Below are 72,089 nucleotides of genomic sequence, written 5' to 3'. Positions count from 1 at the left end.
ATTACCAATAAAAGTCTCTCTAAGTCCTCCTTAACTTTCTCACTGTCCCTGCATCCACCACACTCTGAGGAAGTGAATTCCACAGAATTACAACCCTTTGGGAGAAGTAGTTTTTCTTTTTTTAATTTGCCGCCTCATATTCTAAGATGATGACCTCTCGTTTTAGACTGCCCCACAACAGGTACCATCAACTCCACGTCTACAATATCTACACCTTTTCGCATCTTAAACACCACACTTAGATAATCCGCATAAATTCTGAATGAGGAACAGTTGACCAGTCTTCCTCAGTTTGAAACTCAGGATGTCGCGCAAAAACATCCGATTCAACTATTACTGCGGTGGACGGGAATCGAACCGGAGTCAACGGTTTCAAAAGCAGCAATGCTCACCACTATACCACCATCGCTGCATTTCCCCCGTCGAATGCCTGGTTGAATATAAAGAGGCAAATAATTGCCATCAGTTCATGGATACAAAACGAATTAAGACGTATTGAGGCAAAAAGTTGTGCGACGAGGTGGCCGAGTGGTTAAGGCGATGGACTGCTAATCCATTGTGCTCTGCACACGTGGGTTCGAATCCCATCCTCGTCGATTTTTCGTCCATTGTTGCTCGGAAGTGGGATTCATTTTTACACGATGGATCTGCAATCACTGATGTGACAAACTATTCCAAGTTGGCAGGCCACTTGCATCGAGTTGGGTTAGAGGAGGGACGAACGGAGGCAGGCGTGTTTGGGGCTTAAACCCACATTGCCACCAATTCTTCTTCGGCTACCCACTGTGCCATCGAGGTTACCGGGTTCACTTCTCCCATTATTAACTTCTGCCACCTCTCGTGGATGAACGTCCTCCTGATTGTACATTGGTGGGGTGCTTCGGCTACTTATCTGTGACAAGATCAGATATTAAAGTTCCATGAACTAAAGGGGTTGTACCACGTGGTTAAGGTCAGGCACAATAATCCATTGTACTCTGCACACGTGGATTCAAATCCCATTCTTGTCTGTAACGTGTCTGTTGTATCTCTGTTTCGTCCACTTCATGAGGATATAGAAAAAAGGCTGTGAGTTTTAGCTTTTGTTTAAGGGCTTGGCGGGCGGTGAATAGTCGAACACTGTCCATGGTGAAACCAAATAATAAAAAGCTGAGAAAGTTACTTTTCACTCCCTGCCCTAATTGCGCATAAATTCTGAGTTGGAAACTGTTCCTTCCCCTCAGTTTGAAACTCACGAAGTCGCACAAAAGATAAGTTCATAAAATATAGGAGCAGAATTAAGCCATTAGACCCATCGAGTCTGCCCCGCCATTCTATCGCGGTTGATGTGTTCCTCATCTGTTACCTACAATGTTACAGATGAAGAGGGCGATTGATCTCAGCTAGAATACGTCCTCACTATAACACATGGCCTAGGAGCGGGAAAAGGCAATTTAGCCTTCTGAGCCTAACACATTCCATGAGATCTTGGCTGATCCCATACTGGTCTCAACTCCAGACGTTCTCCATAATCCTTCCACTCATTACCAACAACAATCTCTCTAACTCCTCCTTAAATCTATTCAGTGTCCCTGCATCCATCGCAATCTGGGGCAGTGAATTCCACAGAATCACAAGCCTTTAGAGGCTAGATTCACAGTATAAAAGTGATCCCCTACAGTGCAGACTGTGTTTGCACTGAGTGCTGAATTTGGTGCATTTGAGTGCTATAGTGAGAGTTTGGTGACTGAGGGAGTGCTGAATTTGGTGCATTTGAGTGCTCTAGTGAGAGTTTGGTGACTGACGGAGTAAAGTGAGGAGGGAGTAAAGTGCTGCTTGCATTTTGTTTCCTCCATTTCCGCAAGGAGTGAGAAGAGAGCCAGGAGTTTACAGAGAGTGCAGCTGACTGGGAGCAGTGTCGGAGGGCGGAGATCCAGTTGGTCCACAGGGCAGCTATATTCTGCAAGGTAAGAGGGGATGGAGGCTAGGCCAGTTGCATGCTCCTCCTGTAGGATGTGGGTGGTGAGGGATACCACCGATGTCCGCGCTGACTATACCAGCGGGAAGTGCACCCAACTCCAGCTCCTCAAAGACCGTGTTAGGGAACTGGAGCTGAAGCTGGATGAACTTCGGATCATCCGGGAGGCAGAGGGGGCGATAGAGAAGAGTTACAGGGAGGTAACCACACCCAAGGTACAGGACAAGAATAGCTGGGTTAGAGTCAGGGGCGGGGGGGGGGGGGGGGTGGGAGGGGGAGGCAGACATTCCAGGGATCCCTCGTGGCCGTTCCCCTTCAAAATAATTATACCGTTTTGGACGCTGTTGGGGGGTGACCTACCGGGGGAAGGCCCTAGCGGCCAGGTCTCTGGCACTGAGTCTGGCTCTGGGGCTCAGAAGGGAAGGGGGGTGAATAGAAAAGCAATAGTTGTAGGAGATTCAATGGTTAGGGGAATAGATAGAAGATTCTGAGGTCGTGAGCGAGACTCCCGGAAGGTATGTTGCCTCCCGGGTGCCAGGGCCAAGGATGTCTCGGATCGTGTCCGCAGGATCCTTAAGGGGGAGGGGGAGCAGCCAGAAGTCATGGTGCACATTGGTACCAACGACGTAGGTAGGAAAAGGGGTGTGGAGGTAATAAATGAGTTTAGGGAGATAGGCTGGAAGTTAAAAGCCAGGACAGACAGAGTTGTCATCTCTGGTTTGTTGCCGGTGCCACGTGATAGCGAGGCTAGGAATAGGGAGAGAGTGCAGCTGAACACGAGGCTTCAGTAATGTTGTAGGAGGGAGGGCTTCAGGTATTTGGATAATTGGAGTGCATTCTGGGGAAGGTGGGACCTGTACAAGCAGGACGGGTTGCATCTGAACCAGAGGGGCACTAATATCCTGGGAGGGAGGTTTTCCAGTATCCTTCGGGAGGGTTTAAACTAATTTGGCAGGGGAATGGGAACTGGATTTGTCGTCCAGCAACTAAGGTAGCCGATATTCAGGACGGCAAAGCGTGTAATGAGGCAGTGGGGAAGGGAACACTGACAAAGGAGAATACTTGCAGGCACGGAGATGGCTTGAAGTGTGTATACTTCAACGCAAGAAGCATCAGGAATAAGGTGGGTGAACATATGGCATGGATCGGAACTTGGGTCTACGATGCGGTGGCCATCACGGAGACTTGGATAGAACAGGGACAGAAATGGTTGTTGGAGGTCCCTGGTTATAGATGTTTAAATAAGATTAGGGAGGGTGGTAAAAGAGGTGGGGGGTGGCATTGTCAATTAGAGATAGTATAACAGCTGCAGAAAGGCAGTTCGAGGAGTATTAGCCTACTGAGGTAGTATGGGTTGAAGTCAGAAATAGGAAAGGAGCAGTCACCTTGTTAGGAGTTTTCTATAGCCCCTCTCCCCCCCCCCCCCCCCCCAATAGTCGCAGAGATGTGGAGGAACAGATTGGGAAACAGATTTTGGAAAGGTGCAGAAGTCATAGGGTAGAAGTCATGGGTGACTTTAACTTCCCAAACATTGAGTGGAAACTCTTTAGATCAAAATAGTTTGGATGGGGTGGTGTTTGTGCAGTGTGTCCAGGAAGCTTTTCTAACACAGTATGTAGATCGTCCGATCAGAGGAGGGGCAATATTGGATTTAGTATTTGGTAATGAACCAGGGGAAGTGATAGATTTGTTAGTGGGGGAGAATTTTGGAGATAGTGACCACAATTCTGTGACTTTCACTTTAGTAATGGAGAGGGATAGGGGCGTGCAACAGGGCAAGGTTTACAATTGGGGGAAGGGTAAATACGATGTTGTCAGACAAGAATTGAAGTGCATAAGTTGGGAACATGGGCTGTCAGGGAAGGACACAAGTGAAATGTGGAACTTGTACAAGGAACAGGTACTACGTGTCCTTGATATGTATGTCCCTGTCAGTCAGGGAGAAGATGGTAGAGTGAGGGAACCATGGTTGACAAGAGAGGTTGAATGTCTTGTTCAGAGGAAAAAGGAGACCTATGTAAGGCCTCCTTAACAAGGTACAGACAGGGCGTTGGAGGGATACAAGATAGCCAGGAGGGATCTGAAGAAAGGGATTAGGAGAGCTAAGAGAGGGCATAAACAATCTTTGGTGGGTAGGATCAAGGAAAACCCCAAGGCCTTTTACACATATGTGAGAAATATGAGAATGACTAGAGCGAGGGTAGGTCCGATCAAGGACAGGAGTGGGAGGTTGTGTATTGAGTCTGAAGAGATAGGAGAGGTCTTGAACGAGTACTTTCCTTCTGTATTTACAAATGAGAGGGGCCATATTGTTGGAGAGGACAGTGTGAAACAGACTGGTAAGCTCGAGGAAATACTTGTTAGGAAGGAAGATGCGTAGGGCATTTTGAAAAACTTGAGGATAGACAAGTGCCCCGGGCCTAACGGGATATATCAAAGGATTCAATGGGAAGCAAGAGATGAAATTGCAGAGCCGTTGGCAATGATCTTTTCGTCCTCAGGGGTGTCAACAGGGGTGGTACCAGGGGATTGGAGAGTGGCGAATGTCGTGCCCCTGTTCAAAAAAGGGAATAGGGATACCCTGGGAATTACAGGCCAGTTAGTCTTACTTTGATGGTAGGCAAATTCATGGAAAGGGTACTGAAGGATAGGATTTCTGAGCATCTGGAAAGACACTGCTTGATTAGGGGTAGTCAGCACGGATTTGTGAGGGGTAGGTCTTGCCTTAAAAGTCTCATTGAATTCTTTGAGGAGGTGACCAATCATGTGGATGAAGGTAAAGCAGTGGATATAGTGTACATGGATTTGAGGAAGGCATTTGATGAGGTTCCCCATGGTAGGCATATGCAGAAAGTAAGGAGGCATGGGATCGTGGGACATTTGGCCAGTTGGATAACGAACTGGCTAACTGATAGAAGTCAGAGAGTGGTGGTCGATGGCACATATTCAGCCTGGACCCCAGTTACCAGTGGCGTACCGCAGGGATCAGTTCAGGGTCCTCTGCTGCTGGCGATTTTCATTAATGGCTTGGGTGAGGGAGTTGAAGGGTGGGTCAGTAAACTTGCCGATGATACGAAGGTTCGTGGGGTTGTGGATAGTGAGGAGGGCTGTTGTCAGTTGCAAAGAGACATAGATAGGATGCAGAGCTGGGCTGAGAAGTGGCAGATGGAGTTTAACCCTGAAAAGTGTGAGGTTGTCCATTTTGGAAGGCCAAATATGAATGTGGAATACAGGGTTAACGGTAGAGTTCTTGGCAATGTGGAGGAGCAGAGAGATCTTGGGGTCTATGATCATACATCTTTGAAAGTTGCCACTCAAGTGGATAGAGGTGTGAAGAATGCCTATGGTGTGCTAGCGTTCATTAGCAGAGGGATTGAATTTAAGAGCCGTGAGGTGATGATGCAGCTGTACAAAACTTTGGTAAGGCCACATTTGGAGTACTGTGTACAGTTCTGGTAGCCTCATTTTAGGAAGGATGTGGAAGCTTTGGAAAAGGTGCAAAGGAGATTTACCAGGATGTTGCCTGGAATGGAGAGTAGGTCTTACGAGGAAAGGTTGAGGGTGCTAGGCCTTTTCTCATTAGAATGGAGAAGGATGAGGGACAACTTGATAGAGGTTTATAAGATGATCAGGGGAATAGATAGAGTAGACAGTCAGAGATTGTTTTCCCGGGTGGAACAAACCATTACAAGTGGACATAAATTTCAGGTGAATGGTGGAGGATATAGGGGGGGATGTCAGAGGTAAGTTCTTTACCCAGAGAGTAGTGGGGGCATGGAATGCACCGCCTGTGGAAGTAGTTGAGTCGGAAACATTAGGGACCTTCAAGCAGCTGTTGGATAGGTACATGGATTACGGTAAAATGATATAGTGTAGATTTATTTGTTCTTAAGGTCAGCATGGTAGCATTGTGGAGAGCGCAATTGCTTCACACCTCCAGGGTTCCAGGTTCGATTCCGGCTTGGGTCACTGTCTGTGTGGAATCTCCACATCCTCCCGGTGTCTGCGTGGGTTTCCTCCGGGTGCTCCGGTTACCTCCCACAGTCCAAATATGTGCAGGTTAGGTGGATTGACCATGATAAATAGCGCTTAGTGTCCAAAATTGCCCTTAATGTTGGGTGGAGGTGTTGACTTTGGGTAGGGTGCTCTTTCCAAGAGCCGGTGCAGACTCAATGGGCCGAATGGCCTCCTTCTGCACTGTAAATTCTATGATTAATTTAGGGCAAAGGTTCGGCACAACATCGTTGTGCTGTATTTTTCTATGATTTGGGGAAAGTATATTTTTCCTCAAATCTTTTTTAAATTTGAGATCTCTGATTGTAAGATTCTGACCTCGCAATTTAGAATGCCCCACAAGAGGAAGCACCAACTCCACGTTTACTTTATCCATACCGTTTGACATCTTATACACCTCAATTACAGAATTGCGCATCAATTCTGAATGAGAAACTGTTGGCCAGTCTTCCTCAGTTTGAAACTCACAATGTCGCGCAAAAACATCCGTTACAACTATTACTGCGAGGGGACAAGTAGTTTTTCCTCAAATGTTTTTTAAATTTGCTATCTCTTACTCTAAGCTTAAGAACTCTGGTTTGAGAATGCCGCAAAAGAGGAAGGATTATCTTCACATATACTTGATCCTGACCGTTTTGCAGTTTATACACCTCAAGTAGATATCAGCGTAAAACGTCACAGTTACAAACTGTTTCTCTTCTTCACTTTGAAACCCACAATGTCGCGCAAAAGCTTACGATTACATTTTTACTGCGATGGCCGGCATTCAATCTCGGTTGAACTGCTTAGAAGGCAGCTATGCTCACCACTGTACCACCGCCGCTCACTGCCTGAGTCCTTTTGGTACCTGGCATTTGTTTGATAAACTGTTTGTAAAAAAAGTCGTACTCAGCTTCTGTTATTTTACTCCAATTTAATATGCTTCTGAATGAAAGTGTCCTTGTCGCACGGCTCCCGCTCAGCCAGAAGAATTGCCGAGTCCGCAATAAATATATTTATGCAATTGAATTCCGATGTTCTGTGTGTCCTTACATAGGATTTTTACTCTGACCTGAGACCGAACCTTGTCCTGATCCTGTGTATTTCACCATTATTCAGTAATCTACAGTCCCTCCAGTGGATTCTGACGTTATCGGTTCTTATTCCACAAGAGTCTGCTCTTGGGCGGCACCGCGGCACAGGGCCTCGCACTGCTGTCACACAGCGACAGGGACCCGGTTTCAATTCCGGGGTAACACGGTCTTCGAATCGGCACCGACCCTCGTAATGAGCACTGTACCTTGGTCCAAAACCCTAACCTCCCCCTGGAACCTCACCTGAGGCAATTTAGCCGGGCCAATCAATCTCAGGAATTGAGTAAGCGGAGGGAACTGTGACAGGAAACCAGGGTACCCAGAGAACACCCACGCAGACATCGGGAGAACGTGCAAACTCCGCACACAGTCACCCAATGCTGGAATTGAACCCGGATCCCTGGCTCTGTGATGCAGCAGTGCTAACCACTGTGCTTTGATCCCACCCAAAAGCCGACTCCGCTGGACAGCACGCTGGCGCAGTGGTTAGCACTGTGGTATCACGCGCCGAGGTCCCAGGTTCGATCGCGGCTCTATGTGACTGTCCCTGTGAAGTTTGCACATTCTCCCCGTGACTGCGTGTGTTTCGCCCCCACAACCCAAAATAATTTTGTAAGCTAGGTGGATTGTCGACGCTAAATTGCCCTTAATTGGAAAAAATGAATTGGGTACTCGAAATTTATTTTAAAAAGGCGACTCTGGCGGATTTCGAACCAATAACGTCAGAACGTCTCAGCAGAACACGAAATACAAGTCCTACACTGTATCACTTGCTCCATAGAGCCACCAATCATATATTTTTTATGATTGTTTATTATGTAAATAATTTAGTTGCTAATTCATCTGGCCCCAGGAGTATCCATAACACAGTTTGTAAATTGAACTTTGATTGTGTCGTTTTTTTGACCCGATTAACCCACCCTTTTACTAATGTTTCTATTTACTATTGTTTACTAACGGTTCCTCGGAAAACAAATTGAAACTGGATAGATGAAGTTAGATGATGAGAATATTTTGTGAATTTTATTTGAGGACTGTCCCCTCATTTTCTGCCCTGACCTGCGATATCTAATTAAATAATTCACCACTGTGATGGCCAGGAGCTGAACCTGTGTCAATTGTTCGGACAGACGTAACTCTACTACCGCCTCTTACCGGGCTTGGTCACCCCCTCTGTATTTATAGAACGAATACACAAGCAATGAACCGGGATAATGGATTAAATCAGAGATTAGATTATTTTGCAACAATGTGGCTGGAATGGGAGTCTTACATTTTCCGATAGATCGGGATAAGCAGGTTCGCTCAGTCAGAAAGCAGATGTCTGGGGCTTTAATAGTGATTAATTGGTGTTTTACAATAATGCACTTCTAAAGAAGTGTGAAATACTGTTCCCTTTTATAAAACTTAAACATTTAAATTGATTGAATGTCTTTTTAACTTCAAAAACAGGATGAGTTGGCCATAGCTGTGTTCTTTAACGCCTGTGAAGCTATCTGTATTTCAAACAAGCTGCGGCTGTTAACCCTTTGTGGGACCTTTCCCTTTCTTTTAAAATCTCAGGCTTTTCCAGGCTTACTTTCATGGTTCAAATGACATATTTTTCCATTTTTGCATTACACCCCCTCTTGGCATTTGAAACATGGCCCCTTTCTTTTAATTCTTATCCCCCTACTCATTTTATACCATCGTATCCCATATCTGTGCTTGCAATATTCAATTTTCCTGGTTTCAAATCGTGTCCCAACCCCATCGTGTGCTTTTATCCATCGCTTATACCACAGTTGACAGACAGGTCATTCCTTAATTGTAATCACCGTGGACTATAGTGGCATCTGTTCAGAAAGGTAACACAATAGCTATTTTTCGTGTATTACACTATCTCCAAAGCATTTTATCTCCTTGGGATAGCAGCACCGTACAAGCTGCCTCGTGTCCCTTAGGATCAGTAAGCCACTCAATACATCAGTAACCAAAAAGGTTGTTTACCTGTCACTGGCAGTCGAGTGTCCCATTCCTGTTGAATCCAAATTGCTTTATGTTCCTCATTGGTATCGAAAACGACTATGTCATGTATTAATCACTTACTTCCGTGCCTCGTCAATTTAAAAGGTGTCTTTGAACTCACTTCCAACCCTGATTTTCTCTCATGGGTAACTAACATGTCCCTGAACCAAGTACGTCCGGAAACATTTGATAGACATGCTATTGTAACTGACTGCCATGTCTCTTCAAGATCCCTGTCCTCCGTTATCATATCTTGAAACACATGAAGCGTATATTTGCCCTTATAACAGTCGCCACATAACCAACCAAAAATGCTTGACAACCCTGTTTCTATTACAAGGAGCAATATATTTAATACATCCAACTGGTGGGGGTCCAACTCAATTGAGCCCACTTTCTTCATATCGAATCATCACTTTATCGTCTTCCATATAAACATTATTCCTCCCTGTTGTCAAGTACAAAGTTACAAAAGTAAGCCTTATCTTAACACTTTGCTTTGCAACTAATCACACAAACAGTTTGTGTGTTACAGCTTTACATATGTTTTAGCAATCACAATTTGAAAGACAAAATATCATATCAACACATCATTTCCTGGTCTTTACAGAGTGATTTTTAAGCCAGCACTTGTGACCAATAATGAGAGTATATAAATCACACATGGTATTAACAACATCAATATTCCCCGTGATATGATATGTGCTGGTACTTTGGTAAATTACCCACGAGATTACCCTTACTACACTTTAAGTGAACCCTTGTTTAGCCCCTTTGTATTAAAACAGTCCCATTTTACAGAAAACTCTCACCCTTTGTGGTTGTTGAGTAAACAAAATTTGTTCAAACTGTTGAGCAGCTTTAGCTCCGTGATCATCAGACATACTGAGATTCCCTGCTGGTTTTCGCTATTGTATGACAAGTTGTGCTCCTGTCTCAAGTTCTAATTTACTCTGTCAGATTCTGTGCTGTTGCGTTTAGTTCTAAGCATGTCAATTGTATCTGTAGATGTCACTTGTTCTTTAGAATAATTCATGCTTTTGACAGCATCCAATGCTATCCTAGTTCCAATTGTTCTATTGCCCAGCTATCTGCCGCCTGTTGTAGTTTAGTGCTGTTAGTCTCCTTCTACCAAAGTCCAGCATTTGTTCCTTGTCAGTTGGCATCTGTTATCTCAAGCCATGTCAAATTATTTTTCATACATACATAACAATTCTTAATAAGATGCACGACATTTCTTTTTAATAACTATCATAATGCCTCAAGGGAACTTCGTTTAATACATTGGTTGTAAATTTCCCACCGCAACATCAAGCTCAAACAAACAAAAATGTCTTAATACTATTGTCTCGTAAACTGTGGGGGTTCCTCGTCAGTCGCTGCTGTCTGTCGCGACCCTTAAAATCCATCATGTAGTACACGTCCCGTGGAGAACTCAGATCATCCATCAGCTGGTGTCCAGACCACATGTCCTGTCAGAGATGTGTGACCGAAGGTTTCACTGCTCAGTAATCACTTGATACTTCGATTTATTCCTAACTCGAAAAGATTTCTTCCTGGCTTCGGCATTTACGTTCCTCAAATATGTAACCAATTGTATCATTTTCTCTCTTTCCGTTGAGCAATTTTATTTCAACATTTGCAACATAGGTTTTGACATAATTTAAAATTTCCCAATTTCCACAGCACTGCTGCGGCAATTACCCCTCCCGCAATTGATAGAAACAAGTACCAATTGTTTTGAACAAAGGTTAACATAGTCCAAAACCATTTAAATGGACTTGCTATAATTTTAATTGCTGTTTTAAATGTTTCTTTAATTTTTAAGCCCACGTCTATGAAATCGTTTCCCAAATTATTCCTACTTGTGGTTTTGTTTTGCAACGGATTACTTATCTTAACTTGCCCTTTCTCGGGGTCCCCGTTAGTATCATTAGTTTTCCCGAATACTGTCTAAAAATCTTTAACAGATCTGATAATTTTAGTACGTATTCCAGGCTGCTTGTAAGTCCTCCCAACATTCTACTGAACATTTTGTTACTGACACTGTTGCTTGATTCTAACATACTGCCGTTGAGCCCTATCTCCTGGATGTCTTGGAAATTAATGATTTCTTCTGTTATATTTAAACATTTGCTTCTTCTTATTTTTATTCTGTGTTTTATCTGATTGAAGCTGGTATCTATTTTTCCATGTCCCATTACTTCACCTGATTTCCCTAATGCAATTAGAATACTAATATTCCGAAACTAATCACGGTAATCCCCATTAACATTGTTGCCCCCATTTTAAGCAATCTAGCTTACTCCTCGTCCTAGCTTCTTCCATTTCTTCTTTGAACCTGATTGTAGTCCTATTTCTCCTTCCAAACAAATGTGTCTGTATCATTCTATCCATCTGAAAAATCAAACGAACAGGCCAAGGTTGGAGAGGGCCCTATTGTTCATTTGTATCTTCTATTCTTGTTCGGATACTCCAGAAGTGCCCTCTCCAGGACTTTCGGATGTCCTTTGCTACCATAAGTTTATTTTTGGTTTTTTTGCTGGCTGGGTTTTTGCTCATATATGTACATCATACAATTAAGGCCGGTTAAGCCTTCTCCTTCTATCAATGCATCCCTGAGTGAGATTCGAAGAATCTCAAACTCATCCTCTTTTGCTCGCTCAGTGGTCCAATCTGGTTGAAACTTACCCTGATACATTTCGGATATTGCTACTGCCTTCACTTCAATTTCTTTATTTCTGATTATGACAGGAGTTTTATGAAAGGTAAGTTCTGAACATGACATTTTAACTTCATCATCTGTCCTATCAATGCTGCTAACAGGTTCACTGTCATCCCACTCTACTTCATCACATAATACTAGTGAGTGCAGTAATTCCCTGACACTCATAACCAAACATTCCTTTCCTCTAAAGCCGGTCCATTGTCTGGGGTTTTCAATTTATCCACAGAACTCCCTTCACTGTATCGGGAAAGTTTTGGTTCATATTTTTTCCAAACCCATAGCCCGGGTCAATCATTAATTTCGTACAACATTCCTTTTTTCCTTGTCCAACCGGTTTGGGGGGTATGGTCTGCCTACTGGCATGGCACCATTGCGGTGATACAGTCTCTGAACACTGTTAGGCTAATTTTATGTCCCCAGGTCATCCCAACATCTTTTGAACTATATAATCCCTCACTAATTGGGACAATCAGTTTGTCACTTCTCCACAATCCTGCACATCCTTTCAGAATTACATCATCGTTAGCTCGGTTTTCTCTGCAGTAATGCCATTTTGTCATTATCGTACCATCCCACATACAATCCTTGCTGATTACGTTTCTTCGTTACTGCCGAAAGGTTGCCTATGGATTATCATAATCCCTTGGTTATTATTTAGCTGGGTCAGATGTTTTAGTTCTGATACAATTCTTTTTGCTCCAGACGCCATGCTCCTCTAATTCAACTATATGTTCACCCAAATTCTGAACGATCTTTTCTTTACCTTTTACCTGGTTTTAGTTGGTAGCTTCACCCAAACTGCCTCTGTGCTATCGATTGGTATTTAATATCGCAATTTTTCCTGCATCGAATTTTATTAAATATTTCCCTGCCATCAGATTCTCATTTCCTGATACTGGAAGTAATTCTCCTAATCTAACTTCTGGTCTAATATCTTTATTCCCTAAAGCTCCTTCTACCATGTATTTAACATTCTGAACATCATTTTTCCTGCTCCTGACTATCTTTTGAGTCTTCGGGCACTAGGAATCTGCTGGAGCTGTGCCGTGTCAATTTCAACGGGTTAGTTTCAAAGTACTTTCCTGCACAGAGCGCTGTCTGCTCCCGAGTAAAACTTCTTTTGTGTTTATGCTGTGACCAATTTAGTTCTGAACATACTGATTTACTACCTCATAATATTGGTCACATTTCTACCTGCGTTTATAACTTCTAATTGATGTGAAACTCGGTTTTGCAAAATACAACATTTAAAAAACTTGAAACACCAAAGGGAAATTCACAAATCCTTATTAAACACACACACACTCTCATTTATCCACCGAGACCTTGGATGTCTATTCAATCGGGTTTTAGGTACTCTAACAAAAATTGAGACCCCTCCGTTCTGATAAGCCTCTCTTATCCAGGAGGTTTTTTTTGCCTATTTTAATCTCTTCCACTCTCGCCCCGTACTCTCGCCCCGTTGCTTCATCTCTCTTGACCGTGTTTCAGAGCAAGAGGATTACCGTAATTGTCATTTTCTGGACTTCTAAATTTCTGTTCCTTGTTGTCCCTTTCAGGTGCACTCCGACATTCAGGATATGCACCCTATCTGGGACCTAGCCAGGGGTACTGAGGCACTATCTTCTTGTTTTAGTTAAAGGTCGATTGATCTTGGTCTCTAAAGTTTTCTCGGCGTCCCTATTTCTCTCGGCTTTCCCTCACAATCTGCTTGACTCCAAGGAAGATTTATTTTTGTCCTCCTTCTACCATTAATGGATGCAAGAATCCCAGTACCTTTCCTAAGATGTCTTGCAGACTTTTACTCAGGGTCAGTATCTTCTAGTCTTCTGACGCTCCCACCCAACTGAGTTTTATGTGTTCCCCCCCCCCTCCCCCCGATGCACAGAATATCCTTCCAAAAGTCAATCACACATGACTTTCCGCATTAAACTCGGCAGGTAAAGTTCGCCTCACACATAGACGAGAAACTTCTAATATTCTAGCCTTTGTGCCGGTTAGAAACTTTTAATATCCTAACAATTATTTGGGAATTAGAAACGTCTAATATTCCATTCCCTTTTAGGTTAGAAACTTCTAATATTCAAACCTCCACCTGCTGAACTAGAAACTTCTAATATTCTAGCCTTGCTTTACCCAGAAACTTCGAATATTCTCGGCCTCCAAGTTGCGCGCCATGAAGTTAAAACCTCACCACTATTCTTAGAATTCCCCCTGTACCAGAAAAGGGTCAAGATATTCTAAATGATGAACAGGGATTCTCACTCCCTGACTCCTATGCAGACTTAGGTGGGCGCTATTCGGGTCAAACCAGTGTTTCATGTTATCCCACGGCATAACCCATGTCTTCAGAGAAGATTCTGTTTACTTTCCACTCAGGTGCTTCACTCACGGGTCCGGCTTTTCTAAGTAGAGTGAAGTAAACTTTCTAATAAACACTCTTTCAGGTTATCAATTTAAGTTAGTTTTAATTTCAAATTAAAAGATGTAATCACTGTTTTTACAGAAAAATAATAAGATATTTTCTTTGCATCTTCTTGGTCAGTTGTTAGACCTTCAAGTCTGCCTTGACAATTCTCTCCTGTAACTTTTGGTTTTTTCCTGATGGATTCGCTGTTCTGCTCGGCTTCCGTGTTCTGTCCTTCCCATGACCGAGGGTAGCTATGAGAGCTGGCTGCTGAATTATTAGGTATTATATAGCCCTTTGCGCAGCCTTAGTTTCTACATGGCATTTATTGAAATGTAACTGTTGCTTGCCGACTGTAGCTAATGCAAGCTCCAAGTCGTTGAACTAGCTTATTCTGCTTGACATGTAATACTTTAGTTTGGCAGGTAATACATTTATTTGTTGCTTCGTCAGCAACTTTTCTGACATCTGTCTTTAGTGATGTTTTTTCTCAGTCTAAATACTGGATATGAACTCGCGTCCAACGAAGCAGTTCGCCTCGGCACTTGCACTGGTCAGCTGGTGTCAACGGCAGGTCGCCCCCTATATTTCTAACCTTATCTGGCTTGGACCTATACCCTATGACCTGATTATTTGCTAAAAGATTTTTAACGTCAAAAATGTGTAAATTATGGGATAAACGTGCCACCTCATGTGTTTCTTAGCTGGAAAGCAGTTGTCTCATATTTAAGTGGCGTCAGCAAGGTTTCCCGCTTAACCTTCTCCCCCAATTTAAACCTAAGATCCTGGTTGTTCCTTTTTTAATTGCTCAGTAAAATAATGCACTTCTCAGGAATTGTGAAATACTGTTCCCGTTTATATAACTTAAGATTTTAAATTGATTGCATGTCTTTTTAACTTTAAAAACAGGTTCAGTTGTCCATATCTGTGTCTTTTAACGGCTGCGAAGCTATCTGTATTTTAAACAAGCTGCGGCTGTTAACCTTTTGTGGGACCTTTCCCTTTCATTTAAAATCTCTGTCTTTTCCAGGTTCACATTCATGGTTCGAATGACATATTTTTTCATTATAACCTGTTCCACGAAGGTATTGAGAGACGAAGATCTGAGCGACGTGAAGTATCCAATTGGAGAGATGCATCCTGGCGACTGGAATCCCTCTCCACAGCTGCTTGCGGTGCTGCTTACACAGCCGAGGAACCCCTCCAGTGTCCAAACAGGTGAAAGTTCATCCAGTCGAGGTGGCAGAAGAGAGTTCTGGGAGAAATCAACTTAGTGACCTCGACTGTACTGTGGTTAGCTGAAGAACAGGTGTGAAAGAGCGGATCAGACTGAAAGCAAAACTTTGATGCTAATAAAGAAAAAGGCCGATGTGCTGCTGACAAATAGCAACTTGTTTCCGTTTCGTGTGAGAATACGAATAGCAGAGAATGGTTTCAATCCATCGACCTCTAGGTTATAGGTACAGAACACTCCCGCTTCGCCACACGGCTCGTGACTCATTCATTCCGTGGTCGGACTTGAGGCAAAGTTTGAAGAAATCTCTAACAGCGTGATCAATGTTCCCAGAGAGGCGAAACTGCCGCCCCGAACTTCATTTTATAAAGGTGATTCCAGTCACTCCCCACTTTCCCATCAGAACAACGTCACAGAAGAAATCACATCACCTTCCATAGAACAACCATTCCGCACGAAAGTAAATTATCTGAACTGTGCTGACCAGAATCAGTGTGCTCAAACGTCTGTTCTTGTTGAAAGAAAAAAATGAGGAAGTGAATAATTATGTGGTTACCGCAGGGCAGTAATGTTGTAGCTCCTGGTTTAAGGAGCAGAGTGCGCAGCGGAAGCGTGCAGGGCTATTAGCCCGAGGTCGAGGAATCTGCTATTTGCATTCTCCCTCACAACAAAAGTAAACATAACACGCGTTCCTGTTTGCTTTGCAGCAAATAGCTATCAGAAACTTTCTTGCAGTCTCATCCCGACATTAGTCCCAAGAATGAAAGAGACAGCATGACACATTACAACATTGTAAAGCTCACACATAGGGAACCACAGAGAAAATGCTTTAAAGTCTCAGCAGATCTGACAGCATCTGGAGGGAGAGAAATGAGCTGACGTTTCGTGTCCAGGTGACCCTTAGTCAAAACTGCACGGGAAGCATTATCCAGTAGTACCCCGCAGAGGGGCAATATAGATATATAGCGATATCCAGTAATAACTCACAGGGGGCCAATAAGGAAATGAAGCTTTATCGAGCAATGAATCACAATAGAAGCCGAGTTCCCAACGTCCCCTTTTGGACGGATGTGAACAATCCAACCAGCCAGACTATTTACAAGAGAAGACGAATTTTACCCTTCTATTTGGATCAATATGAATTCCTCAACCAGACTCACCGAAGCAGATTGTCGAGTCATGAGCTGGGCTTCTGCCGGTGGGGTCTTGCTGTGCATATTTAAGCAGAAATCTCATGTCCTGAGACCAACGCTTTTCCATTGAAAGGGAGGTATTGGATCTTCCTGAGGTTGAGAATCTTGCTGGAGAAATTTAACCACGTGGAGTAAAAGGCAACATTAGGAGTGGTATTCGAACCCACGCCTCCAGAAGAGACTACGACCTGAACGCAGCGCCTTAGAGCGCTCGGCCATCCTGATGCGTTGACGCAGAACCTAAGATCCGTGCACAAATTGACTTAATGTCTGTCTTCATCTTTATTACATTTCAAACAAGACATGCTTTCCCTACTTTTGAACCCCAGCCAGAATCCTGCATCTGAGTGCCATCCTTGGCCAAACCGCTGGAGGTTAAGGAGCATCTCAATGCTGCATTGATCAGTTTGCTCTAATCAGCAAGGTCCAATATCCCGCTCTACCTGTTCCTCAGACGAAGGTATTGAAAGTCTAAGATCTGAGCGACGTGAAGTATTTAATTGGAGAGTTGCATTCTGGCGACTGCAATCTCTCTCCACAGCTGCTTCCGGTGCTGCTCTCACAGGCAAGTCGCCGAAGAACCCCTCCACTGTCCAATCAGTTGAACGTTCATCCAGTAGAGGCGGCAGAAGAGTGTTCTGGGTGAAGTCAACTTAGTCACCTCGACTGTACTGTGGCTAGCTGAAGAACAGGTGTCAAAGAGTGGATAAGACTGAAAGCAAAACTTTGGTACCAATAAAGAAAAAGGCAGATGTGCTGCTGACAAATAGCAACGTTTTTCCGTTTGGTGTGTTTGAGAATATGAATAGTAGAGGATGGTTTCGATCCATCGACCTCTGGGTTATGGGCCCAGCACGCTTCCGCTGCGCCACTCTGCTCGGTGCTCTTTATTTTTGTGGTCGGACTTGAGGCAAAGTTTGAGGAAGTCTGTAACTGCGTGATCAATGTTCTCAGAGAGATGAAACTGCCGCCCCGAACTTCATTTTATAAAGGTGATTCCAGTCACTCCCCGCTTTCCCATCAGATCAACGTCACAGAAGAAATCACATCACCTTCCATAGAACAAGCATTCCGCACGAAAGTAAATTATCTGAACTGTGCTGACCAGAATCAGTGTGCTCAAACGTGTGTTCTTGTTGAAAGAAAAAAATGAGGAAGTGAATAATTGTGTGATTACCGCAGGGCAGTAATGTTGTAGCTCCTGGTATAAGGAGCAGAGTGCGCAGCGGAAGCGTGCAGGGCTATGAGCCCGAGGGCGAGGAATCGAGGGTATTCTCTGCTATTTGCATTCTCCCTCACAAAAAAAGTAAACATAACACGCGTTCCTGTTTGCTTTGCAGCAAATCGCTATCAGAAACTTTCTTGCAGTCTCATCCCGACATTAGTCCCAAGAATGAAAGAGACAGCATGACACATTACAACATTGTAATGCTCACACATAGGGAACCACAGAGAAAATGCTTTAAAGTCTCAGCAGATCTGACAGCATCTGGAGGGAGAGAAATGAGCTGACGTTTCGTGTCTAGGTGACCCTTAGTCAAAACTGCACGGGAAGCATTATCCAGTAGTACCCCACAGAGGGGCAATATAGATATATAGCGATATCCAGTAATAACTCACGGGGGGCCAATAAGGAAATGAAGCTTTATCGAGCAAGGAATCACAATAGAAGCCGAGTTCCCAACGTCCCCTCTTGGACGGATGTGAACAATCCAACCAGCCAGACTATTTACAAGAGAAGACGAATTTTACCCTTCTGTTTGGATCAATATGAATTCCTCAACCAGACTCACCGAAGCAGATTGTCGAGTCATGAGCTGGGCTTCTGCCGGTGGGGTCTTGCTGTGCATATTTAAGCTGGAATCTCATGTCCTGAGACGAACGCTTTTCCAATGAAAGGGAGGGATTGGATCTTGCTGAGGTTGAAAATCTTGCTGGAGAAATTTAACCACGTGGAGGAAAAGACAACAAAAGAAAGAAGATTCGAACCCACGCCTCCAGAAGAGACTGCAACCTAAACGCAGCGCATTAGACCGCTCGGCCATCCTGATGCGTTGACACCGAAACTAAGATCCGTGCACAAATCGACTTAAAGTCTGTCTTAATCGTTATTTCATTTCAAACAAGATATGCTTTGCCTACTTTTCAATCCCAGCCAGAGTCCTGCATCTGAGAGCCATCCTTGTCCAAACCGCTGGAGGTAAAGGAGCTTCTCATTGCTGCATTGATCAGTTTCCTCTCATCAGCAAGGTCCAATATCCCGCTCTACCTGTTGCTCAGACGAAGGTATTGAAAGTCTAAGATCTGAGCGACGTGAAGTGTCTAATTGGAGAGTTGCATTCTGGCGACTGCAATCTCTCTCCACAGCTGCTTCCGGTGCTTCTCTCACAGACAAGTCGCCGAAGAACCCCTCCAGTGTCCAATCAGGTGAACGTTCATCCAGTAGAGGCGGCAGAAGAGTGTTCAGGGAGAAGTCAACTTAGTCACCTCGACTGCACTGTGGCTAGCTGAAGAACAGGTGTGAAAGAGCGGATCAGACTGAAAGCAAAACGTTGGTACCAATAAAGAAAAAGGCAGACGTGCTGCTGACAAATAGCAACTTTTTTCCGTTTGGTGTGATTGAGAATATGAATAGCAGAGGATGGTTTCGATCCATCGACCTCTGGGTTATGGGCCCAGCACGCTTCCGCTGCGCCACTCTGCTCGGTGCTCTTTATTTTTGTGGTCGGACTTGAGGCAAAGTTTGAGGAAGTCTGTAGCTGCGTGATCAATGTTCCTAGAGAAATGAAACTGCCGCCCCGAACTTCATTTTATAAAGGTGATTCCAGTCACTCCCCACTTTCCCATCAGAACAACGTCACAGAAGAAATCACATCACCTTCCACAGAACAACCATTCCGCTCGAAAGTAAATTATCTGAACTGTGCTGACCAGTATCAGTGTGCTCAAACGTCTGTTCTTGTTCAAAGAAAAAAATGAGGAAGTGAATAATTGTGTGGTTACCGCAGGGCAGTAATGTTGTAGCTCCTGGTTTAAGGAGCAGAGTGCGCAGCGGAAGCGTGCAGGGCTATTAGCCCGAGGTCGAGGAATCGAGGGTATTCTCTGCTATTTGCATTCTCCCTCACAACAAAAGTAAACATAACACGCGTTCCTGTTTGCTTTGCAGCAAATAGCTATCAGAAACTTTCTTGCAGTCTCATCCCGACATTAGTCCCAAGAATGAAAGAGACAGCATGACACATTACAACATTGTAATGCTCACACATAGGGAACAACAGAGAAAATGCTTTAAAGTCTTAGCAGATCTGACAGCATCTGGAGGGAGAGAAATGAGCTGACGTTTCGTGTCCAGGTGACCCTTAGTCAAAACTGCACGGGAAGCATTATCCAGTAGTACCCCACAGAGGGGCAATATAGATATATAGCGATATCCAGTAATAACTCACGGGGGGCCAATAAGGAAATGAAGCTTTATCGAGCAAGGAATCGCAATAGAAGCCGAGTTCCCAACATCCCCTCTTGGACGGATGTGAACAATCCAACCAGCCAGACTATTTACAAGAGAAGACGAATTTTACCCTTCTGTTTGGATCAATATGAATTCCTCAACCAGACTCACTGAAGCAGATTGTCGAGTCATGAGCTGGGCTTCTGCCGGTGGGGTCTTGCTGTGCATATTTAAGCTGGAATCTCATGTCCTGAGACCAACGCTTTTCCATTGAAAGGGAGGTATTGGATCTTCCTGAGGTTGAAAATTTTGCTGGAGAAATTTAACCTCGTGGAGGAAAAGACAATATCAGGAGTGGGATTCGAACCCACGCCTCCAGAAGAGACTGCCACCTGAACGCAGCGCCTTAGACCGCTCGGCCATCCTGATGCGTTGACGTAGAAACTAAGATCCGTGCACAAATCGACTTAAAGTCTGTCTTCATCTTTATTACATTTCAAACCAGACATGCTTTCCCTACTTTTGAACCCCAGCCAGAGTCCTGTATCTGAGTGCCATCCTTGTCCAAACCGCTGGTGGTTAAGGAGCTTCTCATTGCTGCATTGATCAGTTTGCTCTAATCAGCAAGGTCCGATATACCGCTCTACCTGTTCCTCAGACGAAGGTATTGAAAGTCTAAGATCTGAGCGACGTGAAGTATTTAATTGGAGAGTTGCATTCTGGCGACTGCAATCTCTCTCCACAGCTGCTTCCGGTGCTGCTCTCATAGACAAGTAGCCGAAGAACCCCTCCAGTGTCCAATCAGGTGAACGTTCATCCAGTAGAGGCGGCAGAAGAGTGTTCTGGGAGAAGTCAACTTAGTCACCTCGACTGTACTGTGGCTAGCTGAAGAACAGGTGTCAAAGAGTGGATAAGACTGAAAGCAAAACTTTGGTACCAATAAAGAAAAAGGCAGATGTGCTGCTGATAAATAGCAACTTTTTTCCGTTTGGTGTGATTGAGAATATGAATAGCAGAGAATGGTTTCGATCCATCGACTTCGGGGTTACGGGCCCAGCAGGCTTCCGCTGCGCCACTCTGCTCGGTGCTCTTTGTTTTTGTGGTCGGACTTGAGGCAAAGTTTGAGGAAGTCTGTAACTGCGTGATCAATGTTCCCAGAGAGATGAAACTGCCGCCCCGAACTTCATTTTATAAAGGTGATTCCAGTCACTCCCCACTTTCCCATCAGAACAACGTCACAGAAGAAATCACATCACCTTCACAGAACAGCCATTCCGCACGAAAGTAAAGTATCTGAACTGTGCTGACCAGTATCAGTGTGCTCAAACGTGTATTCTTGTTGAAAGAAAAAAATGAGGAAGTGAATAATCTTGTGGTTACCGCATGGCAGTAATGTTGTAGCTCCTGGTTTATGGAGCAGAGTGCCGCAGCGGAAGCCTGCTGGGCCATTAGCCCGAGGTCGAGGAATCGAGGGTATTCTCTGCTATTTACATTCTCCCTCACGCCAAAAGTAAACAGAACACACGTTCCTGTTTGCTTTGCAGCAAATAGCTATCAGATGATATTTTGCAGTCTCATCCCGACATTAGTCCCAAGAATGAAAGAGACAGCATGACACATTACAACATTGTAAAGCTCACACATAGGGAAACACAGAGAAAATGCTTTAAAGTCTCAACAGATCTGACAGCATCTGGAGGGAGAGAAATGAGCTAAGGTTTCGAGTCCAGGTGACCCTTAGTCAAAGCTGCTCGGGAAACGTTATCCAGTAGTACCCCACAGAGGGGCAATATAGATATATAACGATATCCACTAATAACTCACAGGGGGCAATAAGGAAATAAAGCTTTATCGAGCAATGAATCACAATAGAAACCGAGTTCCCTACTTCCCCTCTCGGACGGATGTGAACAATCCAACCTGCCAGACTATTTGCAAGAGAAGACGAATTTTACCCTTCTCTTGGGATCACTATTAATTCCTCAACCAGACTCACCGAAGCAGATTATCGAGTCATGAACTGGGCTTCTGCCGGTGGGGTCTTGCTGTGCATATTTAAGCTGGAATCTCATGTCCTGAGACCAACGCATTTCCATTGAAAAGGAGGTATTGGATCTTCCTGTTATAAAGAAGAAGGCAGGTGTGCTGCTGACAAATAGCGACTTGTTTCCGTTTGGTGTGAGTGAGAATATAAATAGGCTTGCAACTTGCTGGCGAGGCCGTCGCCGGTGATGATGACGTGGCGTGGACTCGCTGAACCAGGTTCAGGAGCTCGAGCACCGAGCAGGGACGCTCTGTCAGGCCCGACGATTTCAAACCACAGTGTTGCCGTGTCGCCTTGTTGGATACCCCTAGTTGACAGGAACCACTGGCAGCTATGGCATTGCCATTGTAGTCAAGGAACTGGCAGGCCGGTGGAAGAATGCTTGGTCTGGCGCGCATGGTGTCGAGGCCGGATTTTGAGATAAGGTTCGCTGATGCGCCGGTGTGAAGTTTGAATTGGATGCAAGCCTTGTCTCATTTCATTTAATTTCGTTTTCATTTCATTAATTGTGCGGACAGCACACCACTCGTCGATCCACACTGAGGATCGAGAGGCGTTCCGCGTTGTGGTGGAAGGCAGCGCATGTGTAGTTATGATGCCCACCCGGTATGGGGACCTGACGCACTCAGCATCAGGGTCTGTTGGGCTGTCGGGATCGGAATCTGGCATGCCTTGATGTATTGAGCGGACACTTCTGCGCCGCAGCAGGGATCGCTGGCTGCTGAGCAGTGGAGCAGATCTGCAAAGGGCTGCATAGTGGCCAAGCTTGCCACACTGTAGACACCGGCATCCTTTTGCCGGACATTTCCGCTTTAAGTGAGTGGAGCCACAATTCGGAGATGTCATGACGCCGCCGACAGGGCATTCCGTGCACCATCATGCATGCGCAGTGCGGTCGGTCGACGTACGCACCTGTGCAGTCGTGTTTTCGGCCTCGTCGTCCACTCGGTCATGGCGCACATGCGCAGGGACCCGGGAAATGTGCACAAAGTGACCACTCTCCTCGATGATCAGGCCCTGCATTTGAACAATGGCCTGCACCCGTTCCGCCTCGTGGGAGGCCAGTTTTGCCGTTTCTGCCGCCCTGATGTGGGAGTAACGATTCTTAGCATGCTCATGGATAACGCATGTCTCGATAGCAACTGAGAGGGTCAACTGTTTGACTTTCAGGAGCTGCTGCCGAAGGGAATCGGAGTGGACCCCGAAAACGATCTGATCCCGTATCATGGAATCAGCCGTCGAGTCATAGTTACATGACTGCGCTAGGATGCGGAGATGGGTCACGAAGGACTGAAAAGGTTCATTCTTACCCTGAAGCCTCTGCTGGAAAAAGTACCATTCAAAGCTCTCATTCACCTCAGTGTCGCAGTGGCTGTCAAACTTCAGCAGGACTGTTTTGAATTTTGTTTTGTCTTCGCCGGCAGCGAACGTAAGGGAGTTGTAGATGTGGATGGCGTGGTCCCCCACGGTGGAGAGAAATAATGTGATCTTTCTGGCATCTGATGCTGCTTCGAGGTCGGAGGCCTCGATGTACAGGAGGAACTTTTGCTTGAAGATTTTCCAATTGGCGCCAAGGTTGCTGGAGATGCAGAGCTGCGAAGGAGGCTGGTGTTTTCCATTTCACCGGATGGCTGCTTCCTGGTCAATGCTGATTCACTCGAGGTAGGTCCGTCAAGATCAGTATCACTCTGTTACCATGATGTGTTAGGCAGGTAGGCTCAATGTGGACTGCACTCGATGCAGGGAAGCTAAAAACAGACGTCGAACACTGGAGAAAATCCAACACTGTTTTATTCAACGATAGAACTGATACACATATTCAGCTGTGGGTCGACACTATACTGAACTGACTGGAGACCTTGTAGTAGCCTGATCAGACTTACTAGCTACCGCATGGTGTTTGCACTTGCTAGCTCGTGGACTCTGACTGTCTCAGTGGCTGGGTCCAGAGAGAGCGGGAAACCTAGTGCCCTCTGGCTTTATAGTGGTAGTGTCCTGTTTGGTGATTGGCTGCACTGTGTTGTGCTTACTGGTCATCCTGTGTGTCCATCACTGACTGTCTGCATCTCATTATATACATGAGTGGATATTATGACAGACTCCAAATCCAATGGTCTTTTTCCGCGGAGATTCTATCCCTTCTCACAGACAGACTGGGAGACCCGTCATCGCATGAAAGCAATAACTTCCTGGAGTGATTCCAGGTTGGGTTTCTATCGCATAAATTGTCAATGAATGTCTTGTTAAACGTAGTTCAGTTAGCGGAGTGGCTGTGGCTTGGTACTTGCAATCAAATGGGGTTCCCCCGCACAGATTCGAAACCTACTCGCACTGTAGGCAGCACGGTAGCACAGTGGTTAGCACCGTTGCTTCACAGCTCCAGGGAGCTGCCTGTGCGGAGTCTGCGCGTTCACCCGGTGTCTGCGTGGGTTTCCTCCGGGTGCCTCCGGTTACTTTCGGACGTTCGGTGCAGACTCAAGAGGCCGATGTCCTGCAGGGATTCTCTGGATAACAAATTAGAATCGTCAGAACTCCGACATTGACTGGGATGTTTAAGGCGTCTGACTGATCTTCATCATGATGCGATCAAATGTTTGTATCTTTCAGACTTTCCGCGGTGTTTTATTTACAATGTGTAGAAACATGTTTAACATGGTGTTGAAGTGTTTCCCATCAGTCCATTCAGAACAATCCTTCAGCTGATATGATGAATTTGCTGACAGAAACAACATTCCCAACACTTCACATCTGGCTGCACATCTGGACCAATGCACAAAGACGACTTTCTTCCGTTAGTTATTGTGGATATTAAACATCCATGAGGTGGTTTGGTGAAGTCAGGTCATATGGTGAGTTGGCCGAGAGGTGATGGCGATGCGCTGCTAATCCATTGTGCTTTGCATCTGCGGGTTTGAATCCAACCTCGTCGATGATCCATTTCCTGCGTCTCCGCGTTGGGCCACTTACTGAGGGTGACCTGATGATTCATTCAGTGTATCCGGAACTAGGAGGAGTTTAGATTCGGAGTTCAACAGGCCTGAGGAGTGAATCTTCTTGCACCAATCTCTATACCGATATTCCTAATCCTCTGACTGATAATCGATTTAAATCACGACACCAGCTCTGGGCAGGAGTTTGGCACCATGAAAACATGCGGCTTCATAATCTCTAAAACAGACGCCAGCTTCATCTGGGGCACTGCTGGCAGGTTTTGTCTTTCCAGAGCCGGCCGCCCAGCCGTGAAATCAAGTTCATCAGGTGACCTCATTACCCACATCCTACAGGAGGAGCATGTAACTGGCCTAGCCTCCATCCCCTCTTACCTGACAGAATATAGCTGCCCTGTGGACGAACTAGATCTCCGCCCTCCGACAGTTTTTCAGAGGCTAGATTCACAGTATAAAAGTGATCCCCTACAGTGCAGACTTTGTTTGCACTGAGTGCTGAATTTGGTGTATTTGAGTGCGATAGTGAGAGTTTGGTGACCGATGGAGTGCTGAATTTGGTGCATTTGAGTGCGATAGTGAGAGTTTGGTGACCGAGGGAGTTAGGTGAGGAGGGAGTAAGGTTGTCCTTTCATTTTGTTTCCTACATTTCCGCAAAGAGTGCGAAGAGAGCCAGGAGTTTACAGAAAGTGTAGCTGACTGGGAGCAGGGTCGGAGGGCGGAGATCTAGTTAGTCCACAGGGCAGCTATATTCTGTCAGGTAAGAGGGGATGGAGGCTAGGCCAGTTACATGCTCCTCCTGTAGGATGTGGGTGGTGAGGGATACCACCGGTGTCCCCACTGACTATACCTGCACCCAACTTCAGCTCCTCAAAGACCGTGTTAGGGAACTGGAGCTGAAGCTGGATAAACTTCGGATCATCCGGGAGGCAGAGGGGGTGATTGAGAAGAGTTACAAGGAGATAACCACACCCAAGGTACAGGACAAGAATAGCTGGGTTACAGTCAGGGGGAGAAAAACAAACAGGCAGACAGTGCAGGGATCCCTCGTGGCCGTTCCCCTTCAAAACAAGTATACCGTTTTGGATGCTGTTGGGGGGGGAGGGGGGATGACCTACCGGGGGAAGGCCCTAGCGGCCAGGTCTCTGGCACTGAGCCTGGCTCTGGGGCTCAGAAGGGAAGGGGGGAAGAACAGAAAAGCAATAGTTGTAGGAGATTCAATGGTTAGGGGAATAGATAGGAGATTCTGTGGTCGCGAGCGAGACTCCCGGAAGGTATGTTGCCTCCCGGGTGCCAGGGCCAGGGATGTCTCGGATCGTGTATTCAGGATCCTTAAGGGGGAGGGGGAGCAGCCAGAAGTCGTGGTGCACATTGGTACCAACGACATAGGTAGGAAAAGGGGTGTGCAGGTAATAAAAAAGTTTAGGGAGTTAGGCTGGAAGTTAAAAGCCAGGACAGACAGAGTTGTCATCTCTGGTTTGTTGCCGGTGCCACGTGATAGCGAGGCTAGGAATAGGGAGAGAGTGCAGTTGAACACGTGGCAGCAGGAATGGTGTAGGAGGGAGGGCTTCAGGTATTTGGATAATTGGAGCGCATTCTGGGGAAGGTGGGACCTGTACAAGCAGGACGGGTTGCATCTGAACCAGAGGGGCACTAATATCCTGGGAGGGAGATTTTCTAGTACTCTTCGGGAGGGTTTAAACTAATTTAGCAGGGTAATGACAACCGGATTTGTAGTCCAGCAACTAAGGTAGCCGATATTCAGGACGCCAAGGCGTGTAATGAGGCAGCGGGGAAGGGAACACTGACAAAGGAGAGTACTTGCAGGCACGGAGATGGCTTGAAGTGTGTATACTTCAACGCAAGAAGCATCAGGAATAAGGTGGGTGAACTTCAGGCATGGATCGGTACTTGGGACTACGATGTGAAGGCCATCACGGAAACCTGGATAGAAGAGGGGCAGAAATGGTTGTTGGAGGTCCCTGGTTATAGATGTTTCAATAAGATTAGGGAGGGTGGTAAAAGAGGTGGGGGGTGGCATTATTAATTAGAGATAGTATAACAGCTGCAGAAAGGCAGTTCGAGGAGTATCACCCTATTGAGGTAGTATGGGTTGAAGTCAGAAATAGGAAAGGAGCAGTCACCTTGTTAGGAGTTTTCTATAGGCCCCCCAATAGTAGCAGAGATGTGGAGGAACAGATTGGGAAACAGATTTTGGAAAGGTGCAGAAGTCATAGGGTAGTAGTCATGGGCGACTTTAACGTCCCAAATTTTGAGTGGAAACTCTTTAGATCAAATAGTTTGGATGGGGTGGTGTTTGTGCAGTGTGTCCGGGAAGCTTTTCTAACACAGTATGTAGATCGTCCGACCAGAGGAGGGGCAATATTGGATTTAGTACTGGGTAATGAACCAGGGCAAGTGATAGATTTGTTAGTGGGGGAGCATTTTGGAGATAGTGACCACAATTCTGTGACTTTCACTTTAGTAATGGAGAGGGATAGGTACGTGCAACAGGGCAAGGTTTACAATTGGGGGAAGGGTAAATACGATGTTGTCAGACAAGAATTGAAGTGCATAAGTTGGAAACATAGGCTGGCAGGGAAGGACACAAGTGAAATGTGGAACTTCTTCAAAGAACAGGTGCTACGTGTCCTTGATATGTATGTCCCTGTCAGGCAGGGAAGAGATGGTCGAGTGAGGGAACCATGGTTGACAAGAGAGGTTGAATGTCTTGTTAAGAGGAAAAAGGTGACTTATGTAAGGCTGAGGAAACAAGGTTCAGACGGGGCATTGGAGGGATACAAGATAGCCAGGAGGGAACTGAAGAAAGGGATTAGGAGAGCTAAGAGAGGGCATGAACAATCTTTGGCAGGTCGGATCAAGGAAAACCCCAAGGCCTTTTACACATATGTGAGAAATATGAGAATGACTAGAGCGAGGGTAGGTCCAATCAAGGACAGTAGCGGGAGATTGTGTATTGAGTCTGAAGAGATAGGAGAGGTCTTGAACGAGTACTTTTCTTCTGTATTTACAAATCAGAGGGGCGATATTGTTGGAGGGAACAGTGTGAAACAGATTGGTAAGCTCGAGGAAATACTTGTTAGGAAGGAAGATGTGTTGGGCATTTTGAAAAACTTGAGGATAGACAAGTCCCCCGGGCCTGACGGGATATATCCAAGGATTCTATGGGAAGCAAGAGATGAAATTGTAGAGCCGTTGGCAATGATCTTTTCGTCCTCACTGTCAACAGGGGTGGTGCCAGGGGATTGGAGAGTGGCGAATGTCGTGCCCCTGTTCAAAAAATGGACTAGGGATAACTCTGGGAATTACAGGCCAGTTAGTCTTACTTCGGTGGTAGGCAAAGTAATGGAAAGGGTACTGAAGGATAGGATTTCTGAGCATCTGGAAAGACACTGCTTGATCAGGGATAGTCAGCACGGATTTGTGAGGGGTAGGTCTTGCCTTACAAGTCTTATTGAATTCTTTGAGGAGGTGACCAAGCATGTGGATGAAGGTAAAGCAGTGGATGTAGTGTATATGGATTGTAGTGAGGCATTTGATAAGGTTCCCCATGGTAGGCTTATGCAGAAAGTAAGGAGGCATGGGATAGTGGGAAATTTGGCCAGTTGGATAACGAACTGGCTAACCGATAGAAGTCAGAGAGTGGTGGTGGATGGCAAATATTCAGCCTGGATCCCAGTTACCAGTGGCGTACCGCAGGGATCAGTTCTGGGTCCTCTGCTGTTTGTGATTTTCATTAATGACTTGGATAAGTGAGTTGAAGGGTGGGTCAGTAAATTTGCAGACGATACGAAGATTGGTGGAGTAGTGGATAGTAAGGAGGGCTGTTGTCAGCTGCAAAGAGACATAGATAGGATGCAGAGCTGGGCTGAGAAGTGGCAGATGGAGTTTAACCCTGAAAAGTGTGAGGTTGTCCAATTTGGAAGTACAAATATGAATGCGGAATACAGGGTTAACGGTAGAGTTCTTGGCAATGTGGAGGAGCAGAGAGATCTTGGGGTCTATGTTCATACATCTTTGAAAGTTGCCACTCAAGTGGATAGAGCTGTGAAGAAGGCCTATGGTGTGCTCGCGTTCATTAACAGAGGGATTGAATTTAAGAGCCGTGAGGTGATGATTCAGCTGTACAAATCTTTGGTAAGGCCACATTTGGAGTACTGTGTACAGTTTTGGTCGCCCCATTTTAGGAAGGATGTGGAAGCTTTGGAAAAGGTGCAAAGTAGATTTGCCAGGATGTTGCCTGGAATGGAGAGTAGGTCTTACGAGGAAAGGTTGAGGGTGCTAGGCCTTTTCTCATTAGAACGGAGAAGGATGAGGGGCGACTTGATAGAGGTTTATAAGATGATCAGGGGAATAGATAGAGTAGACAGTCAGAGACTTTTTCCCCGGGTGGAACAAACCATTACAAGGGGACATAAATTTAAGGTGAAAGGTGGAGGATATAGGAGGGATATCAGAGGTAGGTTATTTACCCAGACAGTAGTGGGGGCATGGAATGCACTGCCTGTGGAAGTCGCTGAGTCAGAAACATTAGGGACCTTCAAGCAGCTATTGGATAGGTACATGGATTACGGTAAAATGATATAGTGTAGATTTATTTGTTCTCAAGGGCAGCACGGTAGCATTGTGGATAGCACAATTGCTTCACAGCTCCAGGGTCCCAGGTTCGATTCCGGCTTGGGTCACTGTATGCGCGGAGTCTGCACGTCCTCCCCGTGTCTGCGTGGGTTTCCTCCGGGTGCTCCGGTTTCCTCCCACAGTCCAAAGATGTGCGGGTTAGGTGAATTGGCCAATGATGAATAGCCCTTAATGTCCAAATTGCCCTTGGTGTTGGGTAGAGGTGTTGAGTTTGGGTAGGGTGCTCTTTCCAAGAGCCGGTGCAGACTCAAAGGGCCGAATGGCCTCCTTCTGCACCGTAAATTCAATGATAATCTATGATTAATCTAGGACAAAGGTTCGGCACAACATCGTGGGCCGAAGGGCCTGTTCTGTGCTGTATTTTCTATGTTCTATGAACACTGTAAGACGGAGGAGCAGAAGTAGGCCATTCGGCCAATCGTGTCTGCTCCACCATTCAAAGAGATTATGACTGATCTCATATAATCCTCAAACCTACTTTCCCGCCACATTCCCATAATCCTTGTTTCCTTTACTGATTAAATCTTGAACATATTAACTGACCCATCCTCGACAATCCTATTCGCTGAGAAACGATATTTCCACAGATACACTATCTCCTTAGAGAAGAAATTACTCATCATTTCTGGTTTAACTGGACGGTCCCTTACCCTTAGATTAATCCCTCAGGCCCCAGACTCTCCCACATGGAGAAACAATCTCTCAGCATCCACCCTGTCAACCCCCCTGAAAAGCTATTAAATCAGTGAATTTGAATGGTGGGAATTATTCCCTGTCCCAAAGATTAGTTCAGGCCTCTGGATTCCCAATCCAGTGACATAATCTTTCATCCCTCTGAACAACAGTTGATTCGGCTCATTATTAAACATCTTGGGCCAGTGGGCCGATGAATGGCAGATGGAGTTTAATTTGGATAAATGTGAGGTGAGGCATTTTGGTAGCTCAAATCAGTGATTGACCTACTCAGTTAATGGTAGGGAGTTGGGGAGAATTACTGAACAAACAGATCGAGGAGAACAGGTTCACACATCCTTGAAGGTGATGTCGCAGGTGGACAGGGTGGTGAAGAAGGCATTCAGCATGCCAGGTTTTAAGGTCAAAATATTGAATCCAAGAGTTGTGATGTCTTGTTCAAGTTGTACAAGACATGCTGGTAAGACCACACGGGAAATACTGTGTTCAATTCTGGTCACCCTATTTTCGGAAGGATATTGTTAAACTAGAAAGGGTGCATAAGTGATTTACAAGGATGCTACCAGGACTTGATGGTGTGAGTGAAAAGTCGAGGCTGGATAGGCTGGGACTTTTTTTTCCTGGAGCGTAGGAGGCTTATGGGTGATGTCATAGGGTTCTATGGAATAATGAGGAGCATAAATAAGGTAATGAGGAGCATCTGGAACGGTCTGCCAGAGGCAGTGGTAGAGGCAGTTATCATTTTGTCTTTTAAAAATCAGTTAGACAGTTACATGGGCAGGGTGGGTGTAGATGGATATGGGCCAAATGCGGGCAAGTGGGACTAGCTTAGTGATAGAAACTGGGCGGCATTGACAAGCTGGGACGAAGGGCTGTTTCCATGCTGCCAACATCCACGACTCTTTGACTCTGTCTGTCTTCCTGATGATATTAGAATTTCCTCCACAGAATTGTATTGAACCGATTGATGCATACTATTTTATTCTATATTTTATCCAAGTCAAACAGACACTGTCGATTCATCAGGGGATAAAGAAAATACTAGGATGAGAGCGAATTGAATGAACAATGTTCCCAAAACTTATATTCCAAAAAGAGCCCTGCAACGTTTGGATGGAAAGGTGAAACTTTGAGCGGAGGAAGGAAAACTCGGCTAATAGCAAGTTCCGCCGGATTTCTATATCAAACGATCGCGGTGGGACTCGAGCCTCCAATCTTCTGATATCTTCATTATGTTTACCGAAATCAGACGCCTTAGCCATTAGGCCACGCGACCATCGCATGGGACATACGAGCCGATGTTTATCGCATGTGAATAAATACTGTGATTCTCTCTGTTTCCCGAGAAACCAGTACAATGCCGAAGGAGGCCATTCGGCCCATCGACTCTGCACCGACCCTCCAATCCTGCACCCCACTCATGCTTTAATTTGGATCTAGACTGGGACGTTCGGTGCTGTTCCATGTAAAGCAAAAATGAACTTCGAGGATATTTCCAATGTAACTGTTTTTCTTCCGCAAACAATTGAATCATTGAAATTGTGCGTTTCGGGAACTGGGATTTTCGAGTCTCTCAAGGCTTCTCTCCAAATCCATTGGTCATTTTAAGGTAGATTCAACCGCTCCTCACATAACCACCGGGGCACCGTTCATCGCAGGAATGCAAGAACTTCCTGGAGTGATTCCAGGCCGGTTTTATAATGTTTTGTATGTTTTATAATGTTTAATGAATGACCTACTGAACCGAGCTGCGATGGTCGAGTGGTTAAGGTGTTGGGCTTTCCCCAGCAGTTTTGAGCCCTGCTCCCAACGACTGTGACTGAAGAATTAATCGATTTTTAGTAAACGGTTTGACACAAAGTTCGCTGCTTAGCAAATTCTAATCTCCTCAGGAAGAGGGTTAATGGTATTTTGGACATCAGCCCGGCTAGTTTAGTCGGTAGAGCATCATAGATTGTCATAGAATTGCATCGAGTCTGCACCGGCTCTTGGAAAGAGCACCCTACCCAAGGTCAACACCTCCACCCTATTCCCATAACCCAGTAACCCCACCCAACACGAATGGCAATTTTGGAGACTAAGGGCAATTTACCATGGCCAATTCACCTAACCTGCACATCTTTGGACTGTGGGAGGAAACCGGAGCACCCGGAGGAAACCCACGCACACACGGGGAGGATGTGCAGACTCCGCACAGACAGTGACCCAAGCCGGAATCGAACCTGGGACCCTGGAGCTGTGAAACAATTGTGCTATCCACAATGGTACCGTGCTGCCCTCATGCATGGGACTCTTAATCCCAGGGTCGTGGGTTCCAGACCCACGTTGGGCGCTTCCATATTGTAATCTGAGAGTGTTGAGCTGAACGAACTGATTTGATAACAGGAACACAAGGTTATGTTCCTGGACTGGGAATCCAGAGGCCTGAACTAATCTTTCGTGACAAGATTTAATTAATCTGGAATTGAAATTTCATCTCAGTAATGGCGCAGAAAGGTTCTGCTGCAGACGGATCATATTTCCACAACTGGGAACACATTTCAACAACAGGGAATGATTAGCACAACCACAGTGAAGATCTGTCACCGGCAGAGTCACGGTTCCAACAGAGAGAACAGTTACACAGCAGAGAGCTCAGTTACACAGCAGGGAGCACAGTTACACAGCAGAGAGCAGAGAGCACAGTTACACAGCAGAGAGCTCAGTTACACAGCAGGGAGCACAGTTACACAGCAGAGAGCTCAGTTACACAGCAGGGAGCTCAGTTACACAGCAGACAGCAGAGAGCTCAGTTACACAGCAGAGAGCACAGTTACACAGAAGAGAGCTCAGTTACACAGCAGAGAGCTCAGTTACACAGCAGAGAGCTCAGTTACACAGCAGACAGCAGGGAGCTCAGTTACACAGCAGAGAGCTCAGTTACACAGCAGAGAGCACAGTTACACAGCAGAGAGCTCAGTTACACAGCAGACAGCAGAGAGCTCAGTTACACAGCACAGAGCACAGTTACACAGCAGAGAGCACAGTTACACAGCAGAGTGCTCAGTTACACAGCAGAGAGCTCAGTTACACAGCAGAGAGCTCAGTTACACAGCAGAGAGCTCAGTTACACAACAGAGAGCTCAGTTACACAGCAGAGAGCTCAGTTACACAGCAGAGAGCTCAGTTACACAGCAGAGAGCTCAGTTACACAGCAGACAGCAGAAAGCACAGTTACACAGCAGAGAGCACAGTTACACAGCAGAGAGCTCAGTTACACAGCAGAGAGCTCAGTTACACAGCAGAGAGCTCAGTTACACAACAGAGAGAACAGTTACACAGCAGAGAGCACAGTTACACAGCAGACAGCTCAGTTACACAGCAGAGAGCTCAATTACACAGCAGACAGCAGAGAGCACAGTTACACAGCAGAGAGCACAGTTACACAGCAGAGAGCACAGTTACACAGCAGAGAGCACAGTTACACAGCAGGGAGCTCAGTTACACAGCAGACAGCAGAGAGCACAGTTACACAGCAGAGAGCACAGTTACACAGCAGAGAGCACAGTTACACAGCAGAGAGCACAGTTACACAGCAGACAGCAGAGAGCTCAGTTACACAGCAGAGAGCTCAGTTACACAGCAGAGAGCACAGTTACACAGCAGAGAGCTCAGTTACACAGCAGAGAGCTCAGTTACACAGCAGAGAGCTCAGGTACACAGCAGAGAGCTCAGTTACACAACAGAGAGCTCAGTTACACAGCAGAGAGCTCAGTTACACAGCAGAGAGCTCAGTTACACAACAGAGAGCTCAGTTACACAGCAGAGAGCACAGTTACACAGCAGACAGCAGAGAGCTCAGTTACACAGCAGAGAGCTCAGTTACACAGCAGAGAGCTCAGTTACACAACAGAGAGAACAGTTACACAGCAGAGAGCACAGTTACACAGCAGACAGCTCAGTTACACAGCAGAGAGCTCAGTTACACAGCAGACAGCAGAGAGCACAGTTACACAGCAGAGAGCACAGTTACACAGCAGAGAGCACAGTTACACAGCAGAGAGCACAGTTACACAGCAGAGAGCACAGTTACACAGCAGAGAGCACAGTTACACAGCAGAGAGCTCAGTTACACAGCAGACAGCAGAGAGCACAGTTACACAGCAGAGAGCACAGTTACACAGCAGAGAGCACAGTTACACAGCAGAGAGCACAGTTACACAGCAGACAGCAGAGAGCTCAGTTACACAGCAGGAAAAACATTTAATTGCCTATCTTTGTGGAACAGAAAATCCCTTTTTGCTAAATAACCAGTTTTTCCATCTCAGTATCTTGCTGGTTTGCTCGGCACCTTTTCTGTGTGTCATTGTGTGTGTGTCCTGATAGTCTCTTCCTGCTTTACTGTGTGTCTTTCTTGTCTGTTACAGCCGTGCTGATGTTCCGTGTTATTGTCCAGCCAAGGTGAGCTTCACAACACGTGGTTCTCGTTTAAGAAAAAAAAAGTTATGGTGGCTGCCGCAGAACAGCAATTGCGAACACGGCAGATCTAAAAACAGAGTGGCGCAGCGGAAGCGTGCTGGGCCCATAACCCAGAGGTCGATGGACCGAAGCCATCCTCTGCTATTGATATTCTCAGTCACCCCAAAATTAAACGTGACGCTATCACTCTGCGGCACATCCGCCATTTCTTTTCAGTAGATTAGTATCAAAGTGTTGCATCCAATGTGATCCGGACATTTGCGCCAGGAATGAAGCAGACAGCATTACATCACTGTGAAGTTCAAAGTAACAAAATAGGGAAGCTCAAAGTAACAAAATATGGAAGCTCTTCAATTGACTCTCTCTGAGGAAAACAGACAACATCTGCTGTGGTGTGTGAGTATTATTGGTGCCAATATCACATCGCCACTGACTGGAATGGGTTATGTTTTATTAACACAGTCATGTCATTTGGTAAAGATCAAACCGGGAGTTTTTCAGTGTTTTCAAATCCTTTAACAGCGAGAACGTGAAAAGTTTATATAATAACTTCCAGGAATACCCCACAGAGGGGTAATACGCATATATAACAATATCCAATAATAAACCACTATAGAAACCGAGATCACAGTTTCGCCACTCGGACGGATGTGAACAATCCAACCAGACTATTTAGAACAAGCGGAGATTCCTGCCTCCAGCCACCTCACTTTCTCCAGCTCTCTTCCTCAGCTCGAAACACAGGAAATCACGCAAACGCCTCCGACCAAATTATTATTGCGATGGCCGGGAATCGTACCCGGATCAACTGCTGGGAAGGCAGCGATGCTCACCAGTATCCCCCCATCACTTACTGCCGAATGTTGAGTCCTTTTGATGCTTTGCATTAGTTTGATAAATTGTTTCGTAAACAACGTCTTACTATGTTTATGTTATTTCACTCCAATTTAAAATGCTCCTGAATGAAAGTGTCCGTGTCGCACTGCTCCCCGTCAGCCAGGAGATGGCATCAGTCCACAATAAAAGTATTTATTTCTGATGTTCTGTGTGTCATTACATGGGACTCTTGCTCTGGCCTGAGACCTTACCTTGTCCTTGTGTCCTGATGCTGCCGCTTGCACCCTGGTTAAGTAATCATAGAATGCCTCCAGTGCAGGAGGAGACCATTCGGCCCATCCAGTCTGCACTGACCCTCGGAAAGAGCACCCCAACACGGCCCAATCATCTCCGAATCGTTTGGATACATCAGGTGTCAGTCTCCTCTGGAGACGAGGGTTCAATCCCACTCCTGACATTGCCATTGATTCTCAGCTGCGATAAAATGCCAGAGGTCCCGGGTTCAAAAATCCGGACGAGCCCGGATGGTGTCATTGACTGAAATCGGGAGGAGGTTTGAGCTCCCGGGAAGTTATTGCAGCGAATATATCAGTGCAGAACACGTGAAGAAACGGACAGGGTATTTAAAGGTCGTTTGATCATGGTGTGGGATTCTGAATTTGTGGATCCGCGCAGCTGGCTGAATACAATGGTTATTTGTACCTGATAAGCCTTTGATTTGACTAACGCGCTTGCGAGATGAGGTGGCCGAGTAGTTAAGGGGACGGATTGCTAATCATTTGAGCTTTCCGTGCGTGGGTTCGAAACCCATCATTGTCGATTTTCCATCCTGCTTTCTCCCAGTGGGACTCATTTTTCCAAGATGGGTCTGCAGTCACTGATGTGACAATCCAGTCCAAGTTGTGAGGCCGGATTGCTGGAAGCGCGAGAATTAAAATTCAGTCTTGTTCCGATTGAGATGCATTGATCGGGTAGTGAGGTCGGAACCACTCTGTCTATTGGGTAGTGTCAAAGCCAAGCGACATTTCATTGTTCGAGAGAATGAGGAGTTTCAGGAATCAGGATATTTACCCGGCAAAAATCTGCTGGAGGAGGGAATGAGGGGAGTCCAAAAATGTATTCAGAAACTTAATGTAGCGGCGGCAATGCAGATTCACCAGAATGATACAAGCATAGAAGGTTTGAATTACGAGAACAGATTAGAATTATAGAATCATAGAATGGTTCCAGCACAGGGTGCGGCCATTCCGCCCACCGTGCCCATGTCAGTCGCCCAGAGCTGGAAAATCTCAGCAGACCTGGCAGCATCTGTGGAGCGGGAACCAGAGAATGGGAAGCAGGGTCAGACTGGACTGGAAACTGTAACTCTGTTTCTCTCTCCATAGATGCTGCCAGACCAGCCGAGTTATCCAACATTGTCTATTTCTGTTGCAGCATTTTATGAAGAATCTCCATCGCGGCCTTGCCTTTGTGCTCGGCGTTTCTATTTATTTATTTCGTTCTGTATAAATTTAGAGTACCCAATTATTTTTTTTCTCCAATTAAGGGTGGCCAATCCACATACCTTGCACATCCTTGGGTTGCGGGGGTGAAACCCACGCACACATGGGAAGAATGAGCAAACTCCAGGCGGGCGGTGACCCAGGGCCGGGATGACGCTTCTATTTATAAAGACTGGTCCCATATGGGCACTAAGGGCAATTTATCCAATCCACCTAATGCACGTCTTTGAACTGCGGGAGGAACCCGGAGCACCCGGAGGAAACCCACGCAGACAGGGGCAGAGGGTACAGACTCCGCACAGGCAGTGAATCGAACCTGGTACCCTGGCACAGTGAAGCCACAGTGCTAGCCACTTGTGCTACCGTGCTTTGTGCCCAGATAAATTATTGCAGCGAATATATCAGTGGAGAACAAGTAAAGAAATGAAAACGACATTTTTTAAAAACCGCACGCTTGTGCACCCAGGTAACTGGCTGAATGCAATGGTTGTATGCAACCCCGATAAACCTTTGATTTATTTGCTGAACAAGAATTTCCCCATCTGCGCCTTAAAAATAATCAATGTCCCGCTTCCGCGGCCTTCTGAGGCAGAGTTCCAAAGTCGCAAAACTCTCTGAGAGGGAGAAATCTCATCATCTCCGTCCGAAAAAGAGCGACATCCTTGTTTTGAACTGCCCAGTTGTTCTGGTGTCATCCACGAGCAGTGAGATTGAACCAACTGTTTGGACAGCACGGTAGCACAATGTTAGCACAGTTGGTTCAATATTCTCAGATAATAATATGGACGCGGCCAACTGGGAGGTAGAGTCACATGCTCCACTGACTGAGCTATCCGAGTCTCCGCATGTTTGATTAAACTGCTCAAAAATACAAACTGAGCGGGTCAATCTGAAATATCCGCAAACATTTACCAGCATTGCTGCTTTGAACGGAGTCATTTCGGGAACATTCTCACGGAGAGAAATTCCTGGAACCAGCGGCAGAAAATCCCCCTGAGCTTGACGTGATTTGAACACGCAACCTTCTGATCTGGAGTCAGACGCGCTACCGTTGCGCCACAAGCCCAAGCCCCAGAACTGAGAGTTTCTCCTCATACATTTAGGTTTTATTTACACCCAACCGTGCGAAAGAAACCCAAGGAGGTTTTTTGAGGGATACTTCAGGGCCCTGAAGTAAAGCAGCTGTATCACGTGGTTAAGGGGATGCACAATAATCCATTGTGCTCTGTACACGTGGCTTCAAATCCAACCCTGGTCTGTAACGTATCTCTTGTGTCTCTGTTTGGTCCCCTCATGGGGGTTGTGGTGATCCACTGCAATAGGAGATGTAAGGAAGGGCCTGCACTACAGGTTCGCCGGTAGCTCCTGCCTGCTGGCTCCGCCCAGGGAGAACTGTATAAATATGCATGACCTCCAGTGCCCTGCCATTTCGCCAGCTGCACCAGGAGGCCTCGCATCTGACTGTAATAAAGCCACAGTTGTACACAACTTTAGTCTTTGTGCAATTGATCGTGCATCAACTTATTACAGTCAGATTTCCCACAGAATGGATAGCCGAATTAACCCCGATCGCCTGCAGCTGGATCCTCACTCGCCCGACGGTAGGAAAGACTTTACTCATTGGCTAGCATGTTTCGAGGCTTACATCAATGCGGCGGACTCCGTGCCGACGGAGGCTCAGAAGATAAACGTCCTGTACTCCAGACTGAGCTCCTGCGTGTTCCCGTTGATCCAAGGTGCCATGACTTACACAAAAGCAATGGAACTCTTCAAAGAACACTACACACAGAACGCAAACATGCTCTTCGCCAGGCATGTACTTGCCACCCGCTCGCAGCTACCTGGTGAGTCCATCGAAGACTTCTGGCGGGCCCTAATTCCACTTGTCCGGGACTGTGACTGTCAGGCCGCCATGGCCGCTGAATACGCGAATCTCCTCATGCGCGATGCCTTCATGATGGGGATTGCGTTGGACCGCATCCAAGAATGATTGCTGGAAGGGGCCATGCTTGAACTTACGGAGATGAAAACCTTGGCGCTCTCCATAACGGTCGCATCCCATAATGTACAATCGTACCTCTCCCGCCGTGCTGCCCACCCTTCCACCCCTTCTTCCCCCTCCTGGACCCCGCCGACGACCTCCTCAGCGGGGGCCCTGCCTGCGCAATATGCCTGCACCGCACGCCGATCCACGCACCCCGGAGGTCCCCGCTGCTACTTCTGTGGTCAGCAGAAGCACGCCCACCAACACTGCCCGGCCCGCACTGCAGTTTGTAAAGCCTGCAGTAAAAAGCGCCACTTCGCGGCTGTGTGCCAGGCCGGCGCAGTCGCTGCGATCGCGCCCACAATCGCCCTCTCCACCATGCCAGGCGCACCATGGGCGCCGCCATCTTGTCCCGACCCCGCAATGTGCACACCATTGGCGCCGCCATCTTGTTCCCCACAGGGTCCCCGGATATCTCGACATCGGAACCGCACCTGCTCGCCACCCGAAGCATCCGATGGTTACCCGCAGCTCGCTTCGGTGATGCTGGACCAATATTTCCCGCACAACCTGGCCACCATGTCGACGACGGTTAAAATCAACGGCCACGCGACCTCGTGCCTGATGGACTCCGGGATCACCGAAAGCTTCGTTCACCCAGATACGGTAAGGCGCTGCTCCCTCGCGTTCCAGCCGGCCAATCAAAGGATCTCCCTAGCCTCCAGATCCCACTCCGTCCCAATCCGAGGCTTCTATACAGTCACCCTCATGGTCCAGGGCGTAGAATTTAGTAACTTCCGACTCTATGTCCTTCCTAATCTCTGCGCTGCACTCATGTTGGGCCTGGACTTCCAGTACAACCTCCAGAGCCTCACCCTCAAATTCGGCGGGCCCTTACCCCCCTTAGCGTTTGCGGCTTCGCGACCCTCAAGGTCTATCCCCCCTCCCTTTTCGCAAATCTAACTGCAGATTGCAAGCCCGTTGCCACTAAGAGCAGACGGCACAGCACCCAGGACAAGACCTTCATCAGGTCCGAAGTCCAGCGGCTGCTTAAGGAGGGTATTATCGAGGCCAGCAACAGCCCCTGGAGAGCCCCAGTGGTAGTGGTTAAAACTGGGGAGAAACACAGGATGGTCGTGGACTACAGCCAGACCATCAATCGGTACATGCAGCTTGACGCGTACCCACTCCCACGCATATCTGATATGGTCAATCAGATTGCGCAATTCCGGGTCTTCTCAACAATTGACCTGAAATCCGCCTACCACCAGCTCACCATCTGGAGGTCAGACCGGCCATACACTGCCCTCGAGGGGGACAGTCGCCTCGACCACTTCCTTAGGGTCCCTTTCGGTGTCACAAATGGGATCTCGGTCTTCCAAAAAGAGATGGACCAAGTGGTCGACCAGTACGGTTTGTGGGCCACCTTTCCGTACTTAGATAATGTCACCATCTGCGGCCATGACCAGCAGGACCACGATGCCAACCTCGATAAATTCCTCCGCACTGCCACCCTTCTCAACCTGACCTACAACAAAGAGAAGTGTGTGTTCAGCATGACCCGGTTAGCCATTCTTGGCTATGTAGTCCAAAATGGTCTTCTCGGGCCCGACCCCGAGTGCATGCGCCCCCTCATGGATCTTCCCCTCCCCCACTGCCCCAAGGCCCTCAAACGCTGCCAGGGGTTCTTTTCCTACTATGCTCAGTGGGTCCCAAACTATGCGGACAAGGCCCGCCCACTCATTCAGTCCATCCAATTCCCCGTTGCGGCCGAGACACAACATGCATTCGTCCGCATCAGAGCAGACATCGCCAAGGCCGGGATGCGCGCAGTGGATGAGTCACTGCTTTTCCAAGTAGAAAGCGACGCTTCAGACGTCGCCCTGGCCGCCACCCAAAACCAGGCAGGCAGACCCGTGGCATTCTTTTCCCGCACCCTTCATGCCTCTGAAATTTGACACTCATCCGTCGAGAAGGAGGCTCAAGCTATCGTTGAAGCTGTTTGAAGCGGCATTGGAGGCATTACCTGGCTGGTAAGAGATTCACTCTCCTTACGGACCAACGGTCGGTAGCCTTCAAGTTCAATAACACACAGCGGGGCAAGATCAAAAATGATAAAATCTTGCGGTGGAGAATCGAGCTCTCCACCTATAATTACGAGATCTTGTATCACCCCAGTAAACTCAACGAGCCTCCAGACGCCCTCTCCCGAGGTACATGTGCCAGCGCACATGTGGACCAACTCCAGGCCCTACACAACAGCCTTTGTCACCCGGAGGTCACCCGATTGTACCATCTGGTCAAAGCTCGCAAACTGCCCTACTCCGTCGAGGAAGTAAGGACAGTCACCAGGGTCTGCCAGGTCTGTGCGGAGTGCAAGCCGCACTTCTACCGGCCAGACCGTGCACGCCTGGTGAAGGCTTCCCACTCCTTTGAACGCCTAAGGGTGAATTTCAAAGGGCCCCTCCCCTCCACCGACCATAACACCATATTCTCAGTGTGGTCGATGAGTACTCCAGATTCCCCTTCACCATCCCATGCCCCGATATGACGTCTGCCACCGTCATCAAGGCCCTCAGCACCATCTTCGCTCTGTTCGGTTTCCCTGCCTAAATCAACAGTGACAGGGGATCCTCATTCATGAGCGATGAGCTGCGTCATGTCCTGCTCAGCAGGGGTATAGCCTCCGGTATGACGACCAGCTACAACCCCCGGGGAAACGGGCAAGTAGAACGGGAGAATGGGACAGTTTGGAGGGCCGTCCCCCTGGCACTATGGTCCAGGAATCTCCCAGCCTCTCGCTGGCAGGAGGTCCTCTTTGACGCTCTGCACTCCATCCAGTCACTATTGTGCACCACCACTAATAACACACCCCATGAACGTGTTTTTACCTTCCCCAGGAAGTCCACATCCGGTGTGTCGCACCCTACTTTGCTCGCTGCTCCAGGACCGGTCCTTCTCCGTAGGCACCCGTGACTCCACAAGGCGGACCCCTTGGTGGACAGGGTTCACCTGCTTCACGCCAACCCTCAATATGCCGACGTTGTTTCCCGACGGCCGCCAAGATACTGTCTCACTCAGGGACCTGGCACCGTCAAGTTCCACCCCAACACCCCACCCCACCACCAATGCGCCTCCCCACCCCCCCCCCCCCCACCTCCCACCATGCCGCCAATATTGACCCACCAGACCCCCTCACCTTTTCCGCACAAGAGGACGAAGAGGACTTCTGCACGCTCCTGGAGTTCCCCGATGACTGGCCAGCATCAGCACCGCCACCACCGCCATCAGCGCCACCTCCACCTCCGCCAGCACCGACTTCGTCGCCACCGTTACGCCGATCCCAACGAAGCACCAAAGCACCGGACCGGCTGAACCTTTGACGGACTCCGGACCATCAACATGGACTTTTCTTTCCCTACCACTGTACATAATTCCACTAATTGTATATACTTTCATGTCACCCCCGCCGGACTCATTTTTAACAGAGGGTGAATGTGGTGATCCACTGTAATAGGAGATGTATGATAGGACCTGCACTACAGGTTCGCCGGTAGCTCCTGCCGGCTGGCTCCCCCCAGTGAGAACTGGATAAATATGCATGCCCTCCAGTGCCCTGCCATTTCGCCAGCTGCAGCAGGAGGCCTCGCATCTGACTGTAATAAAGCCACAGTTGTTCACAACTTTAGTCTTTGTGCAATTGATCGTGCATCAAAGATGAAGTAAAAATGCTGTTATTTTTAACTTTTGTTTGAGGGCTGGCTCGGGGGGGCGGGGGGGGGGGGGGGCGGGGGGATAGTCGAACACTGTCCACATTGAAACCACGTTAAAAAACGATAAGTACTTATTTCATTCTCGCTGTATTTGCGTCTAAATTCTGAGTGATAAACTTTCTCTTCCTCAGTTTGAAACTCACGAAGAGGCGCAAAAATTCTCAATTTATTATTGCGATGGCCGGGAATCGAACCCGGGTCAACTGCTTGGAAGGCAGCTATGCTCACCACTATACCACCATCGCTCACTGTTGAAAGACGTGTCCTTTTGGTTCTTTAGATCAGTTTGATTAACTGTTTCTTATCAAGTACTTACTTTGCGTAAGTTATTTCACTCCAATTTAAAATGCTCCTGAATGAACTTGTCCGTGTCGCATGGCTCCTGTTCAGCCAGGAGATGGCACCAGTCCACAATAAATGTACATTCTATGTGTCATTACACAGGACACTTACTCTGGCCTGAGACCTTAACTCGTCCTGTGTCCTGATGCTGCCATTTTCACCCTGTTTAAGTAATCATAGAATACCTCCAGTGCAGAAGGAGGCCATTCGGCCCATGGAACCGGTACCGACCCTCGGAAAAAGCACCAGATTTCGGCCTAAACGCACCTAACCTTTCAAATACGTCAGGATGGCTGAGCGCAGGTCGCAGTCTCCTCTGGAGGTCAGGGCTCGAATCCCACTCCTGAAATTGACTTTTCCTCCGCGAGGCACCATCCAAACCTGGAACCCCTCCCTAACAGCACAGTGTGTGTACATACACCATATGGACTTGCAGCGGTTCCAGAATCCCCTCACCGCCCATTCTCACGGTCAATTAATGTCAGACTGTAAATGTTTGGCCGAATCAACGACAATCAAAGCCAGAGCCCTTGTGATTAGCTGAACATCCACAGACTCTGTAGCTTCGTCCGGTAAAGTGTCTGTTCCCTAAAGAAAAATCTGGACTCAAATCCCAGCCCAGCCTTATTCCGTTTGACCACCTGTGCGATTGAGAACTTCCTCCACAACAGGGGGAAATGTGTTGGATTTCTAGTCGGAAAATATGCCTTTTGCAGGTTTCAATTCAGTAGAATATCTACAGAGATTGTAACGCAAGTACTGATTTTAGCTGCCATCATCCAGTTGTTAAATCTTTCCACTAGAAACCCACTGGATTTTCCCCTTTGACTTGAGTCCTGCTCCCAGAGGATCAGTTCAGTATTTTCAACAATATTATATTTTGAATGCTCTGTGTCCAGAGAATTGTGACGCTGAAATTGCTCACACTTCTCTCCATTGTTATCTACTCTGCAGGTATTGACTACACCGTCTAATGGAGACATGCTCGCAGGGCTGTGAGAGAGGCTTTCTTTCAGGCGTGAGGCCTCTTTTGGTCCATCAACAGCAACCGGATGCCTGCAGAGAAACTCGGAATACCGAGCCCCTCTTCCCAGGATGGACTTAATCAGGGACAAGGTGTTGTTTGAAGAGAGAATCAAAGGTCTGAAGAATTGGTCTGAGATTCCTGGCGTTTTGTGAAGAGAACAAGGTGGTGGAGCAATGTGACAAGAGCAGCATACGAGTTTGGGATATTATCCAGTTTGTGCTGGGGGGCCTGCGGGAAGGACGTTGTCTTGTCTGCCCACCCAAGCTGAATGTTGGGATTGAGGTGGTGATCAGATTCCGAGAGGAGGGTGAAATCCTTTCACTGAGTTTCAAGCTCACAGTTCGGTTGAGTGTCTTGAGTTATAGGAAGATACATACGGGATGGTCAAATGGGCAGAAAAGTGGCTGATGGAATTTAACGCTGAAAAATTAGATGTGATCATTTGGTAGGGGGTTTTCGCAGTAACTTCATTGCAGTGTTAATATAATCCTATTTGTGACAATAAAGAATATTATATTATTAATATAGGATTAATGTTAATGGCCTGACACTGGGAAGTCCTGAGGAACAAAGGGACCTTGGAGTGTTTGTCCAGAGATCTCTGAAGGCAGAAGGGCAGGTTAATAGGGTGGTGGAAAAGGCATTTGAGATATTTGTCTTTATCAATCGGGGCATGGATTACAAAAGCAGAGAGGTCATGGTGGCGTTGTATAGAATGTTGGGGTACCGTGTGCAATTCTGGTCACCACATTATAGGAAATATGTGACTGCACTGGATGGGGTGCAGAGGTGATTCAGCAGGATGTTGCTTGGGATGGAACATTTAGGATATGAAGAGAGGTTGGATAGACTTGTTTTCTCTCTCACGCAGGAACAGAGATGACTGAGGGGTGATCTCATCGAGGTATACAAGATTATGATAGGTATAGACAGGGCGGATATGGAGCACCTGTTCCCTCAGTCACAAGGGGACACTATTGTTCTGTGATTCTGTTACAGATCAGATCTTGGAGGTATCGCTGTTGTATTCCCAGGAGGCGGTGGTCTGATTCGGAGAGCAAAAGCTTCCATCGAGGACGGGGTTCTCAATAAGAACAAACTGGAGGTGTGGGATGTTAGAATCTGCTCAGCACTGATTCATTTTTATTCATTGTTGTGTCCTAGAATAAACACGTGGATTGTAGCGGTCCATTAAAAACAAAAATAGAATTCGGAAATTTCTGGCCAGTAACTTCACCATGTCCACGTTACATCACTCAGCATCCTCAGCTGCATCACATCTGGTCCACGTTTCCTCAGCAGAGAGCAGTTTCACAGCAGAGAGTACATTTCCACTGGAGAGATCGCAGTTTCTCAACAGAGCGCACAGTTCACGGCAGAGATCACAGTCCCACAGCAGAGAGCAGTTTCTCAGTAGAGCGCACAGTTCACGGGAGAGAACACAGTACCACAGCAGAGAGCACAGTTTCACAGCAGAGAGCACAGTCCCACAGCAGAGAGCACAGTTTCACAGCAGAGAACACAGTAACACAGAAGAGCGCACAGTTCACGGCAGAGAACACAGTACCACAGCAGAGAGCACAGTTTCACAGCAGAGAACACAGTCCCACAGCAGAGAGCACATTTCCACAGGAGAGGTCTCTCTCTGATACAGTGTGTGAGTTCTCCCTCAATGCTCTCACCTTCTGACCTATTGCTCACGTGCCCACTCCCATGGTGTTGAAGTGTTTCCCATCAGTCCGTTCAGAACAATCCTTCAGCTGATATGTTGGAAATGTAATTTGCTGACAGAGACTATATTTCTAACATTTCACAACTGGCTGCACATCTGGACCAATGGACAAATACAACCTTCGTCCGTTAGTTGTTGCAGATGTTAAAGGTCCATGAGGTGGTTTGGTGAAGTCAGGTCATTTGGCGAGTTGGCCGAGAGGTGAAGGTGATGCGCTGCTAATCCATTGTGCTTTGCATCTGCGGGTCTGAATCCATCCTCCTCGATGGTCAATTTGCTGCATCTCCGCGTTGGGCCACTTATTGAGGGTGACCTGATGATTCATTCAGTGCATCCGGAACTAGGATGGAGTTTAGATTCGGAGTTCAACAGGCCTGAGGAGTGAATCTTCTTGCACCAATCTCTATACCGATATTCCTAATCCTCTGTCTGATAATCGATTTAAATCACGACACCAGCTTTGGGCAGGAGTTTGGCACCATGAAAACTTGCGGCTTCAGAAACTCCAAAACAGACGCCAGCTTCATCTGGGGCTCTGCTGGCAGATTTTGTCTTTCCAGAACCGGCCGCCCAGCCGTGAAAACAAGTTCATCAGATGATCTCATTACACTGTAAGACGGAAGAGCAGAAGTGGCCTATTGGGCCCATCCTGTCTGCTCCACCATTCAAAGAGGTTATGATTGACCTGATATAATCTTCAAACCCACTTTCCCGCCTTATCCCCATAATCCTTGATTCCCTTACTGATTTAATCTTGCGCATATTAACTTCCCCAGCCTCGACAAGTATTCGCTTAGAAACAATGTTTCCACAGATACACTATACTCTGAGAGAACAAATTACTCATCATTTCTGATTTAATTGGGCGGCTCCTTACTCTGAGATCATTCCCTCTGGTCCTAGACTCTCCCACATGGAGAAACAACCTCTCAGCATCAACCCTGTCAACGCCCCTGAAAATCTATTGAATCAGTGAATTTGAATGGTGAGATTTATTCCCTGTCCCAAAGAGTATTTCAGGCATCTGGATTCCCAATCCAGTGAGATAATCTTTCATCCCTCTGAACAAAAAACAGTTGATTCAGCTCATTATTAAACATCTTGGGCCAGTGGGCCGATGAATGGCAGATGGAGTTTAATTTGGATAAATGTGAGGTGATGTATTTTGGTAGCTCAAATCAGGGATTGACCTAATCAGTTACTAGTAGGGAGTTGGGGAGAATTACAGAACAAACAGATCTTGGAGTACAGGTTCACAGCTCCTTGAAGGTGGTGTCGCAGGTCGATAGGGTGGTGAAGAAGGCATTCGGAATGCGAGGTTTTAAGCTCAAAATGTTGAATACAAGAGTTGGGACGTCTTGTTCAAGTTGCACAAGACATTGGTAAGACCACACATGGAATATTATGTTCAGTTCTGGTCACCCTATTTTCCGAAGGATATTGTTAAACTAGAAAGAGTGCAGAAGTGGTTTACAAGGATGCTACCAGGACTTCATGGTCTGAGTGAAAGGTAGAGGCTGGATAGGCTGGCACTTTTTTTCCTGGAGCGTAGGAGGCTTATGGATGATATCATAGAGGTCTATGAAATAATGAGGAGCATAAATAAGGTAATGAGGAGCATCTGGAACGGGCTGCCAGAGGCAGTGGTGGAGGCGGTTATCATTTTGTCTTTTAAAAATCAGTTAGACAGTTACATGGGCAGGGTGGGTATAGAGGGATATGGGCCAAATGCGGACAAGTGGGTCTAGCTTAGTGAAAGAAACTGGGCGGCATTGACAAGCTGGGCCGAAGGGCTTTTTCCATGCTGCCAACATCTATGACTCTATGACTCTGTCTGTCTTCCTGACGACATTAGAATTTCCTCCACAGAATTGTATTGAACCGATTGATACATAATATATTATTCTATACTTGATCCAAGTCAAACAGATACGGCGGATTCATCAGGGGATAAACAAAATGCTAGGATGAGAGCGAATTGAATGAAAACAATGTTAGAAGGAATTCTATTCCATAAAAAGCCCTGCAATGCTTGGATGGAAAGGTGGAACTATGAGCTGAGGAGGGAAAAATCGGCTGTCAGCAAGTTCCACCGGATTTCTGTATGAAACGACCGCGACAGGACTCGAACCTGCAATCTTCTGATATCATCATTCGATTCATCGAAGTCAGACGCCTTATCCTTTAGGCCACGCGGACACCGGCAGTGACGTGCGAGCCAATGTTTATCCCATGTGAATAAATACTGTGATCATATCTGTTTCCATAGAAACCAGTAAAATGCAGAAGGAGGCTATTCGGCCCATCGAGTCTGCACTGACACTCCAATCCTGCACCCCACTCATGAGAGGGGAGGGACGGATTTCAGGGGTTGGAATGGGGGCCAGAGTTGCTCCATCGGACCCAATATTCCAGTAGAGGGCAGGTGCGTGAGCTTTCGGAGGGTCAGTACAGACTCGTTGTGCCGAATGGTCTTCATTTGCACAATAGGGATTCTCTGATTCTATGACAGCAGCGGGTTTAGGTGGCGAAGCCCTTGTGCCATACTGCCCACTCCTGACACCATGGAGAAATTCTGATCTCTCAAAGACTGGCGACCAAGGACGTGTAACAAAAAATAATTTATTTACTGTTTGAGCAGCTGCTCCAGGCTTGTGCTCTGAGCGCGATCCGGGGAGAACACCTGATCATTTTAGATGCGGGACACGTAATCACGTGACCATTCGGTCTGCACAGGCCTCCTTCTGTGCTGCCAGTTTCTGTGATTGAATTGCTTTAATTTGGATCTGGACTGGGAAGTTCGGTGCTGTTCCATGTGAAGCAAAAATGAACTTCTAGGATATTTCCAATGTAACTTATTTTCTTCCGCAAACAATTGAATCAGTGAAATTGTGCGTTTCGGGAACTTGGATTTTCGAGTCTCTCAAGGCTTCTCTCCAAATCCAATGGTCATTTGTGAGGTAGATTAAACCGCTCCTCACATAAACACCGGGGCACCGTTCATCGCAGGAATGCAAGACCTTCCTGCAGTGATTCCTGGCCGGTTTTATAATGTTTTGTATGTTTTATAATGTTTAATGAATGACCTATTGAACCGAGCTGCGATGGTCGAGTGGTTAAAGTGTTGGACTTCCCCAGCTGGTTCGAGCCCTGCTCCCAGCGACTGTGGCCGAAGAATTAATCGGAATTTTAGTAAACGGTTTGACACAAGGTTCGCTGCTCAGCAAATTATAATCTCCTCAGGAAGAGGGATAGTAATATTTCTGACAGCAGCCCGGCTAGCTCAGTCGGTAGAGCATCGGACATTTAATCCCACGGTCGTGGATTCAAGCCCTATATTGTTTCATATTGGGTTCAAGCCCCATATTGGGCGCTTCCATCTCAGAATGTTGAGCTGACCGAACTGTTTTGATAACAGGAATACAAGGTTCTGTCCCTGGACTGGAAATCCAGAGGCCTGAACTAATCTTTCACGACAAGATTTGATAAATCTGGAATTGAAATTTCGTCTCAGTAATGGCGGAGAAAGGTTCTGATTCAGACGGATCACATTTCCACAACAGGGAATGATTTGACCCAACCACAGTGAATAACGGCACAGTCACGGTTGCAGGACAGAGAGAACAGTTAAACAGCAGAGAGCACAATTATACAGCAGCGAGGGCAGTTACTCAGCAGAGAGCTCAGTTACACAGCAGAGAGCACAGTTACGCAGCAGAGAGCACAATTATACAGCAGAGAGCTCAGTTACACAGCAGAAAGCTCAGTTACACAGCAGGCAGCACAGTTACACAGCAGAGAGCACAGTTACGCAGCAGAGAGCGCAGTTACACAGCAGGGAGCACAGTTACACAGCAGAGAGCGCAGTTACTCAGCAGAGAGCTCAGTTACACAGCAGAAAGCACAGTTACACAGCAGAGAGCGCAGTTACTCAGCAGAGAGCACAGTTACGCAGCAGAGAGCACAGTTACGCAGCAGAATGCACAATTATACAGCAGAAAGCTCAGTTACACAGCAGAGCGCTCAGTTACTCAGCAGAGAGCACAGTTCGGCAGCAGAGAGCACAATTATACAGCAGAGAGCGCAGTTACACAGCAGGGAGCACAGTTACACAGCAGAGAGCGCAGTTACTCAGCAGAGAGCTCAGTTACACAGCAGAAAGCACAGTTACACAGCAGAGAGCGCAGTTACTCAGCAGAGAGAGCAGTTACTCAGCAGAGAGCTCAGTTACACAGCAGAGAGCACAGTTACATAGCAGAGAGCGCAGTTACTCAGCAGAGAGCTCAGTTACACAGCAGAGAGCACAGTTACACAGCAGAGAGCACGGTTACACAGCAGGGAGCTCAGTTACTCAGCAGAGAGCTCAGTTACACAGCAGAAAGCACAGTTACACAGCAGAGAGCGCAGTTACTTAGCAGAGAGCGCAGTTACTCAGCAGAGAGCTCAGTTACACAGCAGAAAGCACTGTTACACAGCAGAGAGCGCAGTTACTCAGCAGAGAGCACAGTTACACAGCAGGGAGCACAGTTACACAGTAGAGAGCTCAGTTACACAGCAGAGAGCGCAGTTACTCAGCAGAGAGCACAGTTACGCAGCAGAGAGCACAGTTACGCAGCAGAGAGCACAGTTACACAGCAGAGAGCTCAGTTGCACAGCAGAGAGCACAGTTACACAGCAGAGAGCACGGTTACACAGCAGGGAGCTCAGTTACTCAGCAGAGAGCTCAGTTACACAGCAGAGAGCACAGTTACACAGCAGAGAGCACGGTTACACAGCAGAGAGCTCAGTTACACAGCAGAGAGCACAGTTACACAGCAGAGAGCACAATTACACAGCAGAGAGCACGGTTACACAGCAGAGAGCTCAGTTACACAGCAGAGAGGACGGTTACACAGCAGAGAGCGCAGTTACACAGCAGAGAGCACTGTTAATCAGCAGAGAGCTCAGTTACACAGCAGACAGCACAGTTACACAGCAGATAGCACAGTTACTCAGCAGAGAGTACAGTTACTCAGCAGAGAGCTTAGTTACACAGCAGAGAGCTCAGTTACACAGCAGAAAGCACTGTTACACAGCAGAGAGCGCAGTTACTCAGCGGAGAGCACAGTTACGCAGCAGAGAGCACCGTTACGCAGTAGAGAGCTCAGTTACACAGCAGAGAGCACAATTATACAACAGAGAGCTCAGGTACGCAGCAGAGAGCACAGTTACGCAGCAGAGAGCTCAGTTACACAGCAGAGAGGACAGTAACACAGCAGAGAGCTCAGTTATGCAGCAGAGAGCACAGTTACACAGCAGAGAGCTCAGTTACTCAGCAGAGAGCACAGTTACTCGGCAGAGAGCTCAGTTACACAGCAGAGAGCTTAGTTACACAGCAGAGGGCACAGTTACACAGCAGAGAGCACAGTTACACAGCAGAGAGCACAGTTACACAGCAGAGAGCACAGTTACACAGCAGAGAGCACAGTTACGCAGCAGAGAGCACAGTTACGCAGCAGAATGCACAATTATACAGCAGACAGCTCAGTTACACAGCAGAGCGCTCAGTTACTCAGCAGAGAGCACAGTTAGGCAGCAGAGAGCACAATTATACAGCAGAGAGCGCAGTTACACAGCAGAGAGCACAGTTACACAGCAGAGAGCGCAGTTACTCAGCAGAGAGCTCAGTTACACAGCAGAGAGCGCAGTTATTCAGCAGAGAGCGCAATTATTCAGCGGAGAGCTCAGTTACACAGCAGAGAGCACAGTTACACAGCAGAGAGCACAGTTACTCAGCAGAGCTCAGTTACACAGCAGAGAGCACAGTTACATAGCAGAGAGCGCAGTTGCTCAGCAGAGAGCTCAGTTACACAGCAGACAGCATAGTTACTCAGCAGAGAGCTCAGTTACACAGCAGAAAGCACAGTTACACAGCAGAGAGCGCAGTTACTCAGCAGAGAGCGCAGTTACTCAGCAGAGAGCTCAGTTACACAGCAGAAAGCTCAGTTACTCAGCAGAGAGCACAGTTACGCAGCAGAGAGCACAGTTACGCAGCAGAATGCACAATTATACAGCAGAAAGCTCAGTTACACAGCAGAGCGCTCAGTTACTCAGCAGAGAGCACAGTTCGGCAGCAGAGAGCACAATTATACAGCAGAGAGCGCAGTTACACAGCAGGGAGCACAGTTACACAGCAGAGAGCGCAGTTACTCAGCAGAGAGCTCAGTTACACAGCAGAAAGCACAGTTACACAGCAGAGAGCGCAGTTACTCAGCAGAGAGAGCAGTTACTCAGCAGAGAGCTCAGTTACACAGCAGATAGCACAGTTACATAGCAGAGAGCGCAGTTACTCAGCAGAGAGCTCAGTTACACAGCAGAGAGCACAGTTACACAGCAGAGAGCACGGTTACACAGCAGGGAGCTCAGTTACTCAGCAGAGAGCTCAGTTACACAGCAGAAAGCACAGTTACACAGCAGAGAGCGCAGTTACTCAGCAGAGAGCGCAGTTACTCAGCAGAGAGCTCAGTTACACAGCAGAAAGCACTGTAACACAGCAGAGAGCGCAGTTACTCAGCAGCGAGCACAGTTACACAGCAGGGAGCACAGTTACACAGTAGAGAGCTCAGTTACACAGCAGAGAGCGCAGTTACTCAGCAGAGAGCACAGTTACGCAGCAGAGAGCACAGTTACGCAGCAGAGAGCACAGTTACACAGCAGAGAGCTCAGTTACACAGCAGAGAGCACAGTTACACAGCAGAGAGCACGGTTACACAGCAGGGAGCTCAGTTACTCAGCAGAGAGCTCAGTTACACAGCAGAGAGCACAGTTATACAGCAGAGAGCACGGTTACACAGCAGAGAGCTCAGTTACACAGCAGAGAGCACAGTTACACAGCAGAGAGCACAATTACACAGCAGAGAGCACGGTTACACAGCAGAGAGCTCAGTTACACAGCAGAGAGGGCGGTTACACAGCAGAGAGCGCAGTTACACAGCAGAGAGCACTGTTAATCAGCAGAGAGCTCAGTTACACAGCAGACAGCACAGTTACACAGCAGATAGCACAGTTACTCAGCAGAGAGTACAGTTACTCAGCAGAGAGCTTAGTTACACAGCAGAGAGCTCAGTTACACAGCAGAAAGCACTGTTACACAGCAGAGAGCGCAGTTACTCAGCGGAGAGCACAGTTACGCAGCAGAGAGCACCGTTACGCAGTAGAGAGCTCAGTTACACAGCAGAGAGCACAATTATACAACAGAGAGCTCAGGTACGCAGCAGAGAGAACAGTTACGCAGCAGAGAGCTCAGTTACACAGCAGAGAGCACAGTTACACAGCAGAGAGCTCAGTTATGCAGCAGAGAGCACAGTTACACAGCAGAGAGCTCAGTTACTCAGCAGAGAGCACAGTTACTCGGCAGAGAGCTCAGTTACACAGCAGAGAGCTTAGTTACACAGCAGAGGGCACAGTTACACAGCAGAGAGCACAGTTACACAGCAGAGAGCACAGTTACACAGCAGAGAGCACAGCTACACAGCAGAGAGCACAGTTACGCAGCAGAGAGCACAGTTACGCAGCAGAATGCACAATTATACAGCAGAAAGCTCAGTTACACAGCAGAGCGCTCAGTTACTCAGCAGAGAGCACAGTTAGGCAGCAGAGAGCACAATTATACAGCAGAGAGCGCAGTTACACAGCAGAGAGCACAGTTACACAGCAGAGAGCGCAGTTACTCAGCAGAGAGCTCAGTTACACAGCAGAGAGCGCAGTTATTCAGCAGAGAGCGCAATTACTCAGCAGAGAGCTCAGTTACACAGCAGAGAGCACAGTTACACAGCAGAGAGCACAGTTACTCAGCAGAGCTCAGTTACACAGCAGAGAGCACAGTTACATAGCAGAGAGCGCAGTTGCTCAGCAGAGAGCTCAGTTACACAGCAGACAGCATAGTTACCCAGCAGAGAGCTCAGTTACACAGCAGAAAGCACAGTTACACAGCAGAGAGCGCAGTTACTCAGCAGAGAGCGCAGTTACTCAGCAGAGAGCTCAGTTACACAGCAGAAAGCTCAGTTACACAGCAGAGAGCGCAGTTACTCAGCAAAGAGCACAGTTACGCAGCAGAGAGCACAGTTACGCAGCAGAGAGCACAGTTACACAGCAGAGAGCTCGGTTACACAGCAGAGAGCACAGTTACACAGCAGAGAGCTCAGTTACACAGCAGAGAGCACAGTTACGCAGCAGAGAGCTCAGTTACACAGCAGTGAGCACAATTATACAGCAGAGAGATCAGTTCCGCAGCAGAGAGCACAGTTACGCAGCAGAGAGCTCAGTTACGCAGCAGAGAGCACAGTTACACAGCAGAGAGCTCAGTTACACAGCAGAGAGCACAGTTACACAGCAGAGAGCTCAGTTACACAGCAGAGAGCACAGTTACATAGCAGAGAGCGCAGTTACTCAGCAGAGAGCGCAGTTACTCAGCAGAGAGCTCAGTTACACAGCAGAAAGCTCAGTTACACAGCAGAGAGCACAGTTACATAGCAGAGAGCGCAGTTGCTCAGCAGAGAGCTCAGTTACACAGCAGACAGCATAGTTACTCAGCAGAGAGCTCAGTTACACAGCAGAAAGCACAGTTACACAGCAGAGAGCGCAGTTACTCAGCAGAGAGCGCAGTTACTCAGCAGAGAGCTCAGTTACACAGCAGAAAGCTCAGTTACACAGCAGAGAGCGCAGTTACTCAGCAGAGAGCACAGTTACGCAGCAGAGAGCACAGTTACGCAGCAGAGAGCACAGTTACACAGCAGAGAGCTCAGTTACACAGCAGAGAGCACAGTTACACAGCAGAGAGCACAGTTACACAGCAGAGAGCACAGTTACGCAGCAGAGAGCTCAGTTACACAGCAGTGAGCACAATTATACAGCAGAGAGATCAGTTCCGCAGCAGAGAGCACAGTTACGCAGCAGAGAGCTCAGTTACACAGCAGAGAGCACAGTTACACAGCAGAGAGCCCAGTTACGCAGCAGAGCGCACAGTTACGCAGCAGAGAGCTGAGTTACGCAGCAGAGAGCACAGTTACGCAGCAGAAAGCTCAGTTACACAGCAGAGAGCACAATTATACAGCAGAGAGCTCAGTTACGCAGCAAAGAGCACAGTTACGCAGCAGAGAGCTCAGTTACGCAGCAGAGAGCACAGTTACGCAGCAGAGAGCTCAGTTACACAGCAGAGAGCACAGTTACACAGCAGAGAGCTCAGTTACGCAGCAGAGAGCACAGTTACGCAGCAGAGAGCTCAGTTACGCAGCAGAGAGCACAGTTACGCAGCAGAGTGCTTAGTTGCACAGTAGAGAGCACAGTTACGCAGCAGAGAGCTCAGTTACACAGCAGAAAGCACAGTTACACCGCAGGGAGCACAGTTACACAGCATACATACATTTAATTGCCTATCTTTGTGCAACAGAAAACCCCGTTTTCCTAAATAACCAGTTTGTCCATCTCAGTATCTTGCTGGTTTGCACTGCACCTCTGCTGTGTGTCATTGTGTGTGTGTGTCCTGATATTCTCTTCCTGCTTTTCTGTGTGTCTTTCTCTGTCTGTTACAGCCGTGCTGAAGTTCCGTGTTATTGTCCAGCCAAAGTGAGCTTCACAACACTTGGGTTTTCGTTTAAAAAAATAGTTATCTGGCTGCCTCAGAGCAGTAATTGCGAACACGGCGGACCTAAGGAGCGGAGTGGCGCAGCGGAAGCGTGCTGGGCCCATAACCCATAAACCAACCTCTGCTGTTTATATTCTCACTCACACCAAAAGTAAACATGTCGCTATCACAGTGCATCCGCCTTTTCTTTTCAGTAAATTAGTATCAAAGTGTTGCTTCCAGTGTGATCCGGACATTTGTCATTTCACATCACTGCGAAGCTCAAAGTAACGAAATCGGGAAACTCTTCAATTGACTCTCTCTGAGGGAAACAGACAATATCTGCTGTGGTGTGTGAGTTTTATTGGTGCCAATATCACATCTCCACTGACTGAAATGGGTTATGTTTTATTAACACAGTCATATCATTTGATAAAGATAGAACCAGGAGTTTTCCAATGTTTCTAATTCCTTTAACAAAGCGAAGGGGAAATGTTTATATAATAACTTCCAGGAATACCCCACAGAGGGTATAAGGACAAGGTAAGGGCAGCACGGTAGCATAGTGGAATTGATTTGACAAAACATTGAATTTTGGACACTAAAGGCAGTTCATTATGGCCAATCCACCTAACCTGCACATCTCTGGACTGTGGGAGGAAACCAGAGCACCCGGAGGAAACCCATGCAGACGCGGGGAGGATGTGCAGACTCCGCACAGACAGTGACCCAAGCTGGGAATCGAAACTGGGCTCTTGGAGCTGTGAAGTATTTGTGCTATCCACAATGCTACCGTGCTGCCCTAGATAGTTTTTTGAAGAATAAAGGGATTAATTGTTATGGTGTTCGGGCCGGACAGTGGAGCTGAGTCCACAAAAGATCAGCCATGATCTCATTGAATGGTGGAGCAGGCACGAGGGGCCAGGGGCTAGCTCCTGCTCCTAGTTCTTATGTTCTTATGTTCAGTCTGACTTAACATTTTAGGCACCATCACTTGCAGAATTTGCACAGCTGTCCGCGCTGCACAATCTGCTTGTTCATTACCAACGTCAACTGGGGTCGGAAATATCCGCGGGCACAAGGAGGGCCTGCAGTAGGTCATTAACTAAACCCCGGTGGGATATTACCATGCCGGCCGAGATAAGGAATCACCTATTCTTCCAGAGCTGTGGGTTTGCTGTAGTCGAGTGTTAATCGTTTCAGGGACCTCAAAATATTTTATGTAAGTGCCGTCTGGCGTGACTTGAAGTGCGTACTCTGTTGGACCTGAATGATCCACTGTCCTCCTTACCATAGGCCCCAGATCCTTGGCATGGTACTGGTCGTGGACCTGACGTGTAATATGAGGGCCCACAGAAGCTGACTGTGGCCATAAATGTGGTGGTATTGTAACAAAATCGGCTGTACCTTCTTTTCCCGTGACTGTGGCTGCAACCTTGACTGGCCGTTCGGTCCCAATTAACGGCCGGTATTTGTCCTCCAACTCCCTGTTTTTTCCGGTTCTGTCATAGACCAGGGTAACGTGGTGCAGTGAATGTTCAATGTCTAACGTCCACCACTGGGGAGTGATAGAAATATAGCACTGTTGTCTCATCCTCCATGATTGAACCGTTACCCCTTCGTCTCCGCACTCTAGCTGTAGCTGGAAGATACACAGTAAATCTCGGGCCAACAAGTTACAGTACAATCCAGTAGTCACCACAAACTGATGATCCGCAGACTTATTCTCATAAGTGGCTGTCACAGGTTCAGAAATAGGATACTCGCACACCTGTCCTTGAAACCTCGAGAAATGCTGGGTGTGGTCGGATAGTGGTAGTCGAAGTTCTGATTGCACCGAAGACATGGCTTCTCCAGTGTCGATTACAAATGGGCAGTGTTGATATCCTATCTGCAGAGAAATAATAGGTTCCCTGTCCGATTGGAGAGCCGTTATGACTAAATTAGCTAGTCAATCTTTGGTTGGGAAAAGGTTTGCCTGGGAGAAGTCAGTGTACCTCGTCTGTCCTCCCCTTGGTTGGTACCCCCTCCTTTGGGTCGGGTAGTCTCCTTCTGCTGCCCGTCTTTTAAAGGGGCATTCCTGTTGCCAGTGATCTGCACAGCCGCAATTAAGACATGCATTGTTCCCTCTATATCTGCCTCGTCCTCTTTTCCCAGTAGACCAATGGCCCCTCAGAGGGGGCGGCAGTTGTGAAGCTGTTGGTGCATACGTTGGGCCATACAGAGGAGCTGAGGGTCCATTTGGGTGGGTTTGATATCCTACCCCAAGTTGATCCACCCACCCAAGGTCACAATATTGGGGTTCCAGCTGGTAAGCCACCGTATCTGCCGCTGGTTGGGGTCTCAGATCATCCTTTTTCATTACATACTCAGTCTTAATAAGAACATAAGAACTAGGAACAGGAGTAGGCCATCTGGCCCCGCGAGCCTGCTCCGCCATTTATTGAGATCATGGCTGATCTTTGTGGACTCAGCTCCACTCTCCGGCCCGTACACCATATCCCCGAATCCCTTTATTCTTTAGAAAGGCATCTATCTTTTTCTTAAAAACGTTTAAAGAAGGAGCCTCAACTGCTTCACTTTGCAAGGAATTCCAGAGATTAACAACCCTTTGGGTGAAGAAGTTCCTCCTACACTCCGTCCTAAATCTACCTCCCCTTATTTTGAGGCTATGCCCCCTAGTTCTGCTTTCCCCGACCAGTGGAAACAACCTGCCCACATCTATCCTATCTATTCCCTTCATAATTTTATATGTCTCAATTAGATCCCCCCCCCCCCCCGCATTGTTCTAAACTCCAATGAGTACAGTCCCAGTTTACTCAATCTCTCATCATAATCTAATACCCTCAACTCTGGGATCAACCTATTGAATCTCCTCTGCACTCCCTCCAGTGCCAATATGTCCTTTCTCAGGTAAGGAGACCAAAACTGAACACAATACTCCAGATGTGGCCTCACCAACACCCTATACAATTGCAGCATAACCTCACTAGTCTTGAACTCCATCCCTCTAGCAATGAAAGACAAAACTCGATTAGCCTTCTTAATCACCTGTTGCACCTGCACACCAACTTTTTGCGACTCGTGCACCAACACACCCAGGTCCCTCTGCAGAGCAGCATGTTTTAACATCTTACCGTTTAAACAATAATCCATTCTGCTGTTATTCCTCCCAAAATGGATAGCCTCACACTTGGCAACATTGAATTCCTTCTGCCAGACCCTAGCCCATTCACCTAACCTATCCAAATCCTTCTGCAGACTTCCGGTATCCTCTGCCCTTTTTGCTTTACCACTCATCTTAGTGTCGTCTGCAAACTTTGACACATTTCACTTGGTCCCCAACTCCAAATCGTCTCTGTAAATTGTGAACAACTGCGGGCCCAACACTGACCCTTGAGGGACCCCACTAGTTACAGGTTGCCAACCAGAGAAACACCCATTTATCCCCACTCTCTGCTTTCTGTTAGTTAACCAATCCTCTACCCATGCTACCACTTTACCCTCAATGCCATGCATCTTTAGTTTGTAACTGAGCATCCTTCCTGGCCTACACCCTCCTTCCAATAACATCTGACCGCCCTGGCCATCTGAGAAGGGTCATTCTCTGAATAATTCATGTTATTACATTTCACGGCAGCAGCCACGGAAGGTGCTAGGCAATGCATTAACATAGCACAATATTGAGGGGAATTCTGACCATTTTGGTACGGCAAGTTGCCTGACTGCACACGGTAGATTTCATTAAAACGTTCCAGAAATTCCTCTGGCTCTTCAGTCTTTTTAGGTTTGAGGTCTAAGATAGCAGAAATGTTGATGGGCTTTTGTAATGTGACATTCAATGCATTCATGATTTGTGCCCGTCTATCATCGTCCAAAGCATGGGCTTGCTGAAGTGCGGCGTGGCTAGCATAATTCAAGTGATTGAGATGATTGCTGTACTCTGCTGGGGTTAAACCCTGCTGGACTAGGGCCCAGATGTCCCTAGAATCAGCTTGATAAACTGAAATGGTAGTTCTCAGATAATCCACGAAAGCAGCAGGAGATTTCTTCCTGTCTGGGATTGCAGCCAGAATAGCCATCATCTCACTGGGTCTCCATGGGAAATAAACGTCTATCGTGGGCTGGGCGGCCGCCGTTACAGCATCAGGGTTTGGTATTTTCCGAATCGGCAACTGTCTCAGAGTCTCACTAGCGGGCGCTCTAGCGGATTCCTCTGGCCCTTCAAAGACTTCGACGTCCTTCCCTGCGACTACGGGGAGCTCCAGCTTCTCAGAACCATTCCCATCCTCTTTCTTTGTTCTCATACTTTTCTGTCCTACCATATCGGTCTGAAGGGATCTAGGTGGTATGCGTGATTGTTTCTGGATATGATCAGGCCTCTCTCTCATCGTCCGAGATCGTGTCATAGACACTAACTGGGCTTGTTGAACACAGCTCCCCTTCTCTAACAGACGGTGAAGATGCTGAATTAGGACGCAAGCTATCAACCGAAGGGGTTGGAGAGGCTGACATGATTTGAATCTGGGGAGCAGTGACTGGATATAAATTATGATACCCTGCTGGTTCCTGAATTAGTGCAGACAATGCTACTGGTGCAGTCGGGACTCTACCCGACATGGTCCGATTTTCTAGGTGCTCATCTGCTTCTGGCAATGCAAGGACAGCCATTGAACTACGTAGCTATTTTTTTTTTCTCGAGTCCACCCTCTCTTTACTTGCGCGTTTTTTGAATGCACACTCCTTTTTCAAGATCTCCAGAGTTTTCTGGTTCCCCTTTCACTTATTGGAATCCCCATTTTACGGGCATTTTCTTGCCAATTTAAAAACATGATCTTATCCCTCTCATGTTGACAATATTGTCTCCATAATCTAATTAACTCTTTAGCTTTCATACTTTGGCTATCTTTTTTTTAAATAAAATTATTTGCCTATTTATGACCAATGGCAATTTCTGCTACTTGGCAAAATTATTTAAAAGGTTTTAACAGTGTTCTTTTAAAACTTAAAATGTTTGAAAATTCAAATTGAATTACTGCAACCTGCAAGCTTAGCTCTGATCACAACACAGAACTGAATTTACGATTTGCTTAACACAAACTTGTATAACTTTTACAACTTAATTAATTCTTCATCTTAACATTTTTTCTTTTAACAGGTTTTTCTTACCATAAGACATAGGAGTGGAAGTAAGGCCATTCGGCCCATCGAGTCCACTCCACCATTCAATCATGGCTGATTTCAACTCCATTTACCTGCTCTCTCTCCATAGCCCTTAATTCCTCGAGAAATCAAGAATTTATCAACTTCTGTCTTAAAGACACTCAACGTCCCGACCTCCACCGTCCTCTGTGGCAATGAATTCCACAGACCCACCACTCTCTGGCTGAAGAAATTTCTCCTCATCTCTGTTCTAAAGTGAGTCCCTTTTATTCTCAGGCTGTGCCCCCGGGTCCTAGTCTCCCCTGCTAATGGAAACAACTTCCCTCCGTCCACCGTATCGAAGCCATTCATTATCTTGTAAGTTTCTATTAGATTTCCCCTCAACCTTCTAAACTCCAATGAATATAATCCCAGGATCCTCAGACGTTCATCGTATGTTAGGCCTACCATTCCTGGGATCATCCGTGTGAATCTCAGCTGGACGCGCTCCAGTGCCAGTATGTCCTTCCTGAGGTGTCGTGCCCAAAATTGCTCACAGTATTCTAAATGGGGGCCTAACTAATGCTTTATAAAGCTTCAGAAGTACATCCCTGCTTTTATATTCCAAGCCTCTTGAGATGAATGACAACATTGCATTTGCTTTCTTAATTACGGACTCAACCTGCAAGTTTACCTTTAGAGAATCCTGGATTAGGACTCCCAAGTCCCTTTGCAGTTCAGCATTATGAATTTTGTCACCGTTTAGAAAATAGTCCACTCCTCTATCCTTTTTTCCAAAGTGCAAGACCTCGCACATGCCCACGTTGAATTTCATCAGCCATTTCTTGGACCACTCTCCTAAACTGTCTAAATCTTTCTGAAGCCTCCCCACCTCCTCCATACTACCTGCCCCTCCACCTATCTTTGTAACATCGGCAATCTTAGCCAGAATGCCCCGAGTCCCGTCTTCTAGATCGTTAATATATAAAGAGAACAGCTGTGGCCCCAACACTGAACCCTGCGGGACACCACTCGTCATTGTGGTTGCCATTCCGAAAAAGAACCTTTTATCCCAACTCTCTGCCTTCTGCCTGACAGCCAATCGTCAATCCATGTTAGTACCTTGCCTCGAATACCATGGGCCCTTATTTTACTCAGCAGTCTCCCGTGAGGCACCTTATCAAAGGCGTTTTGGAAGTCAAGATAGATAACATCCATTGGCTCTCCTTGGTCTAACCTATTTGTTATGTCTTCAAAGAACTCTAACAGGTTTGTCAGGCACGACCTCCCCTTACTAAATCCATGCTGACTTGTCCTAATCCGACCATGCACTTCCAAGAATTTAGAAATCTCATCCTTAACAATGGATTCTAGAATCTTGCCAACAACCGAGGTTAGGCTAATTGGCCTATAATTTTCCATCTTTTTCCTTGTTCCCTTCTTGAACAGTGGGGTTACAACAGCGATTTTCCAATCCTCTGGGACTTTCCCTGACTCCAGTGACTTTTGAAACATCATCACCAACGCCTCCACTATTTCTTCAGCTATCTCCTTTAGAACTGTAGGATGTAGCCCATCTGGGCCCGGAGATTTATCAATTTTTAGACCTCTTAGTTTCTCTAGCACTTTCTCCTTTGTGATGGCTACCATATTCAACTCTGCCCCCTGACTCTCCGGAATTGTTGGGATATTACTCATGTCTTCTACTGTGAAGACTGACGCAAAGTACTTATTCAGTTCCTCGGCTATTTCCTTGTCTCCCATCACAAAATTACCAGCGTCATTTTGGAGCGGCCCAATGTCAACTTTTGCCTCCCGTTTGTTTTTAATGTATTTAAATAAATTTTTACTATCATTCCTAATGTTACTGGCTAGCCTACCTTCAAATGTGATCCTCTCTTTCCTTATCTATCTCTTTGTTATCCTCTGTTTGTTTTTGTAGCCTTCCCAATCTTCTGACTTCCCACTACTCTTTGCCACATTATAGGCTTCCTCTTCTGCTTTGATGCATTCCCTAACTTCCTTTGTCAACCATGGCTGCCTAATCCCCCCTCTGATAACCTTTCTTTTCTTTGGGATGAACCTTTGTACTGTGTCCTCAATTACTCCCAGAAACTCCTGCCATTGCTGTTCTACTGTCTTTCCCACTAGGCTCTGCTCCCAGTCGATTTTCGTCAGTTCCTCCTCAATGCCCCTGTAGTTACCTTTATTTAACTGTAACACCTTTACATCTGATTCTACCTTCTTTCTTTCAAATTGGAGATTGAATTCGACCATATTATGATCACTGCCTCCTAAGTGCTCCCTTACTTTAAGATCTTTAATCAAGTCTGGCTCATTACATAACACTAAGTCCAGAATGGCCTGTTCCCTCGTGGGCTCCATCACAAGCTGTTCCAAAAAGCCCTCCTGTAAACATTCAATGAATTCCATTTCCTTGGGTCAACTGGCAGTATTATTTACCCAGTCCACCTGCATATTACAGTCCCCCATGATCACTGTGACCTTGCCTTTCTGACATGCACTTTCTATTTCGTGGTGCATCTTGTGCCCCTGGTCCTGACCACTGTTAGGAGGCCTGTACATAACTCCCATTATGGTTTTTTTGCCTTTGTGGTTCCTCATCTGTACCCACACAGATTCCACATCATCCGACCCCATGTCGTTTAGTGCTATTGATTTAATTTCATTCCTAATTAACAAGGCAACCCCGCCCCCTCTGCCCACATCTCTGTCTTTTCGATAGGTTGTGAATCCCTGGATGTTTAAATGCCAGTCCTGAACCCCCTGCAACCATGTCTCTGTGATGCCTACCACATCATACCTGCCAGTCACAATCTGGGCCACAAGCTCATCTACCTTGTTCCGTACACTGCACACATTTAAATATAGCACCTTTAATTCTCTATTGACCGTCCCTTTTAGTTTTCTTAGTGTGGTGGACCTTGGTTTACTGAGCCTTTCCATACACCGTGTCATATTTTGTGGGGTGGGGACTATTGTAACCTTTCCTGAGTTCTGTCTTTTCGTGCTTTTTTGTATTCCTAAGCAGCTACGCTTCCCACTGATTACTTCACCGCTTGGCTCCCTGACTTTTCCTTCCCCGCCAATCTTTAGTTAAATCTATTGACCACCCTATTTACTCTTTTCGCCAGAACACTGGTCCCAGCTCGGTTCAGGTGGAGACCATCCCAACGGTATAGGTCCCCCCTGTCCCAAAACTGATGCCAATGTCCCATGAAAAGGAACCCCTCATTCCCACACCACTCTTTCAGCCACGTGTTAACTTCCCTTATTCTTGCCTCCCTATGCCAATTTGCACGTGGCTCGGGCAGTAATCCGGAGATTATGACCTGTTTTTTAATTTGAATCCTGGCTCTTTATAATCTCTAAACAGGTCCTCTTTCCTAGACTTGCCTATGTTGTTGGTACCGACATGGACCACAACAATTGGATCCTCCCCCTCCCTCTCCAGTATCCTTTCAAGCCGGTCAGAGGTGTCCCGCACCCTAGCACCGGGCAGGCAACATACCATGCGCGACTCTTTATCCTGCTCACAAAGGATACTATCAATCCCCCTGATAATAGAATCCCCTACAACTACAACTTGCCCATTTACTCCCTCCCCTTGAATGGCCTGCTGAACCATGGTGCCTTGGTCAGCTGATTCATCCTTCCTGCAACCCTGTTCGCCATCCACACAGGGAGCAAGTGCCTCATACCTGTTGGACAGAGTCAAGGGCTGAGGCTCCTGAGTTCCTGACTGCTGGTTCCCTTTACCTGCCTGACTTGCAGTCACACCCTGCTGTCCATGGCCACTAGCAGGATTTAAACTACTTACTCTGACAGGTGTGACTGCCTTCTGAAACACAGTGTCCAGGTAAGTCTCCCCCTCCCGGATGTGCCTCAGTGTTTAAAGCTCAGACTCCAGCTCATCAACTCTGAGCCAGAGCTCTTCGAGCAGCCAACACTTACTGCAGATGTGGTCGCTGCAGCTCGCAATGGGACCTGCCAGCTCCCACATCAAGCAGCTCAAGCACATCACCTGATCAGCCATCACTAATTAATTGATTAGTTTAATTTAAGTTTATGGTGGGGGCAGCTTCAGCCAACATTACAGCTAACATTCACAAAAATGTTGGCTGCTATCAATGAGGAAGCAGTTAGCTGCGGTGATTTATACCGGAGCAAAGTCAACTGTCATCTCCAGATTTACACTTTTTTAAATGGTGTCAGTGAGTTTCTTTAAGTTTCTATTAATTCACAAATTAAATGAGATCAACATTATTTCAAGTAATTCAAACTTAAGATTGTGGCAATTTCAATCAATTGCTTGCTAAAATAATTAACTTATGTCAAAGAGGTTGGGAAATCCACTGGTTTCCTTTACCTTTTAATTACTTCAAAACGTAACTTTGCTGGAGTTTCACTGACTCGAAAGAAAGGTATCCAATTACACCACAAGCTGCAACTTTGCTGGAGTTTCACTGACTCGAAAGAAAGGTATTCAATTGTACCACAAGCTGCAACTTTGCTGGAGTTTCACTGACTCGAAAGAAAGGTATCCAATTTCACCACAAGCTGCAACTTTGCTGGAGTTTCACTGACTCGAAAGAAAGGTATCCAATTACACCACAAGCTGCCAGCTATCTCAAGCTGCTGTTAACCCTTTGAGAGACTTCTGCTTTAACTAACATGCAGCATCCAGTTTGTTTTAAAATGTATCTTTTCTCGCCACTACAGTCCAAGGATACAATTTTAGCTTAATGAACGATAGTTTCAAAAACACTCTCGTGGAACTAAACCATCTTACCAGATGTCCCATCAGTTCATCAAAAACACTCGTAGATCGGAACCATCTTTCCAGATGTCCCATCAGTTCATCAAAAACACTCGTAGAACTAAACCATCTTGGCAGGTGTCCCATCAGTTCATCAAAAACACTCGTAGATCGGAACCATCTTTCCAGGTGTCCCATCAGTTCATCAAAAACACTCGTAGAACTAAACCATCTTGCCAGATGTCCCATCAGTTCAATTTTCTAATCCCCAGACTGACCTTTGATTTCATCAAGACGATCTTTCCGTACCAAACGTGAGTGACCAGACAAATCAGACCATGAGAAGAGGGGAAAACCAACGTGTGTCATTTTACAGCTACACACATTGTGGGCCCGTTTCACTTTCCTTGTCGAAAATCAGTCTAATTCTGATTTCGCAGTTGGTCGCTAACCGTCTGGAGAAATCCCGGGTTTCCGGCACCAAATGACAAAACATTGAGTTCTTTACCCGTCAGTCTGGCCTCAATAAAACTCGAGATGGATTTGTAGGCATAGTATTATTCATTTTTAACCAACTTGCAAGTCTGAATCGCATCACACAAACCCAGAACACAAGCTGCCTCCTGGGTCTTCCGAATCGAGTGCTATTGGAGACAAAGGAATCTCTACAAATACATTCAAATGACATCAAGTTTCACATACAGATTCCCATTGGTCATCCTATACCACTCCTGACCTGGCCATACATCCTAATTGGCTCACTTCTCATTCCTTAACCCTGGATCTCTTGTTACCCAGCATCCTTTTCTCCTCCTCCACCAGACACCCCTCCCCCTTTCGTGCCATGCTTTCTGAAATCCTTTGTCTGTGAACTCACTAGGATTAGACTGGCCTACATCTACATTACTGTAACTAATACATTTAAACTAACTATTTTATATCACATTCATCAGCTTGACAGTTCCAGGGTCCCAGGTTCGATTCCCGGCTGGGTCACTGTCTGTGCGGAGTCTGCACATCCTCCCCGTGTCTGCGTGGGTTTCCTCCGGGTGCTCCGGTTTCCTCCCACAGTCCAAACGTGTGCAGGTTAGGTGGATTGGCCATGCTAAATTGCCCTTAGTGTTGGTTGAGTGGGGTTATTGGGTTATGGGGATAGGGTGGTGTGGGCTTGGGTAGGGTGCTCTTTCCAATAGCAGGTGCAGACTCGATGGGCCGAATGGCCTCCTTCTGCACTGTAAAGTCGATCTTTAACAATATCCAATAATAAACCACTACAGAAACCGAGATCACAGTTTCGCCACTCGGACGGATGCGAACAATCCAACCAGACTATTTAGAACAAGCGGAGATTCCTGCCTCCAGCCACCTCACTGTCTCCAGCTCTCTTCCTCAGCTCGAAACACACGAAATCACGCAAACGCCTCCGACCAAATTATTATTGCGATGGTCGGGAATCGACCCCGGATCAACTGCTTGGAAGGCAGCTAAGCTCCCCAGTATCCCCCCATCACTTACTGCCGAATGTTGAGTCCTTTTGATGCTTTGCTTTGTTTCGTAAACAACGTCTTACTATGTTTCTGTTATTTCACTCCAATTTAAAATGCTCCTGAATGAAAGTGCCCGTGTCGCACTGCTCCCGTTCAGCCAGGAGATGGCACCAGTCCACAATAAATGTATTTATTTCTGATGTTCTGTGTGTCTTTACATGGGACTCTTGCTCTGGCCTGAGACCTCACCTTGTCCTTGTGTCCTGATGCTGCCGTTTGCACCCTGGTTAAGTAATCATAGAATCCCTCCAGTGCAGAAGGAGACCATTCGGCCCATCCAGTCTGCACCGACCCTCGGAAAGAGCACCCCAACACGGCCCAATCCCCTAGAACCGTTTGGATACATCAGGTGTCAGTCTCCTCTGGAGACCAGGGTTCAATCCCACTCCTGACATTGACATTGATTCTCAGCTGCGATAAAATGCCAGAGGTCCCGGGTTCAAAAACCCGGACGAGCCCGGATGGTGTCACTGACTGAAATCGGGAGGAGGTTTGAGCTCCAGGGAAGTTATTGCAGCGAATATATCAGTGCAGAACACGTGAAGAAACGGACAGGGTATTTAAACGTCGTTTGATCATGGTGTGGGATTCTGAATTGATCCTCAAGTAAAAACAGCATCCACGCAGCCGGCTGAATACAATGGTTATTTGTACCTGATAAACCTTTGATTTGACCAACGTGCTTACGGGTTGAGGTGGCCGAGTGGTTAAGGGGACGGACTGCTAATCCATTGAGCTCTCCGTGCGTGGGTTCGAAACCCATCATTGTCGATTTTCCATCCTGCTTTCTCCCAGTGGGACTCATTTTTCCAAAGTATCTGCAATCACTGATGTGACAATCCAGTCCAAGTTGTGAGGCCGGATTGCATCGAGTTGTGTTGGAAGAGCGAGAATTGAAAATTCATTCTTGTTCCGATTGAGATGCATTGATCGGGTAGTGAGGTCGGAACCACTCTGTCTATTGGGTAGTGTCAAAGCCAAGCGGCATTTCATTGTTGGAGAGAATGAGGAGTTTACGGAATCGGGATATTTTCCCGGCAAAATCTGCTGGAGGAGGGAATGAGGGGAGTCCAAAAACGTATTCAGAACCTTAATGTAGCGGCGGCAATGCAGATTCACCAGAATGATACAGACATAGAAGGTTTCAATTACGAGAACAGATTAGAATTATAGAATCATAGAATGGTTCCAGCACAGGGTGCGGCCATTCCGCCCACCGTGTCCATGTCAGTCGCCCAGAGCTGGAAAATCTCAGCAGACCTGGCAGCATCTGTGGAGCGGGAAACAGAGAATGGGAAGCAGGGTCAGACTGGACTGGAAACTGTAACTCTGTTTCTCTCTCCACAGATGCGGCCAGACCAGCCGAGTTATCCAACATTGTCTATTTCTGTTGCAGCATTTTATGAAGAATCTCCATAGCGGCCTTGCCTTTGTGCTCGGCGGTTCTATTTATTTATTTAGTTCTGTATAAATTTAGAGTACCCAATTATTTTTTTCCCAATTAAGGGCCAATTTAGCGTGGCCAATCCACATACCTTGCACATCTTTGGGTTGTGGGGGTGAATCCCACGCAGACATGGGAAGAATGAGCAAACTCCAGACGGGCAGTGACCCAGGGCCGGGATGACGCTTCTATTTATAAAGACTGGTCCCGTATGGGCACTAAGGGCAATTTGGCCAATCCACCTAATGCACGTCTTTGCACCGTGGGAGGAATCCGGAGCACCCGGAGGAAACCCACGCAGGCACGGGCAGAACATGCAGACTCCGCACAGACAGTGAATCGAACCTGGGAGCTTGGCGCTGTGAAGCCACAGTGCTAGCCACTTGTGATACCGTGCTTTGTGCCCAGAGAAGTTATTGCAGCGAATATATCAGTGGAGAACACGTGAAGAAATGAAAACGACATTTTAACACCGTTTCACCATGGTGTGGAACTGATATATCAAATAAAAAACCGCACGCTCGTGCACCCAGGTAACTGGCTGAATGCAATGGTTGTATGCAACCCCGATAAACCTTTGATTTATTTGCTGAACAAGAATTTCCCCATCTGCGCCTTAAAAATAATCAATGTCCCGCTTCCGCGGCCTTCTGAGGCAGAGTTCCAAAGTCGCACAACTCTCTGAGAGGGAGAAATTTCCTCATCTCCGTCCGAAAAAGAGCGACATCCTTGTTTTTAATTGCCCAGTAGTTCTGGTCTCACCCACGAGCAGTGAGATTGGACCAACTGTTTGGACAGCACGGTAGCACAGTTGGTTCAATATTCTCAGATAATAATATGGAAGCGGCCAACGTGCGGCTCGAACCCTCGATCCTGGGAGGTAGACTTCCATTGCTCTACCGACTGAGCTATCCGAATGTTTGATGAAACTGCTCAAAAATATAGACTGAGCGGGCAAATCTGAAATATTCGGAAAAATTGTGGCTTTGAACGGAGTCATTTCGGGAACATTCCCACAGAGAGAAATTCCTGGAACCAGCGGCAGAAAAACTTCCTGAGCCTGACGTGATTTGAACACGCAACCTTCTGATCTGGAGTCAGACGCGCTACCGTTGCGCCACAAGCCCAAGCCCAAGAATTGAGCGTTTCTCCTCATAGATTTATGTTTTATTTACACCCAACCGTGCGAAAGAAACCCAAGGAAGTTAGATTGAGGGATACTAAAGGGCCCTGAAATAAAACAGCTGTACCACGTGGTTAAGGTGATGCACAATAATCCATTGTGCTCTGTACACGTGGCTTCAAATCCCATCCTCGTCTGTAACGTGTCTGTTGTGTCTCTGTTTGGTCCACTTCATGAGGCTGAAGTGAAATTGGTGTGATTTTTAGCTCTTGTCGGAGGGCTTGGGCAGTGAATAGTCGAACACTGTCCATATTGAAACCACATTAAAAATGTTGAGAAAGTTACTTATTTCACTCCTCGCTGTACTTGCCACTAAATTCTGACTGAGAAACTTTCTCTTCCTCAGTTTGAAACTCACAAAGAGGTGCAAAAATTCCCAATTTATTATTGCGATGGCCGGGAATCGAACCCGACTCAACTGCTTGGAAGGCAGCTCTGCTCACCACTATACCACCATCACTCACTGTTGAAAGACGTGTCCTTTTGGTTCTTTAGACCAGTTTGATTAACTGTTTCGTTACAAATACTTACTTTGCGTAAGTTGTTTCACTCCAATTTAAAATGCTCCTGAATGAAAGTGTCCGTGTCGCACGGCTCCCGTTCAGCCAGGAGATGGCACCAGTCCACAATAAATGTACATTCTATGTGTCATTACACAGGACACTTACTCTGGCCTGAGACCTTAACTCGTCCCTGTGTCCTGATGCTGCCATTTTCACCCTGTTTAAGTAATCATCGAATGCCTCCAGTGCGGAAGGACGCCATTCGGCCCATCGAGTCGGCACCGACCCTCGGAAAGAGCACCCGATTTCGGCCCAATCGCACCTCACCTTTCGAATACGTCAGGATGGCCGAGCGCAGGTCGCAGTCTCCTCTGGAGGTCAGGGCTCGAATCCCACTCCTGAAATTGACTTTTCCTCCGCGAGGCACCATCCAAACCTGGAACCCCTCCCTAACAGCACTGTGTGTGTACATACACCATATGGACTTGCAGCGGTTCCAGAATCCCCTCACCGCCCATTCTCGCGGTCAATTAATGATAGATTGTAAATGTTTGGCCGAATCAGCGACAATCACAGCCAGAGAGACCTGCAATAACCCTCAGGGCAGGAAAGGCAACTCATTGTCCTTTGACCCAAAAGCAAAATACTGCGGATGCTGCAAATCTGAAACAAAGACAGAAAATGCTGGAAATATTCAGTTGATCCGGCAGCTTCTGTGGAGAGAGAAACAGGTCGTTCCAATGAAAGGTCAGGTTGTGAAATGTTAACAATTTCACTTTTCACAGATACTACAGCTCCGTACCGTATTTCCAGCATTCCCTTGTGATTAGCTGAACATCCTCAGACTCTGTAGCTTCGTCCGGTAAAGTGTCTGTTCCCTAAAGAAAAATCTGGACTAAAATCTCAGCCCAGCCCTATTCCGTTTGACCACCTGTGCGATTGAGAACTTCCTCCACAACAGGGGGAAATGTCTTGGATTTCTAGTCGGAAAATATGCCTTTTGCAGGTTTAAATTCAGTAGAATATCTACAGAGATTGTAACGCAAGTACTGATTTCAGCTGCCATCATCCAGTTGTTAAATCTTTCCACTAAAAATCCACTGGATGTTCCCCTTTGACTTGAGTCCTGCTCCCAGAAGATCAGTTCAGTATTTTCAGTAATATTATATTTTGAATTCTATGTCCAGAGAATTGTGACGCTGAAATTGCTCACACTTCTCTCCATTGTTATCTACTCTGCAGGTGTTGACTGCACCGTCTAATGGAGACATGCTCACAGGGCTGTGAGAGAGTCTTTCTTTCAGGCGCGAGGCCTCTTTTGGTCCATCAACAGGATGTCTGCAGAGAAACTCAGAATACCGAGCCCCTCTTCCCAGGATGGACTTAATCAGGGACAAGGTGTTGTTTGAAGAGAGAATCAAAGGTCTGAAGAATTGGTCTCAGATTCCTGGCGTTTTGTGAAGAGAACAAGGTGGTGGAGCAATGTGACAATAGCAGGATACGAGTTTGGGATATTATCCAGTCTGTGCTGGGGAGCTGCGTGAAGGACGTTGTCTTGTCTGCCCACCCAAGCTGAATGTTGGGATTGAGGTGGTGATCAGATTCCGAGAGGAGGGTGAAATCCTTTCACTGAGTTTCAAGCTCACAGTTCGGTTGAGTGTCTTGAGTTACAGGAAGATACAGACGGGATGGTCAAATGGGCAGAAAAGTGGCTGATGGAATTTAACGCTGCAATATTAGATGTGATCCATTTGGTAGGGATTTTCGCAGTAACTTCATTGCAGTGTTAATATAAGCCTATTTGTAACAATAAAGAATATAATATTATTATT

The 72,089-nt window shown here is 46.8% G+C and overlaps 6 non-coding genes across 6 annotated transcripts; 1 reads left to right on the top strand and 5 right to left on the bottom strand.

The window, feature by feature from the left end:
- The first annotated feature begins 514 nt into the window (after positions 1-514).
- trnas-gcu (transfer RNA serine (anticodon GCU)) lies at positions 515-596 on the top strand. The gene has a single exon. It is a non-coding gene; the product is annotated as a tRNA-Ser (tRNA).
- An 18,649-nt stretch (positions 597-19,245) lies between these two features.
- On the bottom strand, positions 19,246-19,317 carry trnam-cau (transfer RNA methionine (anticodon CAU)). The gene has a single exon. It is a non-coding gene; the product is annotated as a tRNA-Met (tRNA).
- Positions 19,318-20,407: 1,090 nt separating this feature from the next.
- Positions 20,408-20,490, bottom strand: trnal-cag (transfer RNA leucine (anticodon CAG)). Its single transcript has one exon. It is a non-coding gene; the product is annotated as a tRNA-Leu (tRNA).
- Positions 20,491-38,193: 17,703 nt separating this feature from the next.
- Positions 38,194-38,265, bottom strand: trnaw-cca (transfer RNA tryptophan (anticodon CCA)). Its single transcript has one exon. It is a non-coding gene; the product is annotated as a tRNA-Trp (tRNA).
- Positions 38,266-43,129: 4,864 nt separating this feature from the next.
- On the bottom strand, positions 43,130-43,201 carry trnag-ucc (transfer RNA glycine (anticodon UCC)). The gene has a single exon. It is a non-coding gene; the product is annotated as a tRNA-Gly (tRNA).
- A 26,425-nt stretch (positions 43,202-69,626) lies between these two features.
- Positions 69,627-69,698, bottom strand: trnaw-cca (transfer RNA tryptophan (anticodon CCA)). Its single transcript has one exon. It is a non-coding gene; the product is annotated as a tRNA-Trp (tRNA).
- Positions 69,699-72,089: the final 2,391 nt, after the last annotated feature.

The sequence above is a fragment of the Scyliorhinus torazame genome, chromosome 24 (genome assembly GCF_047496885.1).
Source record: "Scyliorhinus torazame isolate Kashiwa2021f chromosome 24, sScyTor2.1, whole genome shotgun sequence".
NCBI lineage: Eukaryota > Metazoa > Chordata > Chondrichthyes > Carcharhiniformes > Scyliorhinidae > Scyliorhinus > Scyliorhinus torazame.
This window is presented reverse-complemented; position numbering and strand designations above follow the sequence as displayed.